This window comes from Magnolia sinica, chromosome 17 (genome assembly GCF_029962835.1).
Source record: "Magnolia sinica isolate HGM2019 chromosome 17, MsV1, whole genome shotgun sequence".
In the NCBI taxonomy this organism is placed as follows: Eukaryota; Viridiplantae; Streptophyta; class Magnoliopsida; order Magnoliales; family Magnoliaceae; genus Magnolia; species Magnolia sinica.
Window position 1 is genome coordinate 49849066 of NC_080589.1, and position 72089 is coordinate 49921154.

At 39.8% G+C, this 72089-nt stretch overlaps 1 protein-coding gene across 2 annotated transcripts; it reads left to right on the forward strand.

Annotated features, from left to right (window-relative positions):
• The first annotated feature begins 30973 nt into the window (after positions 1–30973).
• Positions 30974–47920, forward strand: LOC131231656 (glucomannan 4-beta-mannosyltransferase 1-like). Of its 2 annotated transcripts, none has more exons than XM_058227924.1 (2): positions 30974–31411; positions 47746–47920. In XM_058227924.1, the coding sequence occupies exons 1-2, from the start codon at positions 31091–31093 to the stop codon at positions 47806–47808; spliced, it is 384 nt and encodes a 127-aa protein (XP_058083907.1). In that variant the 5' UTR covers positions 30974–31090; the 3' UTR covers positions 47809–47920. The 2 variants fall into 2 exon arrangements, with proteins under 2 accessions (XP_058083907.1, XP_058083908.1); XM_058227925.1 differs by lacking the exon at positions 47746–47920 and adding an exon at positions 32149–32172.
• Positions 47921–72089: the final 24169 nt, after the last annotated feature.

The following is a 72089-nucleotide window of genomic DNA, read 5'->3' on the forward strand; positions in this document are numbered from 1 at the left end:
TCTTTTGTTCATAACATATTTACCACTTTTAATTACTGGATAAATTTTATAATTTTTATACTAATTCATTATTAATTTAGTCTTTTCCCCACAAAATTTCAGTCTATTTCAAGTTCCATAAAAATTATAAAAAGAATTCCATAAGTACAGGTTATTCAAAACCAACAATTTTCTTTTTAATTATAAATTGCCTATATTGCTTGTAACAACTTATTTTATACTTTTAGTTAGTGAATTATTTTTAAAAATTTTATAATAATTTATCATTAAGTTTATAATCATCCTAAAATTTTTTTATTTCATTTGGAGTTGTAGAAAAATTATTAAAATTTTAGAAGTAACAGCTGTCTGAAACTATTAATTTTGAGACAATCTTCAAGATATCCTAAAATTAAATATATTAAAAATTTTATTTTATTTTTATTTATTTTTATATAAAATTAAACTTATTATGCTTCAATTTGGATTTTGAATCATCTCAATTGAAGTTATATCGAGGGAGATATGATTTTTTTAAAAGTTGGTGGAAAATCTGCCCAAATCCCGGCGTGGGCATGCCCCTTGGGCGGTGACAACGCCCCATTTTGGCTATCTAGACCGTCAAAACCTTACAACATGCATATCTCACAAACCAGAATGAGTTACTCGATGTACCCTATTTGATTTTGGGGTAGGAGAAGCTACTTTAACTAGAAAACTTGGTTATTTCGTGAGATTCCATCAGGTTGGTGGTCGAAAACTATTTTATTTCCATTTTTACTATTTATAATAAGTTTTAGTTTGATTATAACTCTTCATCCTTTGAGCTTTAGGGGTTGTGTCCAAAATGAAAAGTTCTTAGAAAAATTAGGAGCATAACATGGTTAAGATAGATAGGGCATTTACTACAAATAACAAATCACTATTTATATTAAGTTACGAAATTTAGGGAGTTTAAGTTGGAGGTGGATTCTGAAACTTCTTACAATGTTTGGTATCACTATTTAAAGGATTGTAAATTTGATCTTATTATCTACCATTGAAATTTGTTTGATTTTATTTGGTGGCGATACTATTCTTCGCCAGGATGGGTGTAGGGCAGCTAGTGGGTGATTCCAAGGCTAAGATGGACCGAGAAATCCATTTTATTCTTGCCTTTACTATGTATAGTAGGGTTTCAGATCGATTAGGGTCTCTGATCCTTTCTAGTTCTAAGAGTCGCGTACAATAGAGAAGACACTTAGAGACATTAGGGGAATGGATTGGGTTGAGGCAAATGGGACACTTGCTACTTTTGGCCGAAAACCACTAGATCTAGCAGAGATCATGATTGTCTATAAATGGTGAGTTTACTGTTTATAATAAGTTAGGATTCCGAAGAGTTTTAGTCGCAACCTAGTTCCGGAACTTCCCTTAGGGCCTAACATTACTACCTAAAGATTATATCTACGTCAACGAATGCATTTTGGTGAGTCCACAGCCCACGACTCAGTTTAATTCCAAACTATTGCTCTGATACCACCTGAACACCCCGGATTTCGGGGGCTAATAGATACTCGACTCTCGATATCCTGGGTGCCACTTATGCTTTGCGGAATCAGGGTTCTATAATTCATTTTACCTATACTTAAGCAATTCCTAGAATTAAAATAGACTATGTAACGACCGCCTTATCCAGCGCGTTAGACTCTATGGTGCCAGCATCCAAGATGAGGTCTGGTTGGTATTTTAAAACCCCGTCCCAGAGTGGGAGTGAGTGATCAACTCAGTGAGTTTCATTAACAATAAGTTACACATGTGATCAATTCCATAGACATAATTAATGAAAAGCAAAGTGAGCATATAGTTCCTATACACTCTTGTTAATGCACATGCATGGTATTATGATATGATGCATGCCCTCGCCATACAACACTCACTCAAGCGACTCCATCTTATGATCGCAAATGACAAACACTCCCTCAATGCGACCTCGACTGCCGAGTCACCAACCTAACTAATGCAATGGGTGAATATTCATGTTAGCCGAGTATTTAATTAAGTCCGTTCATCTAACAATATTAAGAAAGCTGAAACACCTCCATTTAATCAATGACCTTACCTAGATCACTTGGCCCAGGGTGGCTGTAGCAGCTCTGAGCCTGCGATCCTTGATCTAAATTTAGGTTATATCCATTTGTTTCATAAATTAATAATTCCAAAGGTAAGGCATGATACCTAAAGGTTTGAGGATCAACTCGGTATGGGTCATCACCTAAACACCGAGTATGATCACTCAGTTTCGAGGTACGGGCTTGCCACATAACCAAATCACCATAAGAAAAATGTCTCATCACCCAATTTCATTCATGCCTGGGTCATTCGAACGGTACTCTGGCACGGAACCATCGGCCAAGTAATTTAACGACGGTCGTTCGAATAAGGACATATCACCTCCTGTATTCGCCGGTCATTATGGAGAGGCTCCTTACCCCAGTGTAGGCCGACAGCACTAGCACAGTGTCCCATTCCACCATGTCCAGCTCCCGAGACTTGGTTGCTCACTGGTCACTATAGGGAAGCTTGTCACCCAGCGTAGGGCGACAGCTCGGACACGGTATCCATTTTAATATGTCCGGCTCATGAGTCTTGGGATCATATTATTAATGGTTAATAGTGGCCTCTTAAAGGTATGGGGTGCTTCAGATTCAAGCAGGCGTGACCATACATGGTGAACATACATGGTTGGCCAACTAATGGATTAATTCGGTTGACTCAGGTGAAGTATGGCGCAACCGACACTAGGTGCAAGCATCCCGCATAGTCCAACTACTGTCGATTGTCCGTCTTCGGTCGGATTGGCCCAAGGCAGCCGATCTAGTAGGGCTGCCCTTGCGAATCTTTCTGATTTTGCTAGCCAACCCAATTAACTAAATAGACATAGTCAATCAATAATACTAAAAATCAACTATGTATATATAGGAATGGATATAAGCAATAAATTAGGAAATTCTACTATATTGGGCATTTTATCAAACATGCAGGTCGTGTTACAACTAACATAGCAATTCATGTGAGGTAAGGCATATTGAGTGCATAAGAAGGTGAGTAATAAGAAACATGTAAGAGTTCCAAGTCACGTAATGTTGTAAGTAGACCATGTACTAGTCATAATTTCAGAAAATTTGGACATGCATGCAGATAATTATGCAGTCAATTACCTTAATTCATGTATATGGGAGGCATGTAGTACATTTCCCCCAAATTTCCTCTGGTTTGGGGTTAGGTTACATTCAAACTTCTCATAATGGATAGGAAATTTAGACAAGGCAAACATTAGATGGTTTGGAGCTAATTAATCCTCTCATAAGCAAGTTTAATCATAAAAAGAACGAATGTCTTCTATTATTTCCCTTGAAAGACAACGTGTAGAGCAAAGTTCTCACAAAAAATTATTAATTCTAGCCTAAGTTTGATAAAAGGCCACCTAAGGATAATGATTCGCACTTAGAACGGTTTGATAGCTTGCGGAGCCTTTGCCAATAGGATTTGCATGTTAGGATACATGTAAGGGGCCTAATGCACTAAAAATTGAAAGGGGGTTGGAAGGATACCTTCCGGCTACTGGTGGGGTGCTCCCGCGGCAATGGGGTTGCAAGCTACGATGTGGAATTGAGGTAGGGGAATGAATTCCTTAACTTCCATCCTCCTTGATCTTCTTCCTTAGTCTCCACTCCCTTTCTACACTCTCCTCTCTCTCCCCACTTACAGGAAATTCGTATGGAAGTGTGGGCGAGAGGTTTAAGGGCTTATATAGCCTGAAAATTTGTCCAGTTGGCCTTGTGGAGACTAGTTCTAATGTATATACCCCTAGTGGGTGTATCTCTGGTCTATGGGGATATCCTAATGGCCCCCTGGCCCATCTGTGCCATGGAGCAGGTGTCTCATGGCCAGATGAAGGGCTGTTCCAAGTTTGGTGACAAACGAATGAGTCAATTGATTGCAAGGGCCTGATTTATTATCAACGGTCACCGATGTTCGATCAGGGCCCTAGTTATACGGATTTGAGCAAGGAAATATCCCTGACTCATGGCCCGACTTTGATTACAATTCAACGGTTGGAAAGTCGCAACTTCACCATTTTAGTGGTGAGGCCAACTCACTTAAGTTTCAGGTTTCGAGTCCTGAAGAGTCGCTCCTTTCAAGCTCTACCTTCACGGTCCAAGTGCGGTTTGGGGCATCGTATGGGCCCACCATTCGTGATGGACATCAAGCCCAGTGAGACAAACATTATTCTATAATTTCGGAACTAGTGGGCCACTAACGAGCGGTCTAGAGCTCATTCAGGTAATCAGGGCATTTTTCGAATGAATTGGGTAGAGAGTTTTCTTGGGTGCAGTTGTTAGGGTCTCGATTAACTAAGTTCATAATGGTTATTTGGTCATGATCACTCTAGATCGTTGGTTAATTTGGTCTATTAGTTAAGATCCTGCCACAGCTGGCTTAGCTTTGGGTATATTTTTAATTTAGTTACAGTTGTCTTGATTAGTCAGTGATGGGTCGGTTAGATTTAGGACCTGGATGAACAATTCATGAGGCTAAACTTCAAGTTTAAGTGATCAGGCGGATTAGTTGGCTTCATACGGCTGGTTAATCAAATTTGTGCGATTCTTTACTGATATCACCTATGTATAGGCTCACCTCAAGCGTTAAGAGTCAGTAAGTGATGATGTGGGCTAGTTATAAAAAAATTTTAAAGGATTTTTTACAATCCAAAATAGTAAAAATTTAGGATGTTACAGGTTAGGCGGTAGATGCATTATATCCGTTTGGGGTAATTCTTCAAATTATGGCCTTTACTGGTTAACTTCAAGTACCGGCATGGTACCAAGCATGGAACCCGTCTCCCTAATTATATCTCATCTAAATCTTGGGAGTGGTCCAAGCACGCCTGTAGAGGGTCAGAGGATAAGGTTATCAGAGTTCTATCTTCCACGAAAGAATCAATCAAGTTAATATCGCGGGCATTGTCATCATCCTTTGCTAATTTGCTCATATTGAAAAAGATATTGAGCTCTAATGTCATATTCCCAAAAGACAAATTCATAACTCCATTCCTATAATTGATGATTGCATTTGATGTAGCAAGGAATGGGTGACTAACGACGACAGGAATTTGAGTGTTCATATCCACGATGGGTTGAGTTTCTAGGACAATAAAATCTACTAAATAGTAGAATTTGTCAACCTAGACCAACACATCCTCAATTATCCCTCTCGACACACAAACTGAGCGATCCGCCAGTTGTAATGTGGTCCGAGTGAGTTTTAATTCACCTAGACCCAGTTGTTCGTAGACCGAGTATGGGATCAAATTTACGGTCACTCCTAAGTCAAGAAGTGCATGCTCAATCTGGTAATTCCCAATTACACAGGCGATGGTTAGGCTACCGGGATCTTTATACTTTTGTAGCACATCTTGCTTTAAGATGGCACTCACCTTTTCTGTTAAGAAGATTTTCTTTTGAATGTTTTGCCATCTTTTGGTCATACATAAATCTTTCAGAAATTTGACATATGAAGGTATCTGTTTTATGGCATCCAGTAGAGGAATGTTGACATTCACCTGCTTAAGCACCTCTAGAATATCTTGAGAGTTAAAGAAAGGTTTTGATGCTATCAACCGTTAGGAAAATGGAGCAATCGGTTTGCTTTGAAGTTCCGGTTCTGCCTCATGTGGAGCATTGCTAGGTCTATTAGTCTTATCTACATCTGGGTCCGTAGGCTTCTCAGCCCTTACCGGAATAGATTTGTCAATTATTTTCTCACTCCTAAGAGTGGTGATAGACTTAGTCTATCCCATTGGATTTGAAGAGCTTGGTTCACTAACTCCGTATTGCGGTTTAGGATTAAGGATAGGTTGGGCTGGAAGCATCCCGTTCTCCATAACTATAATGTGTGAGTCTGTCTTTTGTATAGCCTTTGTGAGTTCTTGTAAGGCTTGAAGAGTACTTTGCTGGATGAGCTCCTAAGGATTTTAAACCAATTCCTCTTGAGGTTTCCCTTGATTTAAGAATTATTAGGGATTCCTTGAGTTGTAACCGATTGTTCATTCCTCCAACTAAAATTTGGATGATTTCGCTAGTTGGAGTTGTATTTGTTCGACGTGAGTCCCTTGAAAGGCCTTTGGTAGTTGTTTACGGCATTTGAATGCTCATTCAATATTCCTTGAAATGCAGGTATTGTTGGGCAATTTTCAGTTGTATGAATGTTACAAGCACAAATACCGCAAACAACTTCCTTATCCTTATCCTTCCTAAGTTACATGGCCTTGAGTTTCCTTATGAGACTGGCTACGTTAGCATTGATATCATCTTCCTCTTTCAAAAGATATATTCCACTTCTTGCCTTTGATTGAGTAGGCTTAGACGCGATGCTCATTCCTAGGGAGATGTCCCATGATTGTGCGGTTTCAGCAAGTTTATCAAAGTAATCCCACACTTCATCAACATCTTTGTTCAGGAATTTTCCATTGTACATTGTTTCGACAAATTGGCATATCGAAGATGTCAGTCCTTCGTGGAAGAAATTTGTTAAGTGCCACGTTTCAAAACCGTGTTGTGGGCATGAACTGACAAGATCCTTGAACCACTCCCAACATTAGAAGAATGTTTCATCTTCCCTTTGGGTGAAGTTTATGATTGACTTTCTAATGGTGTTCGTTTTATGATATGGGAAGAATTTCTTTATGAACTCCCTTGTCATGTGATTCCATATGCCAATAGATCGTGGATGTAGTGAATGTAACCACGTCTTAGCCTTTTCTTTCAGGGAGAAAGGGAAGAGATTCAGTCAGATTGTGTCCTCAGACACATTAGGAAAGTATAAAGTGGCTATAATCTCATCAAACTCTTTCAAATGTAAATATGGATTTTCAAATTCAAGTCCAAGGAACTTTGGAGGGAGTTGGATAACTCCTGGCTCGATGTCTATGTTTCTTGTATTTTCTTAAAAAACCATACAGGAAGGGGTGCTCACTCCTACCGGTTGTAAATAGTCTTGTAAAGTAAAAGGCGGGGGTGCTCGATGCACCTCGTTCTCATCTTGGATTTCCTCCACCCTAGGTTGGGGTGGATTTGGAGGTTGATTGGCTAGTTGATTTGCAGCCATAACTTCGGTTAACTCTGTGCTTCTCGAGTGGTGTCTAATCCTGTGATGAATAGATAACCCCTCAACTAATCCTCTTTTACTCAAGAGACATCGAGTGTTATCACGGACCCACTTGGGCATCGAACACTTTCAGCTTTCAATTTCAGAATCTAACCTAAACCTGAAAAGGAAAAAGGAAATAAAAATCTAGAAATAGAAAGAGAGAGAATTAGAAAGAAGTTACCAAATTAGAAGTTTCTATGTTAGGATCCTGTAAAAGAAAAAGGAAAGTGAAATAGTTTCTAAAAAGAGAAATAGAAAGTTTCTAAAAATACAACCTAGTTTTCAAAAACGAAAAAGGAAAGTTTCTAAAAACAAATTAGGAAAATTTCTAAATCTAGAAAAAAGAGAGTTTCTAAAAACAAATTAGGAAAATTTCTAAACCTAGAAAAAGGAAAGTGAGTTAGTTTTTAAAAAAAGAACTAAGAAAGCAACCTAGTTTCTAAAAATAGAAAAAGGGAAGTTTCTAAAAATAGAAAGTAAGTTAGTTTCTAAAAAAGAAAAAACAAAAGTAAACTAGTTTTTAAAAAAGAAAAAGGAAAGGAAATTAATTTCTAAAAACAGATTAAGAAAGTTTGTAAAAATAAATTAGGAAAGTTTTTATCCTATAATTAGAAAGTAAATTAGTTTCTAAAAACAGAAAAGGAAAGTTTCTAAACCTAGAAATAGAAAGCTAAGTTACTTTCTAAAATAATTTAGAAAAAAACCCAAACTTAAAAATAGAAAGGAGAAAAACCCTAATCTTAAAATAATTCCAAAACTTATTAATCTTAGAAAAACGCAACTGTTAGTCCCCGGCAACGGCGCTAAGAAACTTGTTCACAACCCCAAGTATAGGGTCACGATGTAGTAATAATCTTGGTAAGACCGAGGTCGAATCCACAGGGATTGAAACTTGTACGATTTTGAAATTAACTAGAAGTAGAACTAGATGAAGATGTGAAACTAATTCTGAAGTATTTGAGAGAGTAATGGTGAATTAAGTAATTTAAACTAAGAATTTAAAGGTGGGAATTAGGGTGCTAAGGATCCACTTGTAGTGATCAAGGAGCCCTCTTGCTTGATTTAAGTAACACAAATAGAATTGGAGTCTTATCCTATCCAATTGGAAAATATATCAATAAAACCAAATCTGAACTTCCATTGACCTAATTCTCAATGAAGGAGAACTATGATAATTGACAGGGATTCCATCACTAAACCATGCCCAGGAGACAATGACAAACAACAGGATTTACCAATCCCATAATCTCAAAGCAGGAGAATTGTGAAGGTTAGGAAGGATTCCATCACCCTACCATGCCCAAGGGACGATGGTGAACAACATGACTTACTAATTTTATAATATTAAATCAGGAAAACAAGATACTGAAAACTATTGTAGATCTATTATAATTTGAGTCACAATAAACCATTAAAAACTAAAAGTATTCCTTAAATATCAAATTAGAATCTATAGAATTCAACATAAATATGAATCAAAGCAATAAAAACATCCCATCATGCTACAAGCTTCACCTCTTAGCCCTAGCTAAGAGGCTTAGCCAACCATAGACATGATTGGATCTAAAACCCTAGAAGAAAGCATGAAAATAACTAAGGAAGAAGAATAAAAACTCTTTGCGATGGCTTCTCTACCATTTTTCTCTACTCCTTAAACCCTAGAAGATGCTTTGGAGCATCTTAAGGAGTCCTATTTATAGTTATGGAACTCCAACTTTTGCACCTAATTGAAAAACTATAGAAACCGCCTCAAATTTACCCAGTTTGCTAAAATAGACTTCACTTTGCTCAGTTTTCTAAAATAAACTTCACTCTGCGCAATTTCACAGAATGACCTAGAGTTTCAGAATATATTTTTTCAGGACGATTTCAGGATTTCTTTTCTTCACTTCAAATATTTGATTCTCTTCATTCCTCACTTGATTTTCTTGGATCTTTGGCATGTGAATTCTTCAATCTTGGTATCCTAAGATCCATCCCTTGCCTTAGTGATTCTTGAGCATCAAATCCATGCTTTTAGTACCCTTTTCAATTCAAGCTCTTAAATTCACCTTGCAACACAAATATGAGTAAAATAGAACATTAAGCATTATCATGTTCATAAAACCAATATATAAATGGGGGATAATATGCAATATTTGACCTTCAACACTAGGATACGTGTTAAAGTCCCTTCCACTGCCAGGACTAGGAAGAGAAGATGTGTGACGAGCTTATCTACCATCGTGTGTCGGGTTGAGGTGGATGGTATTCCGTCTACCAAGATTGGGTAGGGTGAAATAAATCAGGGTCCCCTATTGTTAAGCTAATGGCTAGATGGGTGGGGTTGACGCGCCCAAGACTTTGCTTTTTTGAAATGTATCCCACACTTGTGTGAAGATGTGGCATTACACTTGTGTGGTATGTTATATTTCTTGTATATGCCTCACCTATGTATCCAAAGTAACCTAATCCCTCCACCGCTCCGTGGAATCCATTCTTAACCATAATCCATGTCGACCTAAGTGGACCATAAGATCTTAATTATCATATGTCCATTGAAACAATACAATACTTTTAATAATTAAAATAAAAGAAAATAGTTAAAAACATTTGATTAAACATTTAAAATCCTTTATGTTGGGCCTAATTAGTATGATCTAAGCCATTTATAAGTTCTCCAAAATAACTAGTGCTTCCCATATTGAAACATATGGACTATAATCACATCCTTGATGCATGTACTCAACTACACCTATATGCCAGCCACTAAAGCAATCTCTCAAGGTAAGGCAAAGCATAAAATACTAGGAGCTACTCCTTATATGACCTCAGGTGTAAAAATTAGTCAAAGTTAGTATATGATCAAGTTAATTCGATACGAGAATATAATGATCTCCATAATTAGAGACTTAATGTGATCATACATTGTGAGTGCTTAGCCAGCTCTAAACATGAAAACTTACATCCATGAACACTTTCTATCCTATGAGGGGTATGGTAAAGCATGTAGAGACTTTTTATCCTAACTTGTTTCTGGTTTGCTTAACATAGGATGACCAATTAATCTTTCATGGATTGCCTACTCTTGCTCCTATATTCATGAAATTTAAGAAAATAAAATCTATGAAATACAACTTTCTCATGGCTTGTGGGCATTGTATCCAAACATGAAATTTACAGTATTGAGATTTATGAAACACAACTTTCTCATGACTTATGGCCATTGTGTCCAATCTCAACTCCCCTAGAACAATTGAAAGTATCCCTCCTTGTAACTAATCAAATCATAGTTAGTCAAAGTTTTCCACACATTACTATGGGATTCATGGCTTAAATCAACGACATCTGGTCATTTATATCATCATTGGCTTTCTAGGGTTAAAAAAAATAAAAAATCAACATCCCAATCAAAACTTCATGTGATGACGGTTAGATTCACCATCATCAATATCCTAACCTTATCCAAACTAAATGGGGCAGGTCTATTATAACAATGAGTTGTTAATTAAGACTAAATCTCACGAAACTTGTGATCCTAATAAATTAAGACCATGATGTGTTAATTGAGATTGAATCTTGCATCATTGCACTTATCAAAGAATTACTGCGCAGGTGAGAAGAAGTTTAGAATAGATCATATAGAATTTTTTAAATTACCCAAATAATCAATTAGGAATGATGTAGCAAATTATGCTTGTGATACCTCTTCAAAACATATACTTTAGTATATGGTTTTCCATATTGCATTAGGGTTAGTTTGTTTAGGGACAAATGGGGAATTCCATCACTGAAAAGCAAATTACCATTCTTGGGTTAGTCATTGTTAATTTAGATCTTTGCTTGAGTAGTTTCCTCATGTTTAATTCTATTTTCTCTTTTTTGAGGTGTAAACTTTGGTTCCTCCTATCTTTAATTTCTATTTTATTTAGTAAATATGAGGTACGTGGCATTCTCACATCTTTACAAAAGAAAGATCCACTAAGAAGATAGCCTACTCTAGTTGTTAAAGATTACTGGAATGGGACCATTGTTGGTAATGGTGATGAGAATGGTCCTATTAGAGACTTTCAGCTAAATAGGAATTCATTTGGTAGATACATTTAAATATACTTAAAAATAAGGGTAAGTCCTCATCTGACTTGTCAATTGAGCTAGTGAGTGCTTGCCTTAGTACAAGAAGACCTAGATTATATTCCCATCAATATATTGTCTTTAATAATGCCTAAACAGATTATATAATCAAAAAAAAAAAAAAAGGAGAGAGAGAGAGAGAGAGAGAGAGAGAGAGAGAGAGAGAGAGAGAGAATCCAACATGTGTGTGTTAACATATTAAAATGAACTTGGTAATCTTTTTTAAAAGGACCTTTAGATTAGAAGTCGAAAACTTCATTAGACTAAGAGGGAAGGAGAGTCTTTGTACTTGTTCCAGCATGGGTTAGAATTATGTGTACACCCATAAGATTGGTGGATCATGACAGGTCTAAAATGCATGCTCAATTAGAAAATTTCCTCCATTAAAGTTTCAAGGACCATGAGTTGTGTAAGGACCATGATAGGAACAATGCATGTTAATCCTTACATGTTTTATATTATTAACATATCTAGATAAAGTTACACGTGAAGTATAGCTTAAGACTAATGTTTATCAAGTTGAGCTTGAATTTAGGAAATGTCAACTTTTCATAGGCTATTTGGGCTATCAATGGTCTGGGCCTGCGCCTAACAAATGTAAAAAATTTGAATAGATCCGGCTAGTATAGTTCAAAATGTTGCCCGAAGCCCAACCCAATGATAGCCCCAAGGCCAATTGAGCTTAGACCACATGCTTGTGCTACTAGATTGAGTTTGACCCAACCTCAAGTCGGCATAAGCCTAGACCACCGGCACCTAAAGAAAGAGAAAAAAAAAAAAACGAGAGAGCAAGAGTTTCTAGTAAGTAATATACATGAGAGGGGTCAAATTCCAATTGTTCATGTCCATTCCTTGGTAATAAGATTAGCTAAATCTTGTTTAGCAACACAAGGAGCAATCGTTCATGGCTATTATGGAGAAATCCTTTATGAAAGTAGATACATCAATTACATTTTATACCAAAAATAAAATAAAATTGAGATTGATTACTAAAAAAGAGGATTTGATTATGCATCGCAGAGCAAAATAATTTAGGCTGACATACCGAAGTAGATCGATTTTTTTTTTTTTTTTCACCACTTTGTTTCTTTGCTCATAATAATAACAACTTTCTAATAAAAATGAGAAGCGGAGTTGAGTTGTTTTTCCTAGGTCTCTTAGGCAATTGGAAAGATGGTCCTTTGAAAATACTGCGTCTTTGAAAATACCGCGTTTTCACAATATCTTTGAAATATCGCAGCAGTAACGGTTTTTCAAAATATCACGATAATTGCACCTTTTTCTTGTACAATGGTGATTGGTGAACTAATGCACGTGTAGGCGAATGCGTTGCCGGTGGATGCGTTTCACATGCATTACAACAAATGTCGACAACCGTTGAAGTTACGGCCGTATTCGTGTAGTAAATGGCCCGAATGGTTGAAATGATTAAAAGTTAATGACACTTAACTATCATAAGAAGAGTAGAGTAAAACATTGAGTGAAAAATAGAAAAAAAGAAAAGAAAACAAATGCAACAACTTAAGTTCAACACCTTCATCCCAACCCATACAATGTGCATTAATGGTTGAATTGGAGCTCACAAGAGCTTCAACTGCATTTGAAACTCTATGTATACACTCGGAGTTTGTGCATTCGCATCTCCCACCATCCATATATGGCAAGTGGGAATCTTAACACCCATCAAAATGGATTTTCCAAATTTAGAGATTACAAAAATTTAAAATTATAACATGGAGATTTTGTAAACCTACACTAGGCCAATAAGGCAGGCCATGTACATGCCACAAATGCAGCATGGCACATTGGTACAAGATCCAATCCATTCATTAGAGGGACACTACTACGTGGATAGCATGATCTCCAACCTCTTTGCAGCTAATTATTGGTAGATACCTAAAAAATGAAAATGAGTTCATGTCATTTTAGTTAATAGTAATTATATATTAGAGACCTTGATGAATGGCTGTCAAGCTTACTTTTAATCCTTACCAAACAGATATGCGATATCTAATAAATAACATGATTAATTAAAACGAAAGAAACCCATTTTTAGCCTTCTACCAAACAGGCCCTTAGAATTTAAAACAAGTTCCACCATTGGAACTAGGTTGGTATCAATCCCATTTTCTATCCTACATCAAGATTATCGTCATTTTTCAAAATTATAAAAGTTTTAATATATAAACTTAGATATAAAACTTTAGTTTCAAATTTTATATATGAATTTATCCGATTATAATTTTCATTATCTGTGGTTACTTTGTAAGCGATCCAATTGGTTGAAACGACAGACAGTGGTAGAGATAGGAATGTTCTGGTGTATAGGAATGTTTAAGGTGGGCCACCACATGGCTAGGTGATGTGGAACAACACATATAAAGTGGGCCTCACCTACAAATGACTTGAATCCAATACATGCTTCATGGTGGGGTCCATCCAAGTGGGTCACATGGCCATATCATCACACACAAAAATAAATAAATAAAAGAGGGAGAGAGAAAGAGAGAAAGAAGGACACGCGTGGTGGAGGGACCCCGGCACTATGGGCCCTCCCTTTCAAGCATCCCATCATATATCAAGTGGGTCCTATTGCATGTGGGCCCACCAAATTAAAGATGAATGGTGGAGATCCCTTCTCCACCAAGATTAAAGGTCTAGATGACCCTTTTTTTTAAGACTAGAAAGTAAACATCATGATGGGGTCCATGGAGAATAGCCCCATCATAGAATGATAATAAAATCAAGGTGGGCCATCGGCCACATCTAGGGTCCCAAGTGAGAACCATACCATCAATCGGTAGGCCTCACTTGGCCCATCATTAAAACATGAAAAGATCTAGCTTAATAAGCACCCACCTCAAGATCTCTTATTCATTCTTCCATTAACACGTTCTATAGCTCCAAAAAATGTGATCCAACGGTTGAGATGAGGCTTGAAGGGTGAGATTAGGAGATAGGAAGGTGGGCCACACTAGCTTCTCCATGGAAGCTTGAGAAGCTTGGACGTTGGGGCCTGGCTTGCTTGGGAGAGTGAGAGAGAGAATGAGAGAGAGAGAGAGAGAGGTGATGGGAGAGAAGTGATGGGAGAGAGGGATGGTGAGTGATGTAAGTAGGTACTTGTTGTAAGAAAAGGTTGACTTTTGGGGAGGGTGGTTGTACTTGGAGATGAGTGTGAGTGATGGTGAGTGATGGGAGTGTACTTGACATTTGATGTGACGGATTCTCTTGTGATTTGCAATGCGCGGTGTTTTCCTCGAACTAAACGCGGGCCCATGTCTCCTGGCCCGCGTATCACCTCGGCGTGCAAGACGCGGCATCGGAACCGCGGCGACGACGCGGTCGCTAGGGTACAAGTCTCGGGTTGATCTGACTCTAGAATACAAGACACGACTCAAGGTTGTGCGCAACTACAGATAACAAATCATGGATTACTGAAATTCGACCGGGAGGACCGTGGAAGCCTACGAAACAGTACGGGCCAAGATACGGGCCTCACAGTCGGTTAGAAAGGGTGTGGCCTTACTCGCCCGAGGGTAAGGGACATCACCAAGCTGAGTTTGACCAGCTCGTGAATGGGTCTGCTATCGGCGTGCCGGATAGATATTGGCAGACTATTGGTTAGGCGGATAGTAAGGTTTTTTATGCTCATTTGGACTGTGTGCCTGGAAAAGGGACAGTGCCATTTGGAGTGTATTAAACCCCAGTGATTATCTAGAATGAGAACTGTACTGATATTTGATGAGCTGTATTGATATGAGGATTGATATGCTTGAGTTGTATCTCGCATCGCATGGTCTTGATATGGCCGATAATATTCATGTTTTGCGCCGCATAACCTTGGTACGGCTGATTGCATTCATGTACCCATTAGCATGATTCTGCATTACTCTGGCATTACATTTTGAGCACATTCATACTACGCACACACTTACACCACCCTCTAAGCTTTCTATAAGCTTATACACGATTGATGCGTGCATGTGATGTCAGGATGCAACTGTTGTCTCGCCGCAGTTGGAGTGAGCAGTCAAGCTTCTGGAGTTTCTCTTATTTTCATTATCCTGTATTTCCCTTTCTTACGCATCATACTCAAAGATTTTGATCATAGTAAATTTTGTGATGGTGTTCTTGTGGTTATTGTTCGTAGGTTATGCTTATGGTTATGCTCATTATGAATCAAAATCATGTCAGAAATTCTCCTTGTAGAATTCTAGGATTGGGACCTGGTGTATGAGTGCCGGGAGTCGAGAATGGAGTACTATAGAGGCTATCGGCACCGGATTCGGCAATCAGAAATTTTGTGAACCCGGTTTTCGAGTTTGGGGCGTGACATTTGGAGCTCTGATCTTCTTCAGAATTTTCGTTGTGTCCAAATGAGAGGGGTAGTGGGGTATTTATAAGCCTCCACACATGTGAACCCTTAATCTTTATGCTGTGGGGCCCACCTTTCATCAGATCCCAGCCATCCCATTCATCCTGGTCATACCGGCATTATGCGGGTGCGCGCAACCAATGAGGGGGTTTTTACGGGACCGCGTAATCAATGAGGGTTTGTGTGGGTCGGTGCAATCAGTGAGGGTTTGTGCGGACCTGTGCAATCAGTGAGGGTTTGTGCGGACCCACACAATCAGTGAGGGTTTGTGCGGGTCAGCAAAACACCATGGATCCCTTCTTTCTTTTTTCTTCATTCCTTTCTTCAATAGTTTCCTTTCTCTTCTTTCTTTTTTCTTCTTTCTTCTTTGTCTCTGATATCTTCTCATCTCTTAAAATCTCTTCTTTATCATTTGTAGTTTTCATCAACGCATGATGGAAGCTTCGTACATTTTTTGTGCACCAACACATGGTAACCATTATTAGGCTCGTTATGCAAGCTAAGTGCCTAGTGGGTATCATGCCTTGCACATGACCACTAGTCAGTTGGGCCACACTTAGTGGGGCCCATTTGAATTATATAAGCCACAATAGTTGAGGTTTCTTATTTTACTTATGCATGAGGGTTGTGGGCCAACATGATATGAAATTTGCATAATATTGGCATGTGGATTTTATATTTGTGATTGTAATTTATCTTCTAGTTGATGGTGGTTGTGTGGGGCCCAATTGAGTTATGTGATCCACCTTAGATGTATATATCAATGTATATGTTTTCCTTGGGATTTGATCTTTATCCACTACCCAACCAAACCTGAACCTAAGTGAGTCATATCCCAAGAACATTAAATTAATCAAAAGCCCTTTAATCATACTTATTGTAAAACGTGGGGCACAATCTTGTGTTGAACGTGCAACCTTAAGCTAGTGGGGCACACTTAGTTATAAAATTGAATCTATATCATTAAAAGCCCGGTGGTTGAATGTTTATCCCACGTAGAATTTGCTTAGTGGTGCACCGAGTGGGACCTACACTTGACCTATGGGACCGCGTACCTTACATGTAATCCAAGGTCAATGTGGAGGTCACACTTGGGCGAGACCCACTTATTGATGGTTGAGTTGATGATACATGTGTGGTGCCATGATGATGATGATGGGTATGATTTAATTAATGATGGTTATGGTAGTGCTAACTTGAGGTGGCTGAGTAGTATTAATGACAAGTATGATGTTACTTATGTTTAACATAATATAGTTGTGGATGGATTAGTTGTGGCATACATATGAAAGGTGAAATGATAACGAATGCATGTGTTGATGGTCATAATGATAGCATGTATATAATAACCATGATTACTTGATGTTGGTTCATTGGATAATAATAGCATAAATGATGATGATTCATACAAAGAAAACCATATGCATGATGATGACCATGTACCTCATACCTAAGACATGGATGATAATAGTATTGGTGATGGCCACAAAAATGACCATGCATGTGAATAATCGTATGCTATACACTCCATGCAGATGCAGGTGAAAAAGCACACATGCTTGTGATAGTATAACGAATGATGATAAAACTAGATGTTGAATGATGGCTATGGTATGATGATGCATTAGAACACTTGTATGCCACCATAAACTATGCACTCTACACGTGTGCACACTACGTGATCTTTGGCGGCCCACTTGTTGAGTATTCACAGGGATTATGGCATCTTAGTGTGTTATTTGGAAGCACTTAAAAGTGGGCCTTATGTTATATTGGCTATTCTTGAATTGGGCTTAACACCCTGGGCTTGTAAAGCCCACTTGCCCATGGAACTTGGGATGTAAATAGATTACTAAGAACTGCAGGATAAGAGATCAAGTATGTCATTTTCCATGCTAAAGGAAAAGATATTTTGGTTATTGATGTTTTGCTAGTGTCTTGGGCCCACCGGCAATGTTTTAGTAAAGCCCAAAAGGGCACGTGATGTATGATGGCACGAGATGTGTGGTAAAAGTATGCTAGCATATGATGATGTATGATGGTGTGAGGTGTGTGGCAACTGTATGATGATGATGGAATGGTTTGTAATGCATGGCATGTAACCAATATAGATCTTATAGTGATGATGGGGACTTGATGATGTTGAACCTTAGATGGGCATAAGTAAGGCTCATTGCTTATAGGTAATGGGGTCATGATCCGACCCATATACAATGAAGTCTAAGGGGCAAAGATGATCTATCCATGGACAATGGGCGTGAATATAAGTGTCTATTCTTAAAGATATTGCTGAAAATAGTAAGTAATGCATGCTAATGTGTCTATCAAATTCATCTAGCACACTTAGTACATCCATTTTAGACTATTATATGTTTTGATTTCATGACCATACACGGCATATGTGTAGAAGTTTCAAAGATACATGATATTTAGGTCCTCATGTTGGTCCGCGTACCTGGATGAAATCCAGAGGAGTTGGGATATTACGCCATTATGATTTTCTGATACATTACGTGTTTAGATGTTGTATAATAGGGTTTGGGCACTCGTGTTAGTCCTTATGCCTAGATGAGGGTCTAGAGGAGTTGGGGTATGTATATGCCCTTGTGATTTTGCATTTGATTATATGGGCTTCCATGGTGACGTATTTCATGGGTGGATGGCCACATGATGTCTAGTTGGGCGAGATAGTTTGTTTTGAAGAGTGTGTCGTTGCCACATCAGACTTAGATCCCATTATTAGAGATGCCTATCCTCCAATTAACTCACTAAGATTGGCCAATTGGGTCCTCTTTTGTTGTAAGTCAGGTGAGGGTGAGAACATTAGGTGTTTACAACCCCAAGTGTAAGGTTGCGATGTAGTAATAATCTCGGTAAGACCGAGGTAGAATCCACAGGGACTGAAACTTGTACATTTTTTAAATTAACTAGAAGTAGAACTAAAAGAAGATGTGAAACTAATTCTTAAGTATTTGAGAAAGTAATGGTAAATTAAGTAATTAAAACTAAGAATTTAAAGGTGGGAACTAGGGTGTCAAGGATCCACTTGTAGTGATCAGGGAGCCCTCTTGCTTGATTCAAGTAACACAATTAGAATTGGAGTCTTATCCTATCCAATTGTAAAATATATCAATAAAACTAAATCTGAACTTCCATTGACCTAATTCTCAATGAAGGAGAACTATGATAATTGGCAAGGATACCATCACTAAACCATGCCTAGGAGACAATGGCAAACAACAGGATTTACCAATCCCATAATCTCAAAACAGGAGAATTGTGAAGATTAGGAAGGATTCAATCACCCTACCATGCCCAAGGGATGATGGTGAACAACAAGACTTACTAATTTCACAATCTTAAATCAGGAAAAGAAGATACTCAAAGCTATTGCAGATTTACTGTAATTTAAGTCACAATAAACTATTAAAAACTGAAAGTATTCCTTAAATATCAAATTAGAATCCATGGAGTTCAACATAAACATGAATCAAAGTAATAGAAACATCTCATCATGCTACAAGTTTCACCTCTTAACCCTAGCTAAGATGTTTAACCAACCATAGACATGATTGGATCTAAAACCCTAGAAGAAAGCATGAAAACAACTAAGGAAGAAGAAAAAAAAACTCTTAGCGACGGCTTCTCCACCCTTTTGTTCCACTCCTTAAACCCTAGAAGATGCTTTGGAGCATCCTAGGGAGTCCTAGTTATAGTTGTGGAACTTTAACTTTCGCACATAGTTGGAAAACTCTACAAACCGCCTCAAATTTATGCAGTTTGCTACAATAGACTTCACTTTGCATAGTTTTTCAAAATAGACTTCACTCTGCGCAGTTTCACAGAATGACCCAGAGTTTCAGAATATGCTTTTTCAGGATGATTTTAACATTCATTTTCTTCACTTCAAATCTTTGATTCTCTTCATTCCTTACGTAGTTTTCTTGAATCTTTGGCATGTGAATTCTTCAATTTTGGTCTCTTAAGATCCATCCCTTGCCTTGGTGATTCTTGAACATCAAATCTCTGCTTTTAGAATCATTTTCAATCCAAGCTCTTAAATTCACCTTGCAACACAAACATGAGTAAAATAGAACATTAAGCATTATCATGTTCATAAAACCAAGATATAAATGGGGGATAATATGTAATATTTGACCCTCAATACCAAGATATGTGCTAGAGTCCCTTCCACTGCCAGGAGCAGGAAGAGAAGATGTGTGACGAGCTTATCTACCATCCTGTGTTGGGTTGAGGTGGATGGTATTCCGTCTACTGAGATTGGGTAGGGTGAAATAAATCAGGGTCCCCCATTGTTAAGCTAATGGCTGGATGGGTGGGGTTGACACGCCCAAGACTTTGATTTTTTGAAATGCATCCCACACTTGTGTGAAGATGTAGCATTACACTTGTGTGGTATGTTATATTTCTTGTATATGCCTCACCTATGTATCCAAAGTAACCTAATCCCTCCACGGCACTGTGAAATCCATTCTTAACCATAATCCATGCCAGCCTAAGTGGACCATAAGATCTTAATTATCATATGTCCATTGAAATAATAAAATACTTTTAATAATTAAAATAAAAGAAAATAGTTAAAAACATTTGATTAAACATTTAAAATCCTTTATGTTGGGCCTAACTAGAAACCACTTGATGAATGATTAAAGCCACTAATAAGTTCTTCGAAGTAACTAGTGGTTCTCATATTGAAACATATGTACTATAATCACATCCTTGATGCATGCACTCAACTACACTTATATGTCAGCCACTAAAGCAATCTCTGGAGGTAAGCTAAAGCATAAAATACCAGGAGCTACTCCTTATATGACCTTAGGTGTAAAAATTTGTCAAAGCCAGTATATGATCAAGTCAATTCGATACGAGAATATAATGATCTTCATAATTAGAGACTCAATGTGATCATACATTGTGAGTGCTTAGCCAGCCCTAAACATGAAAACTTACATCCATGAACACTTTCTCTCCTATGAGGGGTATGGTAAAGCATTGATAGCCTGATGGCGGAGACTTTTTATCCTAACTTGTCTCTAGTTTGCTTAACATAGGATGACCGATTAATCTTTCATGGATTGTCTACTCTTGCTCCTATATTCATGAAATTTAAGGTACTGAAATCTATAAAATACAACTTTCTCATGGCTTGTGGGCATTGTATCCAAACATGTAATTTATAGTACTGAGATCTATGAAACACAGCTTTCTCATTACTAATGGCCATTGTGTCCAAACTCAACTCCCCTAGAACAATTGAAAGTATCCCTCCTTGTAACTAATCAAATCATAGTTAGTCAAAGTTTTCCACACATTACTATGGGATTCATGGCTTAAATCAATGACATCTGGTCATTTATATTATCATTGGCTTTCCAGGGAAAACAAATCAACATCCCAATCAAAACTTCATGTGATGACGGATTAGATTCACCATCATCAACATTCTAACCCTATCCAAACTAAATGGGGCAGGTTTATTATAACAATGAGTTGTTAATTAAGACTAAATCTCACAAAACTTATGATCCTAATAAATTAAGACCATGAAGTGTTAATTGAGATTGAATCTTGCATCATTACACTTATCAAAGAATTACTGTGCAAGTGAGAAGAAGTTTAGAATAGATACCAAATTCTTTAAATTACCTGAGGAATCAATTAGGAATGATGTAGCAAATTATGCTTGTGATACCTCTTCAAACCATATACTTTAGTATATGGTGTTCCATATTGCATTAGGGTTAGTTTGTTTAGGGACAAATGGAGAATTCCATTACTGAAAAGCAAATTATCATTCCTGGGTTAGTCATTGTTGATTTAGATCTTTGCTTGAGTAGTTTCCTTATGTTTAACTCTATTTTCTCTTTTTTGAGGTGTAAACTTCGGCCCCTCCTATATTTTCTATTTTATTTAGTAAATATGAGGTGGCATTCTCACATCTTTACAAAAGAAAGATCCACTAAGAATGATAGCCTACTCTAGTTGTTAAAGATGGCTGGAATGGGGCCATTGTTGATGATGGTGATGAGAATGGTCCTATCAGAGACCTGTAAGAACTCTGTTTAGTGGGCCTTACTGATCAACGGTTTGGATTGTCATTCAATTGGACTGGATGATTGAGTAGAATAGTGGGCCCCACTTCAGGTGATGCGCTGCGCAGTCTATCTGCGCAGCTTTGCGTACTAGTGCTGGAATGCTATAACTGTCTTACGCAGACAGCAATTTGAGTTGTACTAGGATGCTACAATGTGGAGCGTGGGAGAGAGAGTTGTGATGGGTTTCAAACTCTCTCTCTACAGATTCTATAAAAGAGAGTTGGGTCTCCAATCCTACACCATAGCAGAAATTCGAGTCCCATCTTGTGAATTGCAGAAAGGGTGTGAAGGAGAGGAAGTCCTAAGCTCTACAAGTATTCTGGTATTCTTATCCGGCTTTCATGGCGGTGTCTCAGCTAGGTAAGCTATCCGACCCCTGATCGCCATGTCCCATACACAGATAGATCCGTGGGCCTATTCTGCATATAGATTAAGTCCCACAGTTGGTATCAGAGCCAGGTTCAAAGGCATGGATGATCAGATTCATCTAATTTTCATATTCAGGTTCATATTAGGAATTTCATATTCAAAACCCATATAGATTATCAGGGTTTATTTCTTCCCAAATTCGAAGCTGTATTAATGTTTAGGGATTTTAATCCCAAATCCAATATTGGGGAATTCAGTCTTATAAACCCCACAAATCCAGCTAAGATTAGGGATTTAGAATCCCTGTATTCAGCAGATAATTAGGGTTTTTCGATTTCGAATCCCTAAATCCAGTTAAAATAGGGATTTTAGATTCGAACCCCTAAATACAGACATTCGATTGGGGATTTTTAATCCAGTAATTAGGGATTTTCAAATCGGAATCCCCAAATCCGTTAATTAGGGGAATTCCAGATTAGCCCCGAATCCAGACAACGAATTAGGGATTTCGAATCCCTAATTCAAAGTATTGGGCATGCATATTTCAAAACCCTAAAATCAGATCTTTAGGGATTTGACTCCCCATATCAGGAAGTTACATAATTCCAAAACCCACTACCTGTGATGTCAAATCCCAGTCCCATATTAGGAATTTCTATTCCATATAGACCGGATTAGGGATTCGACTTTGAAATCTGGGATTTTGTTTCCCAGATTGGGAATTTCGGATCGGAATCCCATCATCTACCATCACCTGTACGATCAAGTGGAGGTAGCCATGGATACCCTACCTTCCACCGGCGTCGTCTACTATTCCGGATTCTAGCAGATCCATTGATTCTGATCTTTGTTAACGGCCGATTGGATTCCTATCCACCTCACATTGCTGACAGCATTGTCCTCCAGCCGCGGCAACCTTTGTCACGCCTGGAATCGTGTCTGGAAACACTTCATTCGATCTTGAGATGAATGGGGTCGTCCGGTCTTTAGGAAGGAGACAGCGGCGAGGATTCTGTAATAGGAATCCATTTCAGAGGCTGGGGCATTCAGCCCGTTTTTGTCTTGGGATTTTAGGTCGTGAACGACCTTATGAAGAAAAAGGCATTCGGACCCGATTTTGTAATTTCGGGTCCGTCTCTGGACCAGCGGTTACTTTCATATTGGGCCGAATTCTTGGGCCTAATTCTAGGGCCTGTACCAGATCTCTAGATCTAGAGTGGACCTCAATTTTGGGCCTGGTTGAATATGTGGGCCCATTATTCATATCCCGGCCATTCTAATCATACCGTTAGTGGGGCCCACCTTTGGAACTCATTTAAGGCCCTAATATCTTTATAGGCCCATTTATCCAAGTATGTGGTCCACTCAATAATGTTCTATTATTTGATCTAGGCCATCTATGTGTTCCATCATGAGCATAAAGTCTAACTCATTCAGGAGGATATGGACCATCTAATTATTTTCATTTATATTAAGACTTTGAACTTAACCGTTCAACTTATGGACAACCATACATGAATCTACCCGTCAAGTTACATAGTCTATTCTATCTGTCTATCATAAGAATGACAGGAGCTGGATTTAGTTATGCTCATCTGAACCAATAAAGATCAAATAAGAGTTCTGATTCGGCCCTATTATAGGCCCATCACCCATCCTTAAGAGTTGATATGGACCATTAGAATATATGGTGTGAAACTTTTCAGTTTGTTTCACATTAAGGTTACTATTTTTTCAATGATCAATACCAACCATCTTGTGGGCCGTATCAGACTAATTAAGATATAATCCATTGAAAGGCAGGATTATAATTGTTATCCTAAGTCTGTATTAGTAATATTGGATTCGGTTGTGTTAGCCACCATAGTGACCTCAATCAATGAAAATTCTACAAGTACAGACTTATAACACTAGGATAAGGAGGATAACATACAGTTGCGTTCACATTTTCATGCGTACGGTAACGAAAACACAGACGATACCGTTTGGCAGACACGTGAACGGGTGAAGAAAATGGTGCTAGTGATATAAAGCTGAAAGACTCATCTCACCCACAGGTGTTGAGTGTCTCAGATTTACATGACTAACATCACTTAGCTTCATGTTGAGGAGGATCACTAACATGTTATTATTACCACCCACAGGAGGAATAATGATGATGTAACAGATTCTCACTAAGATGTGATGGCTGGGCCCATCTTCATCTTGGATGATTCAGTCAATGCCTCCCTTAGCAACTGAATCAGTTATCTTTTCCTAATATTTTGTTTATTAAACTGTTTTGTGAAATAATGAACTAATGTGAGTATATGTGTATCTCTTATATTTCAGTCTCAATTCCAACTAATACGCATCAAGTCCCTGCCTTAAATGGGTCTAATTATACTCAATGGAAGAACGCCATTGAAGTTGTACTGGGCTGTCTTCAATTAGATCTTGCCCTAATAACACCAGAACCGCCAAAACCATCTGATAATGCCACTGAAGCTGAATATAATCGATGGGTTGCATGGTTTAGATCAAATGATACATGCCTGAAAGTCATTAAGTATTCAATTTTTGAATCAATGAAGGGTGTCATGCCTGAAACAGATAAGGCTAAAGTTTTCCTGACTGAAATGGGAAAACGATTCAAGAAATCTGATAAATCTGAAGTGGGCATTCTTTTGAATAAATTGACTCGCTCGTCCTACGATGGAAAAGGCAACATCCGTGAATACATTGTAGAGCAGATCGAAGTTGTTTCTAAGATCCGTACTCTAGGGCTTGTACTCACTGATGATCAACTAGTTCATTTGATCATGAACAACCTACCTCCCCAATTCGGCACGTTCCTGGTAAACTATAACACTTAAAAGGACATGTATACATTAGATGAACTTATCATTCAATGCGTCCAAGAAGAAGACAGGATCAGGTAGATGGGCAAAAGTTCAAAATGTTAATATGGTGACTTCAGGACAAGGGCATGGGCATTCAGTTGGACTGGATGATTGAGTAGAACAGTGAGCCCCACTTCAGGTGATGCGCTGCGCAGTCTATCTGCGCAGCTTTGCGTACTAGGGCTGGAATGCTATAATTGTCTTACGCAGACAGCAATTTGAGTTGTACTAGGATGCTACAATGTGGAGCGTGGGAGAGAGAGTTGTGATAGATTTCAAACTCTCTCTCTACAGATTCTATAAAAGAGAGCTAGGTCCCCAATCCTACACCACAGCAGAAATTCGAGTCCCATCTTGTGAATTGCAGAAAGGGTGTGAAGGAGAGGAAGTCCTAAGCTCTACAGGTATTCTGGTATTCTTATTCGGCTTCCATGGCAGCGTCTCAGCTAAGTAAGCTATCCGACCCCTGATCGCCATGTCCCATGCACAGATAGATCCGTGGGCCTATTCCGCATATAGATTAAGTCCCACAAGACCCTCAGGTAAATAGGAATTCATTTGGTAGATACATTTAAAGATACTTAAAAATAAGGGTAAGTCCTCATCTGACTTGTCAATTGAGCTAGTGAGTGCTTGCCTTAGTACAAGAAGACCTAGATTATATTCCCATCAATATTTTGTCTTTAATAATGCCTAAACAGATTATATAATCAAAAAAAAAAAAAGGGGAGAATCCAACATGTGTGTGTCAACGTATTAAAATGAACTTCATAATCTTTTTTAAAAAGACCTTTAGAAGTAGAAAACTTCATTAGACTAAGAGGAAGAAGAGTCTTTGTACTTGTTCCAGCATGGGTTAGAATTATGTGTACACCCATAAGATTGGTGTATCATGACAAGTCTAAAATGCATGCTCAATTAGCAAAATCACTCCATTAAAGTTTCAAGGACCATGAGTTGTGGAAGGACCATGATATGAACAATGCATGTTAATCCTTACATGTTTTATATTATTAACATATCTAGATAAAGTTACATGTGAAGTATAGCTTAAGATTGCTAATGTTTATCAAGTTGAGCTTGAATTTAGGAAATGTCAACTTTTCATAGGCTATTTGGGGCTATCAATGGTCTGGTCTTGGCCTAACAAATGTAAAAAATTTGAATAGACCCGGCTAGAATAGTTCAAATTAAATGTTGACCGAAGCGCAACCCAATGATAGCCCAAGGCCAATTGAGCTTAGACCACATGCCTTGTGCTACTAGATTGAGTTTGACCTAACCTCAAGTCGGCATAAGCCTAGACCACTGACACTTAAAGAAAGAGGAAATAATAATAATAATAATGAAAGAGCGAGAGTTTCTAATAAGTAATATACTTGAGAAAGGTCAAATTCCAATTGTTCATGTGGATTCCTTAGTAATAAGATTAGCTAAATCTTGTTTAGCAACACAAGGAGCAATCGTTCATGGCTATTATGGAGAAATCCTATACAAAAGTAGATACATCAATTACATTTATGTACAAAAAAAAATTTGAGATTAATTGCCAAAAAAAAAGTTTTGATTGAGCATCGCAAAGCAAAATAATTTAGGCTGACATGCCAAAGTAGATCGATTTTTTTTTTTCTTTTTTTCACCACTTTGTTTCTTTGCTCATAATAATAACAACAACTTTCTAATAAAAATGAGAAGTGGAGTTAAGTTGTTCTTCCTAGGTCATGGTTCTTTGAAAATACCGCGGCTTTGAAAACACCACGTTTTCACGATATCTTTGAAATATTGCGGTAGTAACGGCTTTTCAAAATATCATGATAATTGCACCTTTTTCTTGTATAATGGTGATTGGCGAACTAATGCACGTGTAGGCGAATGCGTTGCCGGTGGATGCGTTTCACATGCATTACAACAAATGTCAACAACCATTGAAGTTATGGCCGTATTTGTGCTGTAAATGGCCCGAATGGTTGAAATGATTAAAAGTTAAAGACACATAACTATCATAAGAAGAGTAGAGTAAAACATTGAGTGAAAATTTGAAAAAAGAAAAGAAAACAAATGCAACAACTTAAGTTCAGCACCTTCATCCCAACCCACATAATGTGCATTACTGGTTGAATTGGAGCTCACAAGTGCTTCAACTGCATTTGAAACTCTATGTATACACTGGGAGTTTGTGCATTCACACCTCCCACATTCCATATGTGGCAAGCGGGAATCTTAATACCCATCAAAATGGATTTTCCAAATTTAGAGATTACAAAAATTTAAAATTATAACATGGAGATTTTGTAAACCAACACTAGGCCAATAAGGCAGGCCATGTACATTCCACAAATGCAGCATGGCACATTGGTACAAGATCCAATCCATTTATTAGAGGGACACTACTACGTGGATAGCATGATCTTCAACCTCTTTGCAGCTAATTATTGGTAGATACCTAAAAAATGAAAATGAGTTCATGTCATTTTAGTTAATAGTAATTATATATTAGAGACCTTGATGAATGGCTATCAAGCTTACTTTTAATCCTTACCAAACAGATATGCGATATCTAATAAATAACATGATTAATTAAAACGAAAGAAACCCATTTTTAGCCTTCTACCAAACAGGCCCTTGGAATTTAAAACAAGTTCCACCATTGGAACTAGGTTGGTATCAATCCCATTTTCTATCCGACATCAAGATTATCGTCATTTTTCAAAATTATAAAAGTTTTAATCTATAAACTTAGATATAAAACTTTAGTTTCAAATTTTATATATGAATTTATTCGATTATAATTTTCGTTACCTGTGGTTACTTTGCAAGCGATCCAATTGGTTGAAACGACAGACAGTGGTAGAGGTAGCTTGCATTTAAGGTCCATGCCCTGCCAACATTCAGGTGGGCCTCTAATAAAACTAGGGCCAAGAAATTTGGTGCTCTGACACAGTGTAATGGTTGATATGCAGGCACTAAGAATTTGTATACATAGCATACAATGAAATCTATCAAAGGTCATGAAAATGCCCATTAATCAGATGGATCATATATTTAATTTTCTAACTTGTGGCCCCAGTTTAGATGGATCATATATTAAATTTTCTAACTAGCCAGATGAGTGGATAATGTATAGTAGAAAGGAAAACTAATCAACGGTCATGCAAATGTCCATTAATCAGCAGTTAATATCTCCAATCCATCTGATTTTGTGAGGTATATTCAGTGGGTTGATCAATTTAGACGGCTGATTTGAGTTAATTTCCACCACGTGCGTAATTGATAACCGCCAGTGTATCAACTACCACACCCTACCAGAGTATCAAAAAACTATACCCAAACACATCCACCCCTTCTGGACCTTAAATTCAACAATAAGGCCGTACTTTGGCTTGGCTTTATTGGAGTTAAGAAAGGAGAGGACAAGAACGAAATTGCAAATTGTTCCGTTTTTTAAAATGTCAACGCCAAACGGGAATTTGAGAAATTCTGTACAAACATGGTCGAGTAAAATCCAGTAACTGATACTTAAACAAATGCTTAACAAAAAAGGGACTTTTTGTTACAGCTTAAATCCGGACAAAGGACTGGCTACATACAAACAAAGACAGAGAGAACAGTGCATGGAATCCGCTGGACTGGAATCGGACAATTCCAGAAATAGACAAAGCTGCCAGCCAAACTAATTCAACCTCAAACCCCCAAATGATGTCGCACCACTACTTACAAATCGAGCCCATGGATAGGTCATCTAGACCGTTGATCTTATTTTTTGAATCTTGGATGGGGGACCATTTGAATATTTTTCTGATTAGACTTTTCTAACTCTTTGATAATCGGACCACAACCAACAGTATAGAATTAAAGTACACCATTTTGTGATATTTAATCGTCCAATCCCGAATTTGATTTGGTCGAAACCCATTTGCAGAGAGTCCTGTGAGATAGACGGTTTGGATGAAGGGATAAGGTGACGTGATTGTATGAAACTAGCGCATGATGCACTTACTATTCATGTTCCCAAGAATCCTGCTCACTGTAAATAGCGCTGTCAACGGGCCGGGCCCGCGTACGTCGCCGTTCCAATTCTGTTTCCAGGCCCGACCCGGCCCATTGACACCCGTAACTGTAATTCCTCACTTTGCCAACACATCCCATACATGCATATGTAATAGAGCATGTGTATAGGTTATCCGAACCGTAAAAATTCGATGATTATTCAATATCCAGACCATATATCATGTGGACCACACCATAGATGGATCATGACCCAAAATTCTAGTGGATGAGAGGACGTCGACCATTCGATTAGTAGAAAGAAAATAGACGGTTAGAAAAAGAAAACAGCGAGGGACCACCTATTATCGAAAAAAGAAAAACGAAAATAAGATAAAAGATTGAATGTGTAGGCTCATCCAATGTTGGAGATTGTTGTGGCCTGGTAAAACTACATTGGGCCCATCAAATCAATGATCTAGATCACTGCACGTGTCAATTCATTTCTGTTTTTCCACCCGCACCCAGTTTCAACTGAAACGAGACCACATCTTAACATCTCCCACCACACTTCGATGGTGGTTCAACACCATGCGATGCATGTAATGCAGCCAGGATTACTATTGATGGAGTATGGCCCAAAGCTCACCCGATGGGACGATCCCAACCGTCTGCTTTTCCTTTTGAATTCAGATCGCTGGGCGTATTGCTACCTGATGACCTGTAATTGAATGGTCAGGATCGTTAATCAAAAGTGTATTCACTATTTTGGATGGTCCAGATTGCCATACAAGTAGGCCACATACGGCGGATGAGTCACCACCATTTTCAAAATGTTGTTTAACTATTAAAGTAGCTCTCCCCAGTATCTTAACCAGGATACGGGTGGAAGAGTATGGTGATTGTCCTCCATCATTTTTGTAAATGTGCCCTATCATCCAACAGATATGGTACAACACACATACGACAATCTGGACCATGAATACCATTAGGACCACTACAGATGGAAGATGTCCTGAAAAATCACACAAATCACACGATCTCAATCATATCCATCTACCATTGAATTGTGACTGCTAAACATTTCACTACTAACCGTCCATTTGACAACTACTAATTCAATGGTTAGGATCATTTCGTCAGAAATTTTTTTTTAATATGCCAAACCTTTAAATGGACCTGCTGTTTAGACGGTCACGATTGAAGCGTTTCATCTCTAAAAGTGGTGATGAACTATCAACACAGCCTTCACTTATATGTGATACAGATGTAGAGTAGTACACCCCAGTGGTACGCTCGTGTAGATGTGGAGTGCAAGTAGTGTATATATCACATCCAACCCGTCCATCTGACGCATCTCATCCTTTTATCTCTAGAATTAAAATAATAGCTCGATGTAAAACTCTGGTTTGGCTACAAAACAGGAAACAAGGTGTAAGGGGACATCCACCCTTGATTCTCAACAAGAGAACCTGACGTGCAGAACCACCTGATTTTTTTCCTGACCCTTCATCCATGGTGAATTAATGCTCTGTACAGAATGGATTCTGCATACAAAACGCCGTGGGCGAGCAAACTAAATCAAGGTTGATTGACACCTCTCAATTTATCCCCTGTTATGTGGCCCACTTGAGTTTCCGTTAGGGATGAATTTTTACTCCGAGGCGTAAATTGAGGCTACGCATCTAGTGGACGTGTCAGATGTTGTTAATAAATTACGTGGGTCCCATTTCTACCCGCAGTACCACAGGAGCACACCCCTTGTATAAACTGCAAACAGGACCATTAAAAGATGACCATGGGTCGGTTAGGAAATTAAAAGAGAAGCAATCAAGGCCACTCAAAGACAAATGTTAGATGCAATGGTCCCACACCCTGCATGCAAACCGGGTGTCTCCCTCCTTTTGTACGTTCTCTCACCTCTTCTCACTATTTAAGCCCACCCCAAGTGAGTTCCCTCATCTACCAAGCCATTTCAAACCATCCATCATCACTCCTTCTCCCATTGTTTCTTCCCTCTCTCTTTTATTTGATTTCAATACTACACAACCTTCTTTAAGTAGTGTTTAACGGTCAGGATGAGTGGATTGGTGGGCGGGGACAATCTGATGGGGATAGGAGGGAGGGACGATGTGGTGGAGCACTTGAGGTTGGCATGGGAGCTGATAAAGGGTCCGGTGGTGATGCCACTGCTGCGGGTGGCTGTGTTCGTGTGTGCGGTGATGTCAGTGATGCTGTTCGTGGAGAGAGTGTATATGGCAGCGGTGATTGTGTGTGTAAAGCTGTTGGGGAAAAAGAGGTACACAAAATACAGGAGAGAGATCATGAGAGAAGACTTGGAGCGGAGCCGGAGCCATCCTAGGGTGCTTGTTCAGATACCCATGTATAATGAGAAAGAGGTAAATTATTTTTATTTTTTTTCTTGTTTTGTTTGGGGTGTGATCTAGACCGTTCATCAAGTGGGGGACCAGTAATATGATTTGGACTGAAAAGCAGGCCTATGCATTGTTCAGATTGACCACCTGATAACCAGAAATGGTCATGCTTGGTAGACCCCACATGAATAGCCTGATCTCATACCGGTAGAAATTTTCTACTGACAATAAGTTCTCATGAGAATTCGTGAGAACCCTGGGAGGGGAGTGGATTAGCTGTTACCGGGGTAACAGCTTAGTGGATGTTACCCTTACCGTGTAGGGTCCACGTTGATGAATGTGTTTTATATCCATGCATGCCGTGGATCCGTTTTTGCAGTTCATTTAAGGATGTCATCCCAAAGATTAAGAAGATACAAATCTATGGAGGACCACACCACTTGGAAAAGTGGCGAATGACCATTTAAAACTTTTATTGGCCACAAAAGTCTAAGCATTGTATTTTCCCTCATCCGGCTCTATTTGACCTTATCAATGAATTAGATGGAAAATAAACAGTACGAATCTTCTTATAGTGGGCCTTGGGAAGTTTTTGCCTATAGTAAGGGTGACACCCACTAAGCTGCACAGGTAACACCTAATTCACTCCCCTTGCGACTCATTTTATACCGTACCATACGTACAATCTTAGCCTTAAGATCTGAGTTACTCATTCTTCCAATGTGATTAGACTGCATCATAATGAACCGCATTTGACGCAGCAGTACTGAAAACCTTAGTCATCACGTGAACCAATCACATTGGTGATAAACAGGAAAGAAAAAATAAAAATAAAAATTGTGTAGCAGATAAATAGAGCTGGGCATCGGACTGAGTAGGATCGGATTGGGTCCAATTCAATTCGATTGGAAATCTATATAGGCTGACTCAAACTCAATCAGATTCGATGTACGGTTGGCTTGACCCGAACTGAGATCAACTTGGTCAGGGAAGCTAAGTCTGATCCGGTTGGATACGATTTAGATCGAATTTTTTTAACGATGAAAATCATTATCCTTATTACTATTTTCGATGTGGTCCATTTGAACTTTAGATATGATTCATTTTTTTAAATTATTTTAAATGCTCTAGAATGATCACAAAAAATGGATAAACGATATGGATATAATAAATACATCATTGTGGGGCCCATGTAATTTTGATCTCATTTGAGCCATTTGTACAACTCGGAGCTTGAGGCGTGTTGACGTGCACAGCATGGAAGTGCAGCTGTGTTGACGTGCACTTTGCATTGCTATACTGACGTTAGCAAGTTCTGTGGGTCTGATCATGGGGTATGTGTTATATCCAAACCGCGCGTCCATCCATTTGGCGAGCTCGTCTTAAGGGTTGAGACGAAAACTAAGACAGATCTAACTATCAAGTGGACCACATGAATTGTTTAACGGTGAAAATCATTATCTCTGCTGGTATTTGTGGTGTGGTCCAGATGATTTTTGGATATTATTCATTTTTTGGATAATGTTCTATAATGATCTCTAAAAATATATGAATGGTGTAGATATAATAAATACATCACTGTGAGGCCCATACCTTTAATCTCCTTTGAACCGTTCATACAACTCAGAGCTCGAGGAGCGTCAGTACTCGTCTTCGCACGACACGTACCAGTATGTCTTTCCGGTGCTTAAAGCTGAAAGTGATATCTTGGTCACTAAGGACTATGAATCTATGTACATATAGCATACGTTGAATCTGATCTGCACCGTTCAGTTATTTAAACATATGATAGACAGTCCACGTGCCAACATATCGATGAGATTAGTTAACCATTTGATGCCAATTAGTAACTATCAAGAGTCTTCAAATCATTGGGGAGGATCACAGATGGCTGTAACCATTGGGTCATGCCCCATCAGGGCCCAACAGATGAAGGGACAGGATCTTGGTGTATTGAGTAAACTAAGTACCACACACCTGCTATATAGCTGTTGTAGCCTGTAGGTACGATGCACTGAGTAAACTCTGTTGGGGCTCACCGTGAATGCATGTGGTTTATCCACTCCGGATCGGGTCGGGTCGGGTCAGATTAGATCGGATTCATTCAAATCAGGTTTCAAATCGGATCAGTCCGGATTGACTACGATTCGAACTCGATCCGAAAAACATTCGGATCTGAATGACTCAACTCGATCCACACTGATCCAGGCCGTCAGATCAGGTCGGATCCACCGGATCGGGTCAGACATGCCCAACTCTACCAATGATCCTAATTCCTACTTAAAATGAAGGGTTAAGCAAAAATAAATAAATAATAAAAATCATTTTATCTTACAACTTAGGTAGGCTATAGTGAATATCAAGAGTGAAAATTCCTTCCTATTTTACCATAACTCACTTGATTTTTAGATCAAGCTAAGTTTGGAGCCCTTGGGATTTCACGAGACAACTCATCTTATAACGTGAGATGAGTTCCCAGACTATCATAGGTCCTCGTCACTTGGAGATCGATGTTCTTACCATCCTCCTCAAAAAATTAGAAGGCCCTGAGCATAGACGGTTGGATGATCAGAACCATGCATCCATATGTCTGCTATCATTAATTGATGGGCCATTGTCCAATTCTAGGATTTTTTTATGATTGATCCGTACGGAGACTTTGAACAGTTTACACTCAACTCCAAAAATGTCAAAATCATAATGATTGGACGGTTGCCTATTCCCGATAATCGATATAGCCTAGATGAACATTCGCAGGTGTCCTACCATCTTGCATGTGTGGCCTACGAAGGGAGGCTTGGTAGGTAGGGAAATCGACTTTTACTACACATACGTGAGCCAGACACAATCCGCCGATCAGCGTTGATATTTTGAAATACCTCGATATTTTCCTTTGGTATATCCCACGACGATTTGTTTTCACGGTAGCCGCCCACATGGATCTGCCCGTTCTTGCCAGAGAAGGGCGGGGAGCGTACGGAATCCCTTCCCATCCATGACATAGTAGCGACGATATTTTGAATTATCTCGATATTTTGGAAAAAAATCATTCAAATATTCTCGCGCTGACGTCGCGAATCCGGCTTTGCTTTTTGAGATGTGTAGTTACAGAAGTACCCTCGTATTAATGCTTTAAAAAATGATGAAGTTAGAAAATTTTGAAGCCCACGGACACGTTGGTGACAAATCCACTCCGTCACGGAAATGGATTGGCTACTCCTCCTGCCACCAGCCAATGGCTGATGGTCGGTACTCTGTGGGCCCCACCATGATGTATCTGTTTCATCCATACCGTCAATATATTTTTCCAGATCATTTTATGGTATGAGACAAAAAATGAGGTATATCCCAATCTTAAGTGAACCACATTACAGGAAACAGTGTTGAATGAGCATGAACCATTAAAAAACTTCTGCGGGCCATAAAAGTTTTGGATCAAGCTGATTTGTTTTTTCCCATCATCTGGGCCTGTATGACCTAATCAACAGATTGGATGTCAAATAAACAGTACAGTGGGCCTTAGGAGGATTTTAATGGTGGATATCCAATCACTATTGTTTTCCTGTAGTGTGGTCACCTGAGATTTATATCCCTTTCAGGTTTTTGCTAAAGCCCTAAAATGATCTGTAAAAATGGATGGACGGAATGGATGAAACACATACATCATTGTGGGGCTCACAGAGCACTGACCACCAGCCACCGGCTGGTGTCAGGGGGAGTAGCCAATCCGCGTCCCTCCGTCACACGATAGGACAGAATTCTAAAAATCAGATACAAAACTCAGGTGGGCCATATCATTGAAACTACAGGAACAAAAATGTCCACCGGTAAAACCTTCCTGGAGCTGACTATGATGTTTATATTGCATCCAAACCATTCATAGTAGGGTTATTAACACTAAGATGACCCGTAGAAATAAATATCATCATGATATGCGCTAAGTCCCCACTTTTTCGTGTGGTATGGTCCACATGAGTTACAGCTGCCTAAATTTTAGAATCATGTCCTACTGCGGTCTTTCAAAACAGATGTACGGAGTGGATCTATCACGGACATCTTGGTGGGCCCAACACAGCCCCGGGCACTGGAATATCTCTGTGCTGGGTGAGAGGCAATCTACTTCCGCTTGTGACTCCAACACCAGCCGGCTAAATGATGTGAAAGCTAAGTGAGCCCCACATGCAAACATATAAACCCAACCGTGATAATCGCCTGACCGTGGACCACGGTATGTTCATGGCGAACCCCACCTGATGAATGTCTCAGTTTCCATGTCTGCACGTAAACTCTCCATACACAACATGCACGGTGGGCCTTCACGGAGTTTGTCGAGGACTCTCTTAACAAAGAGGTCATTTTTTTTTTTTTTTGGGTTAGCGTGTTGAAACGAGGTATCTCCACTCAGTCTATCAGTTGAACTATGGATTGAATGCAGTTTGAATGTATTCATCGACGCTCTGGTGGATTCCGTCCAAGCGCGACTTGGCTGCGATCCCGGAACGAGAAATGTCAGTGAGAACCGAACTGTAGTGTACACCTCAATGATATTCATTGTATATCCACGCAGTACACCTGCTTTTCCAGATTATTAGAATACGGTCCCAAAAATGAATCAGATTAAAATTTCAGTTGGACCACACCACGGGAAACACGTCACACAAACCTGGCTGACAGGAAAAACCAAATATCAGCTTGATCTAAAACTTTTGTACCCTTTAATGGACAATAACCAATGTTTCCTGTGGTGTGGTACACCTGAAAGTTGCATCTTCTTATATTTTTGGATCATAGCCTAAAATAATCTGGAAAAACAGATGAACGGCGTGGATATACAATGCATAGATAGAGATGGCCCCTATTGGTTGGTATCACCCACATCGTTGGTTCAGGGGTCCCAGCCAGGTTGCACCCCGCTTGTACGGACTCGGTCCACGCAAGGCTCTGTGGGGCCAGCGTGATTTATGGGTTTTATGCACACCGTCCATCCATTTTTATAGATCGGTAGATCACGGTGGGCCTCACAGAGCACCTGTCTTGACTGAGATCCGCTGGCATGCGCCGTACGATGATTCTCGCGACTTAAGGAGGGCTGTTATTGGGCCGGGATAACTCGCTGGGCCTTCAGACTGGCTTGCTTGCCTATAAGCTTGGGCTGATATACGCGACCCACTGCCTGACCAAAATTTGATTTGGCACCAAAACTCAGGCTGATCCAAAATTTTGGTGGGCCACACCATCGGGAACAGTTGGGATGGGGACACCCACCATTAGTTATGTTGTGGGGCTACTGTTTATATGACATTGAATCTATTAATCTGAACAGCTCGGATCTCTACTCGGATTTCAAGTCAGTGAGTTGACTAGACAAGTTGCATCGTGTCCAGAAATGCTACCCTCATGATCCAGTTTCGTGGTGACTGACTAGCGACACAGGAATCGACTCTTGCTGAATCAAGTTGACTTGCGGAGTTTTGAGTTGAGTCACTGAGTTTTAGAACTATGGTTTGGGTATTTAGTATGTAGAGATGGAGCTGTAGTTCACTGATCCCAACCATTGATATGACGTGAGCCTCACCATGGATGGGCCTGTTGGGGGACCGTGGAAGCACATAGAGATGAATATAGGAGTGTAATCCAATCACACCAAGTCAACACAAAGATAACATAGCGATTTAACATGGAAATCAGAAAAACCCTTAAGGAAAAAAACCACGGCATAAAGTGACAAATGATCACTATGAAAGCAGAAATTACAAAGAGAAAGAGCTTACTCGATTTGAACAACCTCAAATCTCACAAATGCTACACCATCTGAAACCCTTGGACAAATTAAAAACCCTAGTACACTCTCCCAATCCTACTTACACCTATATATATAGGCTATAAAAGGATCCCAAGCAAAACCGGAAACAAATTCCGCAAAATTACAACTCTACGTAAATCTGTGCGATCCAATCGAACACACTTCGATGTCATCAAAACTTATCCTTCAATAGCATCGAAGCCATGTTGATGGCATTGAACTAACACCTAAACTGTCCAGAGACAAAACATGAAAATTCGATTTTCTCCGATTGCACTGAGCCATCTTCGATGGCATCAAACTGATCTCCGATGTCATCGAACACTCATCAATATCATCGAGAAAGTGCCCAGTTAGTTCAGCGACTAACAAGAGAAAAACGAAAAATCTCGATGGATCAAGCACTGTTCGATGCCATTGAGGGTGACATTGAACAGTTTGTCGATGGCATCGACAAACCCTGCATCTAACTTGATTTAAGACATTAAATACAATAATCTCCACCGTGTCTTCAATCATCAAACATATATCTTCTTGTCTTCTTCTCTCATCTCTCTGCCTTACATCATAGTTCCATCAACGCTTCTCGTGTACACTTTGTCTTGCTTTTATACCATCGCCAAGCCTAGAGAAGTTGCACAGAACTTAAACTTCTCTGTAGGGACCACCTTGATGAGTATGTCTACTGGATTCACGCTGGTGTGAATCTTCTCTAGAGTTACACCTCCTTTCTCAGGCACCTGTCAAATAAAATGGTGGTGAACATCAATATGTTTAGTACATGAGTGATAAATAAAGTTTTTAGCCAAATTAATAGTGCTCTCGCTATCGCAATTAACTGGCATGGCTTCCTGCTGAAGCCTCAATTTATTTATCATGCCTCTCAACCACATGCCTTCTTTGAAAGCTTCTATCACTGTCATATACTCATCTTCGGTTGTGAAAAGAGCCACTACAAACTAAAGCTTAAACATCCAACTGATTGCTCCACCTGTCGACTTTTTGGAATCAATACTGCCTGCATAGTTTAAATCCACATACCTTACCAACTTTGCCTTTGTCTTTTCATTATGACATAGTCTTTTGTACTTTGAATGTTTTGAAGTAGCCATTTCACAGCTTCCCAATGTTGCTTGCTGGGGTTTAACATGTATCTATTCACAACATCGACTGCTTGTAAAATATCTGGTCTCGTATAGACCATGACATACATTAAACTGCCAACGACATTCGAATAAGGTACACAAGACATATCCTGCTTTTCCTCATTTGATTTAGGACATTGTTCTGAGAAAAAGCTTGAAGTGGGCTTCATGGGGAACGCTCACTGGCTTTGCCTTGTCCATCTCATATTTGATCAATACATTCTCAAGGTATTATGCCTGAGAAAACCAAAGCCTGCTCCTCTTCCTGTCTCTGTGAATATCTATGTCGAGAACACTCTTTGCAACCCCCAAATCTTTCATCTCGAATGTCCCTGATAACTGTGTCTTCATTTCATTGATTTCAAATATGTTATGATTGACGATTAACATGTTATCAACATACAATACTAGGATGATGTTCTTGCCATCACTCAACGTCTTATAATAGACACAATGATTGTATTCACTCCTAGTAAATTTCTGACTCAACATGAAATAATCAAACTTTTTATACCACTGCCTAGGTGATTGTTTTAGGCTATATAACGACCTCATTAACCTAGAAACATTGTTCTTTACCCCTTTAATTTTGTATCTCTTTGGTTACTTCATGTAGATCTGCTCTTCCAATCCCCCATGAGGGAATGTAGTCTTCATGTCCATTTGTTCCAGCTCGAGATCGTATTGGACAATCAGTGCTAACATGAATTTGATAGACACTTGCTTTATAACCGGCGTGAATATCTCTATGAAGTCGATCTCTTCTCTTTGAGCATAACCTTTCGCTAGCCTTGCTTTGTATCTATCCTGTTTTCTTTTGAATAACCACTTGTATCTGATCGCTTTTCGGTCCGCTGGATCCCATGTGTTGTTCTTGTACAAGGAATCAATCTAATTGTCCATTGTCGCCTTCTACTTTTTTACATCAGACTTATCAAGAGCCTCCTGAATAGTAGACAGATCCCCCTCATCTGTAATGAAGGCATATGAGATATTACAGTCATCCCTATATCTTGCCAGTAACATGCAATCTTGCGGTGGATTTCTTCTCATAGGCGGCTGCTCCACCTATTCATGTACCCCTGTCTCTGCATCTGTCTCAGCCAGAGTAACATCTGTGTCAACCAGAACATCTACAATCAACTTTTCCAGTTCTTCCTGCTCATTCTTGTAGAATAAGAACCCTTCGTTGAATTTAATGTCCCTGATAATGATGATCTTTCGTGTGACCCGGTCATACAGCCTATAGCCCTTCACACTACCACCATAGCCAACAAAGATATACTTTTTGGCTCTTTGGTCTAACTTATCTCTCTCAATTAACGGTACATGAGAGATAGCCTCACATCCAAATATACGCAATCTTAAGTAGTCTACTTTCTGAGTACTCCATACTTCCTCTAGAATTTTATATTTAATTGTCGTAGAAGGAGACCGATTCACCAAATAGCAGGTCGTGTTAACGGCCTAAGTCCATAGGTCCTTGCTCAACCCAGCATTACTAATCATGCATCGGACCCTCTTTAGGAGAGTCCGATTCATTTGCTCATCCACGCCATTTTGCTCGAGAGTGTGGTGCACTATGATGTGCCTAATGATCCCTTCATCCTTACAAAATTGATTAAATTCACCTAAAGTAAACTCACCACCATTATCTGTCCTTAATACCTTTAACTTCCATCCTGACTACTTTTTCACCATAACCTTCCGTTGTTTGAAATTGGTAAAAACCTCGAATTTGTATTTCATGAAGTAAATCTGAACTTTCTGGGAGTAGTCGTCAATAAATGTGACAAACCATGATGACCTTCCAGTGAAAACCAGAGGCGACGACCCCCATACATCATAATGCACATAGTCAAGTATACCCTTACATACATGTTTTTCAGATTTAAAAGATAACCTAGATTATTTACCATATATACAATGCTCGCATATATTTAAATTAGAATTCTTAAAAAATAGAATTAAACAACGATTAAAGAGTACCTTCATGCCCAACTCACTCATGTGGCCCAGATGAGCATGCCACATATGTGCAGACGTGGAATCCGGTACAACTGCTGTAGCTCCACCTGTTGAAGTGCTCCCGATCAACCTATTAAGGTTCCCACTCCTCATACTTTCATGACGACAAGTGCCCCATTTGAAACTTTAAGGACACCATTAAAACTGGTGAACTTGCACCCTATTGCTTCGAGTGCACCGGGATAAATCAAACTCTTCTTCATATTAGGAACGTACCTGACCTTAGCCAAGGTACGCTCCATCCAATCAAACATGTTGATACGGACGGTACCAACAGCCACAATGTTACAGGTATTGTCATTGCCCATAAATACTCGTCCACCATCGTACTCCCTGTAACTGGCGAACCAATTCCGATGAGGAGTCATGTGATATGAAGCCCTTGTGTCAAGGATCCACTCATCTCTATGATTATCGTACAGGTGTCCGATCATGAACACCGACAACACATCACCTCCGCTTGTCTCTTCATTAGACGTGGCAGTTTGGCTTCCCTGGAAGAAGCCTCTGAGTTTTCTTTCTTCGACTTAGGATTTGTACAATCTTTCTTTATGTGTCCTGCCATCCCACAATTCTAGTACTTTAACTCGCCCTTGCCCTTGCCTTTGGATTTGGATCTTGACTGAGAATATCCTGTATCTTGCTCAGTATTCTTGCCCCTCGTAAGCAGTGCATCACTAGAGGCCCCTATGGTACCCCTTTTCTTTCTCATGACCTTTCTTTAAAGGGCTAAGATAACGGTGTCCACACTCAAGGGAGAATTACTGGTGTATGCACAAAGAACCCCTTAAAGACTCATACGATGCCGGTAATGAATTCAACAAAATACATGCCTAATCTTCATCTTTGACCACTTCTTTCATGTCTAGTAACTTGCAAATCAACTTGTTAAAATTACTGATGTGGGTCTCCACATCTCTACCTTTTGCCATCCTGAAGTTGAACAATTGCAACTTCAAGTGTATGCGATTTTTCAGGGACCATTTTGCATAAACATCCTCTAATTTCGCCCACAACTCCGCTGTGGTTTTCTCTTTCATGAAGTTGTAGAGAACCTCATCCGTTAGATACAATCGGATTGTGGATTTATCTTTCTTATACAGTATCCTCCATTCGTCATCATCCATAGATGCACACCGCTCCTCAAGAGCCTCATCTAACCCTGGCTGAGTTAATAGAATAATCATCTTATTCTTCCATAACTCAAAGTTATTTTTGCCTGAGTACTTCTCAATGTCATAATTCAGATTTCCTGCCATTGATACTTCTCCTTACATATTCAAGCCTGCGCCCCAACCTTATCTCTGATACCACTTGTTGAGGGATCACAGAAGCACACAGAGATGAATCTAGGAGAGTAATCCAATCGCAACAAGCAAACACAAAGATAACACATCGATTTAATATGGAAAAACTCTTATTGAAAAAAAATCACAGCACAAAGCGACAGATGATCCCATCTTGTGAATTGCGAGAAAGGGTGTGAAGGAGAGGAAGTCCTAAGCTCTACAGTATTCTGGTATTCTTATTCGGCTTCCATGGCGGCGTCTCAGTATCCGACCCCTGATCGCCATGTCCCATGCACAGATAGATCCGTGGGCCTATTCCGCATATAGATTAAGTCCCACAAGACCCTCAGGTAAATAGGAATTCATTTGGTAGATACATTTAAAGATACTTAAAAATAAGGGTAAGTCCTCATCTGACTTGTCAATTGAGCTAGTGAGTGCTTGCCTTAGTACAAGAAGACCTAGATTATATTCCCATCAATATTTTGTCTTTAATAATGCCTAAACAGATTATATAATCAAAAAAAAAAAAAAAGGGGGAGAATCCAACATGTGTGTGTCAACGTATTAAAATGAACTTCATAATCTTTTTTAAAAAGACCTTTAGAAGTAGAAAACTTCATTAGACTAAGAGGAAGAAGAGTCTTTGTACTTGTTCCAGCATGGGTTAGAATTATGTGTACACCCATAAGATTGGTGTATCATGACAAGTCTAAAATGCATGCTCAATTAGCAAAATCACTCCATTAAAGTTTCAAGGACCATGAGTTGTGGAAGGACCATGATATGAACAATGCATGTTAATCCTTACATGTTTTATATTATTAACATATCTAGATAAAGTTACATGTGAAGTATAGCTTAAGATTGCTAATGTTTATCAAGTTGAGCTTGAATTTAGGAAATGTCAACTTTTCATAGGCTATTTGGGGCTATCAATGGTCTGGTCTTGGCCTAACAAATGTAAAAAATTTGAATAGACCCGGCTAGAATAGTTCAAATTAAATGTTGACCGAAGCGCAACCCAATGATAGCCCAAGGCCAATTGAGCTTAGACCACATGCCTTGTGCTACTAGATTGAGTTTGACCTAACCTCAAGTCGGCATAAGCCTAGACCACTGACACTTAAAGAAAGAGGAAATAATAATAATAATAATGAAAGAGCGAGAGTTTCTAATAAGTAATATACTTGAGAAAGGTCAAATTCCAATTGTTCATGTGGATTCCTTAGTAATAAGATTAGCTAAATCTTGTTTAGCAACACAAGGAGCAATCGTTCATGGCTATTATGGAGAAATCCTATACAAAAGTAGATACATCAATTACATTTATGTACAAAAAAAAAATTGAGATTAATTGCCAAAAAAAAAGTTTTGATTGAGCATCGCAAAGCAAAATAATTTAGGCTGACATGCCAAAGTAGATCGATTTTTTTTTTTCTTTTTTTCACCACTTTGTTTCTTTGCTCATAATAATAACAACAACTTTCTAATAAAAATGAGAAGTGGAGTTAAGTTGTTCTTCCTAGGTCATGGTTCTTTGAAAATACCGCGGCTTTGAAAACACCACGTTTTCACGATATCTTTGAAATATTGCGGTAGTAACGGCTTTTCAAAATATCATGATAATTGCACCTTTTTCTTGTATAATGGTGATTGGTGAACTAATGCACGTGTAGGCGAATGCGTTGCCGGTGAATGCGTTTCACATGCATTACAACAAATGTCAACAACCATTGAAGTTATGGCCGTATTTGTGCTGTAAATGGCCCGAATGGTTGAAATGATTAAAAGTTAAAGACACATAACTATCATAAGAAGAGTAGAGTAAAACATTGAGTGAAAATTTGAAAAAAGAAAAGAAAACAAATGCAACAACTTAAGTTCAGCACCTTCATCCCAACCCACATAATGTGCATTACTGGTTGAATTGGAGCTCACAAGTGCTTCAACTGCATTTGAAACTCTATGTATACACTGGGAGTTTGTGCATTCACACCTCCCACATTCCATATGTGGCAAGCGGGAATCTTAATACCCATCAAAATGGATTTTCCAAATTTAGAGATTACAAAAATTTAAAATTATAACATGGAGATTTTGTAAACCAACACTAGGCCAATAAGGCAGGCCATGTACATGCCACAAATGCAGCATGGCACATTGGTACAAGATCCAATCCATTTATTAGAGGGACACTACTACGTGGATAGCATGATCTTCAACCTCTTTGCAGCTAATTATTGGTAGATACCTAAAAAATGAAAATGAGTTCATGTCATTTTAGTTAATAGTAATTATATATTAGAGACCTTGATGAATGGCTATCAAGCTTACTTTTAATCCTTACCAAACAGATATGCGATATCTAATAAATAACATGATTAATTAAAACGAAAGAAACCCATTTTTAGCCTTCTACCAAACAGGCCCTTGGAATTTAAAACAAGTTCCACCATTGGAACTAGGTTGGTATCAATCCCATTTTCTATCCGACATCAAGATTATCGTCATTTTTCAAAATTATAAAAGTTTTAATCTATAAACTTAGATATAAAACTTTAGTTTCAAATTTTATATATGAATTTATTCGATTATAATTTTCGTTACCTGTGGTTACTTTGCAAGCGATCCAATTGGTTGAAACGACAGACAGTGGTAGAGGTAGCTTGCATTTAAGGTCCATGCCCTGCCAACATTCAGGTGGGCCTCTAATAAAACTAGGGCCAAGAAATTTGGTGCTCTGACACAGTGTAATGGTTGATATGCAGGCACTAAGAATTTGTATACATAGCATACAATGAAATCTATCAAAGGTCATGAAAATGCCCATTAATCAGATGGATCATATATTTAATTTTCTAACTTGTGGCCCCAGTTTAGATGGATCATATATTAAATTTTCTAACTAGCCAGATGAGTGGATAATGTATAGTAGAAAGGAAAACTAATCAACGGTCATGCAAATGTCCATTAATCAGCAGTTAATATCTCCAATCCATCTGATTTTGTGAGGTATATTCAGTGGGTTGATCAATTTAGACGGCTGATTTGAGTTAATTTCCACCACGTGCGTAATTGATAACCGCCAGTGTATCAACTACCACACCCTACCAGAGTATCAAAAAACTATACCCAAACACATCCACCCCTTCTGGACCTTAAATTCAACAATAAGGCCGTACTTTGGCTTGGCTTTATTGGAGTTAAGAAAGGAGAGGACAAGAACGAAATTGCAAATTGTTCCGTTTTTTAAAATGTCAACGCCAAACGGGAATTTGAGAAATTCTGTACAAACATGGTCGAGTAAAATCCAGTAACTGATACTTAAACAAATGCTTAACAAAAAAGGGACTTTTTGTTACAGCTTAAATCCGGACAAAGGACTGGCTACATACAAACAAAGACAGAGAGAACAGTGCATGGAATCCGCTGGACTGGAATCGGACAATTCCAGAAATAGACAAAGCTGCCAGCCAAACTAATTCAACCTCAAACCCCCAAATGATGTCGCACCACTACTTACAAATCGAGCCCATGGATAGGTCATCTAGACCGTTGATCTTATTTTTTGAATCTTGGATGGGGGACCATTTGAATATTTTTCTGATTAGACTTTTCTAACTCTTTGATCATCGGACCACAACCAACAGTATAGAATTAAAGTACACCATTTTGTGATATTTAATCGTCCAATCCCGAATTTGATTTGGTCGAAACCCATTTGCAGAGAGTCCTGTGAGATAGACGGTTTGGATGAAGGGATAAGGTGACATGCTTGTATGAAACTAGCGCATGATGCACTTACTATTCATGTTCCCAAGAATCCTGCTCACTGTAAATAGCGCTGTCAACGGGCCGGGCCCGCGTACGTCGCCGTTCCAATTCTGTTTCCAGGCCCGACCCGGCCCATTGACACCCGTAACTGTAATTCCTTACTTTGCCAACACATCCCATACATGCATATGTAATAGAGCATGTGTATAGGTTATCCGTACCGTAAAAATTCCATGATTATTCAGTATCCAGACCATATATCATGTGGACCACCCATGGATAGATCATGAACCAAAATTCTAGTGGATGAGAGAACGTCGACCATTCGATTAGTAGAAAGAAAATAGACGGTTAGAAAAAGAAAACAGCGAGGGACCACCTATTATCGAAAAAAGAAAAACGAAAAGAAGATAACAGATTGAATGTGTACGCTCATCCAATGTTGGAGATTGTTGTGGCCTGGTAAAACTACATTGGGCCCATCAAATCAATGATCTAGATCACTGCACGTGTCAATTCATTTCTGTTTTTCCACCCGCACCCAGTTTCAACTGAAACGAGACCACATCTTAACATCTCCCACCACACTTCGATGGTGGTTCAACACCATGCGATGCATGTAATGCAGCCAGGATTACTATTGATGGAGTATGGCCCAAAGCTCACCCGATGGGACGATCCCAACCGTCTGCCTTTCTTTTTGAATTCAGATCGCTGGGCGTATTGCTACCTGATGACCTGTAATTGAATGGTCAGGATCGTTAATCAAAAGTGTATTCACTATTTTGGATGGTCCAGATTGCCATACAAGTAGGCCACATACGGCGGATGAGTCACCACCATTTTCAAAATGTTGTTTAACTATTAAAGTAGCTCTCCCCAGTATCTTAACCAGGATACGGGTGGAAGAGTATGGTGATTGTCCTCCATCATTTTTGTAAATGTGCCCTATCATCCAACAGATATGGTACAACACACATACGACAATCTGGACCATGAATACCATTAGGACCACTACAGATGGAAGATGTCCTGAAAAATCACACAAATCACACGATCTCAATCATATCCATCTACCATTGAATTGTGACTGCTAAACATTTCACTACTAACCGTCCATTTGACAACTACTAATTCAATGGTTAGGATCATTTCGTCAGAAATTTTTTTTTAATATGCCAAACCTTTAAATGGACCTGCTGTTTAGACGGTCACGATTGAAGCGTTTCATCTCTAAAAGTGGTGATGAACTATCAACACAGCCTTCACTTATATGTGATACAGATGTAGAGTAGTACACCCCAGTGGTACGCTCGTGTAGATGTGGAGTGCAAGTAGTGTATATATCACATCCAACCCGTCCATCTGACGCATCTCATCCTTTTATCTCTAGAATTAAAATAGTAGCTCGATGTAAAACTCTGGTTTGGCTACAAAACAGGAAACAAGGTGTAAGGGGACATCCACCCTTGATTCTCAACGAGAGAACCTGACGTGCAGAACCACCTGATTTTTTTCCTGACCCTTCATCCATGGTGAATTAATGCTCTGTACAGAATGGATTCTGCATACAAAACGCCGTGGGCGAGCAAACTAAATCAAGGTTGATTGACACCTCTCAATTTATCCCCTGTTATGTGGCCCACTTGAGTTTCCGTTAGGGATGAATTTTTACTCCGAGGCGTAAATTGAGGCTACGCATCTAGTGGACGTGTCAGATGTTGTTAATAAATTACGTGGGTCCCATTTCTTCCCGCAGTACCACAGGAGCACACCCCTTGTATAAACTGCAAACAGGACCATTAAAAGATGACCATGGGTCGGTTAGGAAATTAAAAGAGAAGCAATCAAGGCCACTCAAAGACAAATGTTAGATGCAATGGTCCCACACCCTGCATGCAAACCGGGTGTCTCCCTCCTTTTGTACGTTCTCTCACCTCTTCTCACTATTTAAGCCCACCCCAAGTGAGTTCCCTCATCTACCAAGCCATTTCAAACCATCCATCATCACTCCTTCTCCCATTGTTTCTTCCCTCTCTCTTTTATTTGATTTCAATACTACACAACCTTCTTTAAGTAGTGTTTAACGGTCAGGATGAGTGGATTGGTGGGCGGGGACAATCTGATGGGGATAGGAGGGAGGGACGATGTGGTGGAGCACTTGAGGTTGGCATGGGAGCTGATAAAGGGTCCGGTGGTGATGCCACTGCTGCGGGCGGCTGTGTTCGTGTGTGCGGTGATGTCAGTGATGCTGTTCGTGGAGAGAGTGTATATGGCTGCGGTGATTGTGTGTGTAAAGCTGTTGGGGAAAAAGAGGTACACAAAATACAGGAGAGAGATCATGAGAGAAGACTTGGAGCGGAGCCGGAGCCATCCTAGGGTGCTTGTTCAGATACCCATGTATAATGAGAAAGAGGTAAATTATTTTTATTTTTTTTCTTGTTTTGTTTGGGGTGTGATCTAGACCGTTCATCAAGTGGGGCACCAGTAATATGATTTGGACTGAAAAGCAGGCCTATGCATTGTTCAGATTGACCACCTGATAACCAGAAATGGTCATGCTTGGTAGACCCCACATGAAGAGCCTGATCTCATACCGGTAGAAATTTTCTACTGACAATAAGTTCTCATGAGAATTCGTGAGAACCCTGGGAGGGGAGTGGATTAGCTGTTACCGGGGTAACAGCTTAGTGGATGTTACCCTTACCGTGTGGGGTCAACGTTGATGAATGTGTTTTATATCCATGCCGTCGATCCGTTTTTGCAGTTCATTTAAGGATGTCATCCTAAAGATTAAGAAGATACAAATCTCTGGAGGACCACACCACTTGGAAAAGTGGCGAATGACCATTAAAAACTTTTATTGGCCACAAAGGTCTAAGCATTGTATTTTCCCTCATCCGGCTCTATTTGACCTTATCAATGAATTAGATGGAAAATAAACAGTACGAATCTTCTTATAGTGGGCCTTGGGAAGTTTTTGCCTATAGTAAGGGTGACACCCACTAAGCTGCACAGGTAACACCTAATTCACTCCCCTTGCGACTCATTTTATACCGTACCATACGTACAATCTTAGCCTTAAGATCTGAGTTACTCATTCTTCCAATGTGATTAGACTGCATCATAATGAACCGCATTTGACGCAGCAGTACTGAAAACCTTAGTCATCACGTGAACCAATCACATTGGTGATAAACAGGAAAGAAAAAATAAAAATAAAAATTGTGTAGCAGATAAATAGAGCTGGGCATCGGACTGAGTAGGATCGGATTGGGTCCAATTCAATTCGATTGGAAATCTATATAGGCTGACTCAAACTCAATCAGATTCGATGTACGGTTGGCTTGACCCGAACTGAGATCAACTTGGTCAGGGAAGCTAAGTCTGATCCGGTTGGATACGATTTAGATCGAATTTTTTTAACGATGAAAATTATTATCCTCGCTGCTTTCGGTGGGTCCATTTAAGCTTTAGATATGATTCAATTTTTTTTTAAATGCTTTAAAATGATCACGAAAAATGGATAAACAATATGGATATAATAAATACATCATTGTGGGGCCCATGTAATTTTCATCTCATTTGAGCCATTCTTACAACTCGGAGCTCGAGGCTCGTAACTATGTTGATGCGCATAGCACGGAAGTGCATCTGTGTTGACGTGCACTTTGCATTGCTATATTGACGTTAGCTAGTTTTGTGGGTCTGATCATGGAGTATGTGTTATATCCAAACTGTCCATCCATTTGGCAAGCTCGTCTTAAGGCTTAAGACAAAAAAAAGACAGATCTAACTATTAAGTAAACCACATGAATTGTTTAACGGTGAAAATCATTATCTCTGCTGCTATTTGTGGTGTGGTCTAGATGATTTTGGATATTATTCATTTTTTGGATAATGCTCTATAATGATCTCTAAAAATATATGAACGGTGTAGATAGAATAAATACATCACTGTGGGGCCCATATAACTTTGATCTCCTTTCAACCGTTCATACAACTCGGAGCTCGAGGAGCGTCAGTACTCATCTTCGCACGACACGTACCAGTAAGTATTTCCGGTGCTTAAAGCTGATAGTGATATCTCGGTCACTAAGGTCTATGAATCTATGTACATATAGCATACGTTGAATCTGATCTGCGTCGTTTAGTTATTTAAACATATGATAGACAGTCCACGTACCAACATATCGATGAGATTAGTTAACCATTTGATGCCAATTAGCAACTATCAAGAGTCTTCAAATCATTGGGGAGAATCACAGATGGCTGTAACCATTGGGTCATGCCTCATCAGGGCCCAACAGATGAAGGGACAAGATCTTGGTGTATTGAGTAAACTAAGTACCACACACCAGCTATATAGCTGTTGTAGCCTGTAGGTACGACGCACTGAGTAAACTCTGTTGGGACCCACCGTGAATGCATGTGGTTTATCGACTCCGGATCGGGTCGGGTCGGATCAGATCGGATTCATTCAGATCGGGTTTCAAATCGGATCGGTCCGGAATGATCACAATCCGAACTCGATCCGAAAAACATTCGGATCTGAATGATCCAACTCGATCCACACTGATCCAAGCTGTCAGATCGAGTCGGATTCACCGGATCGGGTCAGACATGCCCAACTCTACCAATGATCCTAATTCCTACTTAAAATGAAGGGTTAAGCAAAAATAAATAAATAATAAAAATCATTTTATCTTACAACTTAGGTAGGCTATAGTGAATATCAAGAGTGAAAATTCCTTCCTATTTTACCATAACTCACTTGATTTTTAGATCAAGCTAAGTTTCGAGCCCTTGGGATTTCACGAGACAACTCATCTTATAACGTGAGATGAGTTCCCAGACTATCATAGGTCCTCGTCACTTGGAGATCGATGTTCTTACCATCCTCCTCAAAAAATTAGAAGGCCCTGAGCATAGACGGTTGGATGATCAGAACCATGCATCCATATGTCTGCTATCATTAATTGATGGGCCATTGTCCAATTCTAGGATTTTTTTATGATTGATCCGTACGGAGACTTTGAACAGTTTACGCTCAACTCCAAAAATGTCAAAATCATAATGATTGGACGGTTACCTATTCCCGATAATCGATATAGCCTAGATGAACATTCGCAGATATCCCACCATCTTGCATGTGTGGCCTATGAAGGGAGGCTTGGTAGATAGGGAAATCGACTTTTACTACACATACGTGAGCCAGACGCAATCCGCCGATCAGCTTTGATATTTTGAAATACCTCGATATTTTCCTTTGTTATATCCAACGACGATTTGTTTTGGGCGCTCACACGGATTTGCCCGTTCTTGCCAGAGAAGGGCGGGGGCCATACGGAGTCCCTTTCCATCCATGACATAGTAGCGACGATATTTTGAATTATCTCGATATTTTGAAAAAAATCATTCAGATATTCTCGCCCTGACGTCGCGAATCCGGCTTTGCTTTTTGAGATGTGAGTTACAGAAGTACCCTCGTATTAATGCTTTGAAAAATGATGAAGTTAAAAATTTTGGAGCCCACAGATACGTTGGCGACAAATCCACTCCGTCACGGAAATGGATGGGCTACTCCCCCTGCCACCAGCCAATGGCTGCTGGTCGGTGCTCTTTGGGCCCCACCATGATATATGTGTTTCATCCACACCGTCAATATATTTTTCCAGATCATTTTATGGTATGAGGCCAAAAATGAGGTATATCCCAATCTTAAGTGAACCACAGGAAACAGTGTTGAATGAGCATGGACCATTAAAAACCTTCTGCGGGCCATAAAAGTTTTGGATCAAGCTGATTTTTGTTTTTCCCATCATCTGGGCCTGTATGACCTAATCAACAGATTGGATGTCAAATAAACAGTACAGTGGGCCTTAGGAGGATTTTAATGGTGGATATTCAATCACTATTGTTTTCCTGTAGTGTGGTCATCTGAGATTTATATCCCTTTCAGGTTTTTCCTAAAGCCCTGAAATGATCTGTAAAAATGGATGGACGGAATGGATGAAACACATACATCATTGTGGGGCCCACAGAGCACTGACCACCAGCCACCGGGCTGGTGTCAGGAGTAGCAGCCAATCCGCGTCTCTCCGTCACACGATAGGACAGAATTCTAAAAATCAGATACAAAACTCAGGTGGGCCATATCATTGAAACTACAGGAACAAAAACGTCCACCCGTAAAACCTTCCTGGAGCTGACTATGATGTTTATATTCCATCCAAACCGTTCATAGTAACACTCAGATGACCTGCAGGAATAAATATCATCATGATATGCGCTAAGTCCCCACATTTTCGTGTGGTATGGTCCACCTGAGTTAGAGCTGCCTGAATTTTAGAATCACGTCCTACTGCGGTCTTTCAAAACAGATGTACGGAGTGAATTTATCACGGACATCTTGGTGGGACCAACACAGCCCCGGGCACTGGAATATCTCCGTGCTGGGTCAGAGGCAATCTACTTCCGCTTGTAACACCAGCCAGTTAACTGATGTCAAAGCTAAGTGAGCCCCACATGCAAACATATAAACCCAACCGTGATAATCGCCTGACCGTGGACCACGGTATGTTCATGGCGAACCCCACCTGATGAATGTCTCAGTTTCCATGTCTGCACGTAAACTCTCCATACACAACATGCACGGTGGGCCTTCACGGAGTTTGTCGAGGACTCTCTTAACAAAGAGGTCATTTTTTTTTTTTTTTGGGTTAGCGTGTTGAAACGAGGTATCTCCACTCAGTCTATCAGTTGAACTATGGATTGAATGCAGTTTGAATGTATTCATCGACGCTCTGGTGGATTCCGTCCAAGCGCGACTTGGCTGCGATCCCGGAACGAGAAATGTCAGTGAGAACCGAACTGTAGTGTACACCTCAATGATATTCATTGTATATCCACGCAGTACACCTGCTTTTCCAGATTATTAGAATACGGTCCCAAAAATGAATCAGATTAAAATTTCAGTTGGACCACACCACGGGAAACACGTCACACAAACCTGGCTGACAGGAAAAACCAAATATCAGCTTGATCTAAAACTTTTGTACCCTTTAATGGACAATAACCAATGTTTCCTGTGGTGTGGTACACCTGAAAGTTGCATCTTCTTATATTTTTGGATCATAGCCTAAAATAATCTGGAAAAACAGATGAACGGCGTGGATATACAATGCATAGATAGAGATGGCCCCTATTGGTTGGTATCACCCACATCGTTGGTTCAGGGGTCCCAGCCAGGTTGCACCCCGCTTGTACGGACTCGGTCCACGCAAGGCTCTGTGGGGCCAGCGTGATTTATGGGTTTTATGCACACCGTCCATCCATTTTTATAGATCGGTAGATCACGGTGGGCCTCACAGAGCACCTGTCTTGACTGAGATCCGCTGGCATGCGCCGTACGATGATTCTCGCGACTTAAGGAGGGCTGTTATTGGGCCGGGATAACTCGCTGGGCCTTCAGACTGGCTTGCTTGCCTATAAGCTTGGGCTGATATACGCGACCCACTGCCTGACCAAAATTTGATTTGGCACCAAAACTCAGGCTGATCCAAAATTTTGGTGGGCCACACCATCGGGAACAGTTGGGATGGGGACACCCACCATTAGTTATGTTGTGGGGCTAGTGTTTATATGCCATTGAATCTATTAATCTGAACAGCTCGGATCTCTACTCGGATTTCAAGTCAGTGAGTTGACTAGACAAGTTGCATCGTGTCCAGAAATGCTACCCTCATGATCCAGTTTCGTGGTGACTGACTAGCGACACAGGAATCGACTCTTGCTGAATCAAGTTGACTTGCGGAGTTTTGAGTTGAGTCACTGAGTTTTAGAACTATGGTTTGGGTATTTAGTATGTAGAGATGGAGCTGTAGTTCACTGATCCCAACCATTGATATGACGTGAGCCTCACCATGGATGGGCCTGTTGGGGGACCGTGGAAGCACATAGAGATGAATATAGGAGTGTAATCCAATCACACCAAGTCAACACAAAGATAACATAGCGATTTAACATGGAAATCAGAAAAACCCTTAAGGAAAAAAACCACGGCATAAAGTGACAAATGATCACTATGAAAGCAGAAATTACAAAGAGAAAGAGCTTACTCGATTTGAACAACCTCAAATCTCACAAATGCTACACCATCTGAAACCCTTGGACAAATTAAAAACCCTAGTACACTCTCCCAATCCTACTTACACCTATATATATAGGCTATAAAAGGATCCCAAGCAAAACCGGAAACAAATTCCGCAAAATTACAACTCTACGTAAATCTGTGCGATCCAATCGAACACACTTCGATGTCATCAAAACTTATCCTTCAATAGCATCGAAGCCATGTTGATGGCATTGAACTAACACCTAAACTGTCCAGAGACAAAACATGAAAATTCGATTTTCTCCGATTGCACTGAGCCATCTTCGATGGCATCAAACTGATCTCCGATGTCATCGAACACTCATCAATATCATCGAGAAAGTGCCCAGTTAGTTCAGCGACTAACAAGAGAAAAACGAAAAATCTCGATGGATCAAGCACTGTTCGATGCCATTGAGGGTGACATTGAACAGTTTGTCGATGGCATCGACAAACCCTGCATCTAACTTGATTTAAGACATTAAATACAATAATCTCCACCGTGTCTTCAATCATCAAACATATATCTTCTTGGCTTCTTCTCTTATCTCTTTGCCTTACATCATAGCTCCATCAACACTTCTCGTGTACACTTTGTCTTGCTTTTATACCATCGCCAAGCCTAGAGAAGTTGCACAGAACTTAAACTTCTCTGTAGGGACCACCTTGATGAGTATGTCTACTGGATTCACGCTGGTGTGAATCTTCTCTAGAGTTACACCTCCTTCCTCAGGCACCTGTTAGATAAAATGGTGGTGAACATCAATATGTTTAGTGCATGAGTGATAAATAAAGTTTTTAGCAAAATTAATCGCGCTTTCGCTATCACAATTAATTGGCACAGCTTCCTATTGAAGCCCTAACTGATTTATCATGCCTCTCAACCAAACGCCTTCTTTGAAAGCTTCTATCACTGTCATATACTCATCTTCGGTTGTGAAAAGAGCCACCACAAACCGAAGCCTAAACATTCAACCGATTGCTCTACCTATCGACTTTTTGGAATTAACACTGCCTGCGTAGTCTGAATTCACATACCCTACCAACTTTGCCTTTGTCTTTTCAAAAGTTATGACATAGTCTTTTGTACTTCGAATGTTTCGAAGTAGCCATTTCACAGCTTCCCAATACTGCTTGCCGGGGTTTAACATGTATCTATTCACAACACCGACTGCTTGTAAAATATCTAGTCTCGTATAGACCATAACATACATTAAACTGCCAACGACATTCGAATAAGGTACACGAGACATATCCTGCTTTTTCTCATTTGATTTAGGACATTGTTCTGAGAAAAACTTGAAGTGGGCTTCGTGGGGAACGCTCACTGGCTTTGCCTTGTCCATCCCATATTTGATCAATACATTCTCAAGGTATTATGTCTGAGAAAATCAAAGCCTGCTCCTCTTCCTGTCTCTGTGAATATCTATGCCGAGAACACTCTTTGCAACCCCCAAATCTTTAATCTCGAATGTCCCTGATACCTGAGTCTTCATTTCATTGATTTCAAATATGTTATGATTGATGATCAACATGTTATCAACATACAATACTAGGATGATGATCTTGCCATCACTCAACGTCTTGTAATAGACACAATGATTATATTTACTCCTAGTAAATTTCTGACTCAACATGAAATAATCAAACTTTTTATACCACTGCTTAGGCGACTATTTTAGGCTATATAATGACCTCATTAACCTAGAAACATTGTTCTCTGCCCCTTTAATTTTGTATCTCTTTGGTTACTTCATGTAGATCTGCTCTTCCAATTCCCCATGCGGGAATGCAGTTTTCATGTCCATTTGTTCCAGCTCGAGATCGTATTGGACAATCAGTGCTAACATAAATCTGATAGACACTTGCTTTATAACCGGCGTGAATATCTCTATGAAGTCGATCTCTTCTCTTTGAGCATAACCTTTCGCTAGCCTTGCTTTGTATCTATCCTGTTTTCTTTTGAATAACCACTTGCATCCAATAGCTTTTCGGTCCGCTGGATCCCATGTGTTGTTCTTGTACAAAGAGTCCATCTCATTGTCCATTGCCGCCTTCTACTTTTCTACATCAGGCTCATCAAGAGCCTCCTGAATAGTAGACAGGTCCCCCTCATATGTAATGAGGGCATATGAGATATTACAGTCATCCCTATATCTTGCCAGTAACATGCAATCTTGCGGTGGATTTCTTCTCATAGGCGGCTGCTCCACCTATTCATGTACCCCTGTCTCTGCATCTGTCTCAGCCAGAGTAACATCTGTGTCAACCAGAACATCTACAATCAACTTTTCCAGTTCTTCCTGCTCATTCTTGTAGAATAAGAACCCTTCGTTGAATTTAATGTCCCTGATAATGATGATCTTTCGTGTGACCCGGTCATACAGCCTATAGCCCTTCACACTACCACCATAGCCAACAAAGATATACTTTTTGGCTCTTTGGTCTAACTTATCTCTCTCAACTGACGGTACATGAGAATAAACCTTACATCCAAATATACGCAATCTTAAGTAGTGTACTTTCTGACCACTCCATACTTCCTCTGGAATTTTATATTCAATTGTCGTAGAAGGAGACCGATTCACCAAATAGCAGGTCGTGTTAACGGCCTAAGTCCATAGGTCCTTGCTCACCCCAGCATTACTAATCATGCATCGGGCCCTCTTTAGGAAAGTCCGATTCATTTGCTCATCCACGCCGTTTTGCTCGGGTGTGTGGTGCACTATGATGTGCCTAATGATTCCTTCATCCTTACAAAATTGATTAAATTCACCTAAAGTAAACTCACCGCCATTATCTGTCCTTAATACCTTTAACTTTCGTCCTGACTACTTTTCCACTATGACCTTCCATTGTTTAAAATTGGTAAAAACCTCGATTTTGTATTTCATGAAGTAAAACCAAACTTTCTAGGAGTAGTCGTCAATGAATGTGACAAACCATGATGACCTTTCAGTGGAAACCACAAGCGACGACCCCCATACATCATAATGCACATAGTCAAGTGCACCATTACATACATGTTTTTCAGATTTAAAAGATAACCTAGATTATTTACCATATATATATATTTAAATTAGAATTTTTAAAAAACTGGAATTAAACAACGATTAAAGAGTACCTTTATGCCCAACTCACTCATGTGGCCCAGACGAGCATGCCACATACGTGCAGACGTGGAATCTGCTTCAGCTGCTGTAGCTCCACCTGTTGAAGTGCTCCCGATCAACCTATTAAGGTTCCCACTCCTCTGTGCTTTCATGACCACAAGTGCCCCATTTGAAACTTTAAGGACACCATTAAAACTGGTGAACTTGCACCCTATTGCTTCGAGTGCACCGGGATAAATCAAACTCTTCTTCATATTAGGAACGTACCTGACCTCAGCCAAGGTACGCTCCATCCAATCAAACATGTTGATACGGACGATACCAACAGCCACAACGTTACAGGTATTGTCATTGCCCATAAATACTCGTCCACCATCGCACTCCCTGTAACTGGCGAACCAATTCCGATGAGAAGTCATGTGATATGAAGCCCTTGTGTCAAGGATCCACTCATCTCTATGATTATCATACAGGTGTCCGATCATGAACACCGACAACACATCACCTCTGCTTGTCTCTTCATTAGACATGGTAGTTTGGCTTCCCTAGAAGAAGTCTCTGAGTTTTCTTTCTTCGACTTAGGATTTGTACAATCTTTCTTTATGTGTCCTGCCATCCCACAATTCTAGTACTTTAACTCGCCCTTGCCCTTGCCTTTGGATTTGAATCTTGACTAAGAATATCCTGTATCTTGCTCAACATTCTTGCCCCTCGTAAGCAGTGCATCACTAGAGGCCCCTATGGTACCCTTTTTCTTTCTCATGGCCTTTCCTTAAAGGGCTGAGATAACGGTGTCCACACTCAAGGGTGAATTACTGGTGTATGCACAAAGAGCCCCTTAAAGACTCATACGATGTCGGTAATGAATTCAACAAAATATATGCCTAATCTTCATCTTTGACCACTTCTTTCATGTCTAGTAACTTGCAAATCAAATCGTTAAAATTACTGATGTGGGTCTCCACATCTCTACCTTTTGCCATCCTGAAGTTGAACAATTGCAACTTCAAGTGTATGCGATTTTTCAGGGACCATTTTGCATAAACATCCTCTAATTTCGCCCACAACTCCACTGTGGTTTTCTCTTTCATGAAGTTGTAGAGAACCTCATCCGTTAGATACAATCGGATTGTGGATTTAGCTTTCTTATCCAGTATCCTCCATTCGTCATCATCCATAGATGCACACCGCTCCTCAAGAGCCTCATCTAACCCTGGCTGAGTTAAAGAAAACCATATCTCTGCTCTTGACGAGCTTCTTCTTAGTTGGATCCCACAATCTATAACAAAACTTTTCATCACCGTACCCCAAGAACACACACTTTTTGATCTTTATATCGAGCTTGGACCTCTCGTCCTTTGGTACGTGAACGGATGCCCTACATCCAAACACCCTAAGATGATTTTACGATGGATCCTATCCAGTCCACACCTTCTTAGGTACTTTTCGATTCAATGGGGTTGATGGAGACCTCAAATATACTGCCATGTGCATTGCTTCTCCCTAAAACGTCTTGGGCAACTTCGTATGGGATAACATGCATCTAATTCTCTCTATAATGGTGCGATTCATTTGCTTAGCTACACCATTATGTTGGGGGGGCTTGGGAACCATCTGTTCATGCCGTATACCTAGGGACTTACAATACTCGTGGAAGTCACCGACGTATTCTCCACCATTATCAGTGTGGATGCACTTCAATGATCTACCTGTCTCTCTCTCGACCATGGCATGAAACAATTTAAATACACCAAAGACCTCGTCCTTGGATTTCAAAGCATAAACCCAAACACTCCTAGATGCATCATCTATAAAAGTGACAAAATACAATGCCCCACTCAAGGTTTTTGTCCTCATAGGATCACAAACATCAGAATAAACCAAATCTAATGCATGCACTTTATTACCATGAGAAATAGATTTACAAATGAAAATCTATGCTATTTCCCTGATAAATAATCAATACAGGTTTTGAGAGGTATACCTGTCATATTTGGAAGGAGCTGCTTCTTTGCTAGTAGCTGAAAGCCCTTTTCACTCATGTGGCCTAGACACCTATGCCATATGTCAATAGCTGAATCTTTCGCTACTTCAACCCACCCTTGCACAAACTGACACTTGCTTTGTAAAAGGTGCAACACTTCTTTCTTCTGGTTGCGATCAATGAACCCTTGATGAGCTTCCAGTGCCCACTAACAAATTAGCTTTCATAACCATTATCATCCAACCTTCCCGTCGACATTAAGTTGAGGCAAAGTGTAATGACCCTGGAAATTTTGTGCTAATCTTTCCTTAGTAGTTGTTTTTGGGGTAATTAGCGCTATACTCGATTGCTTGTGAAATTTGCATCAATCACTTTAAATTGTATCTGCATGACTCAAAACTTATAGAATAGTTAGCGCTATGTTACTCTAAAACCTGGGATCTATCGCTAAATCCAGTTGTTCTGGAGAATTTTTGGAAGTTTTGGATCGGACATGGACCGCGCGTCGAAAGTCCGATAGCGATGATCTTAGGCTGTTGCGGTCACCATGTTGGGCTTGACCATCACCTCGAAAATTAAGTCCATGTGATATTCTGGGTTGATTTGATTGAGTTCGGAGTGAAGAGTGTGAGAACGGTTGGAAATTTATTAAGCCTTTATGAAATCTGAGTCGTGTCGCTTGCGCGACGATTTTAAGCAATCTGACCGTTGGATTCTGACCCAATTTCACCCTCTGATCAGGGAAGGTGGCCCAGGCATATCCTTGTGCTTGTGGACTTGATCGAGATTCTGTGACCGTTGAATTGTGTGTGGTCCGCCACGGCTGATCTGAAGAGCCGGTCGGTACAAAAACTTAGCTTGACCTAGATCCATGGTCAGTGAGCTTAAGTCCGACCTTTCGTGGTATTTGGCCCACCAGAAGTGCTTCGTTGGATCGTAAGAGGCAGATTTTGGTTATACCCTAAGTATACCTTGGCCCTGGGGTTATTTTCATCAAAGTTAGGCCTATTTATAGTCCTTAAACCCTAGCTCTCTTTTCCATACGAATTTTCTCTAACCCTAGCTTGGAAAGAGAGTGGAAAAGAGAGAGAAAGTGAGAGAGAAGTTGGTGAATCATCTTAGATTCTTTCCTATTCTTCTTCATCCTTAAACCTTCGCTTTGAATCGTTATTCTGACGATTCTGAGTTCATCTTTGGGTAAGTTAACCTAACCCTAATATGTATTAGAGCTTAGAATAGTCTTGGTGTTGTTGTATCTCATTTCTATCCTTGCTTTAGGGTATTTTATCGTCGTTGACGAAGAAAACTCGTCTGAAATCAGTTTGGTGTTTCTTTTCTGGCTTAAGGTGCGGACTTTAAGTGTATAGGTTATGGTTTTCAAGGCTTTCAATGCCAGTTAATGATTTATTCTTGCTATGAATGAGATTTCACATGCCAAATGTTGTGTTTATGTTGCATTCCTGATATGCATGTGTTATATTGAGATTTGTGTATTCTATGTGTATGTATAAAGTACCGTATGCGTATAAAATATGAACCTGTGATTGCCATGATTATTTGTCGTGTACCCATGACGACCCCCCAATGGAAACTTCTGGCGATGGCCCTCATACGTCAGATTGCACATAATCAAGCACTCCCTTACAAACATATTTTCCAGATTTAAAAGACAGTCTAGATTGTTTACCATATATACAATGCTCGCATATATCTAAATCAGAATTTTTAAAAACTGGAATCAAACACCGATCGGAAAGTACCTTCATGCCCCACTCGCTCATGTGGCCAGACGAGTATGCTACATACGTAGAGACGTGGAGTCTATAATAGCTGCTGCCGCTCCACCTGCCAAAGTGTTCCCAATCAACCTGTAAAGATTTTCATGCCTCTGCGCTCTCATAACCACGAGTGCCCCTTTTGAAACTTTAAGGACACTATCAATATCAATGAACTTGCACCCTATAGCCTTGAGTGCACCGAGAGAAATCAGATTTTTCTTCATATCAAGAATGTGCCTGACGTCAATCAAGGTACGCTTCATCCCATCAAACATCTTGATACTCACTGTGCCAATAGAGACAACATTACAGGCATTGTCATTGCCCATAAAAACCTGTCCACTATCGCATTCCTTGTAACTAACGAACCAACTCCGATGAGGAGTCATGTGATAAGATGCTCCTGTGTCAAGTATCCACTCGTCTTTGTGATTGTCGTGTAAGTGACCAATCATGGAAACAGACAGAACATCACCACCACTTAATTCTTCATCAGATGTGACCACATTGGCCTCCTTGGAAGAAGGCGTTGAATTTTCTTTCTTTGTTTTAGGATTTCTACAATCTTTCTTCATGTGTTCAGACAACTCATAATTCCAACACTTTAATTTTCCTTTACTCTTGCCCTTGGATTTGGATCTAGGTCTTGAGGATCATGTACCTCTCTCAGAATCTCTGCCCCTCGTAATGCATCAGAAGATGCCCCCATGTCAGCGTTTAACTTTCTCATAGCCTTTCCTTGAAGGGCTGAGATAACGATGTCAACACTTGGAGTTTTATTTGCGGTGCACATCGTGTCCCTGAAAGACTCATATGATGTATGAAGAGAATTCAACAATATACATGCTTGTTCCTTACCTTTAACCACTTCCTCTATATCCAGCAATTTGTATATTAATTTATTAAAGTTGCTGATATGGGCTTCTAGATCTCCATCCTCTGCCATTTTGAAGGTATAGCATTGTAGTTTCAAGTGCAGGCGATTTTCAAAGGATTTCTTTGCATAAATGTTCTCTAACTTCGCCACAAACTAGTCGCAGTTTTCTCCCTCAAAACATTATAGAGAACCTCATCCGTGAGACATAAACGGATAGACGCTAAAACATTACTATCAAGGTTTTCCCATTCATCATCTTTCATGGTAGATTTTCGCTCCTCAAGAGCCTTAATCTCGCCTTGCTTGGTTAACAGGCTAAGCATCTTAACCTTCCATAACTCAAAATTATTTTTGCCCAAGTATTTCTCAATATCAAACTTGCCGTTTCCCATTATTATTAATCCTTCAGATTCAGATTTATGCCCCAACGATTGCTCTAATACCACTTGTTGGAGATTTGTGCCCTACAGAACCACACAGATCTAGATCTAGGATAACAATTCAATAGTAACAAGCAATCACAGAATAACACAGAGTTTTAACGTGGAAAACCCTTTCGGGAAAAAATCACAGCACAAAGCGACAGAAATCCATTATGAAAAGGAACTTACAAGAGAGAGGACTTACCCGATTCGAACAACCTCGAATCTCACCCTTGTTACACCCTTTGATTTCCCTAGAACCCCTTTAGAAAGCTTTAGAATTATTTCCTATTCTCTATAGAAAAGCCCTAGGGACCCCTATTTATAGTTTAGGCAACTTCCTTTCGCACCTTGCGAAAGACTGACTCAAATTTCCGCAGTCCGCATCAGATTCGGAAACGAATCTGCGTAACTACGACTAGTCGAGCCAAGGCTACGACTGGTCGTAGGACCCTTACGACTAGAGGTGGGCAAAACAGATCCGATCCGGTTGATCTGACCCGATCAGACTCGATCCGACCAGATCAGAACCGAACCGACGGTCTGGATCGGTTCTAATCAGGTAGCCCCATCCAGATCCGAAATCTTTTCGGGTCGGGTTCGGGTTAGTTCTGATCCGACCCGACCCGATCCGGAATCCGATTCGAATTGATCCGATTCGGACCGTTCCGATCCGGACCGTGCCCAATGACCATGTGTCTAGTTTCGTTCAAGTGCATGGAACTAAAAATCCAAGCAGCAAAAGTTTCCAGAAAACATAAAAGGAACTTCAATTCCTCCTAAATAGGCGGTCCCTCCGATATACTCCTTTACACCGTAACCCTCTTCCATTCTCCTTCAAGTGTCATCGAGAGGATGTCAAAAAAAAAAAAACAACAGGGGCACAACCGCACAAGAGATAAGCTGGTAAATGGGAATCATATTAGCATATCAAAGGAGAGAGGAGGCCTCGGCATAAGGTCGCTGAAGCTTTTCAACCTGACCCATCTCACAAAATTCATGCAAATATGGCAAAGATGAGCAAACCACTTTGATAGCAGGTTATGGACTTCAATTCTATGGAGGGTGGTACTGAAAAGTACTCGACTCTTTTTTTCTAAAGAGAGTACTTCTTTTATCCCTTGTCACGAAGACAAAAGACCCGAAATGATGCCAACCGTCCATTTTTGGTTGAGCGATGGATTCGTAAAAATACCGAAGTCAGCAATTTTCACGTTTTGTGTGAGAAGCTCCACTGATTGTAGACATAAGGTTTGAATTTGCACAGATGCTCCTTCAGGGTCACATCTCATTGATTTTGACTTGAAGTTTTTTTTGTTAGATGTACAAGATCACCCTATCACTAATATATTTAATTATGACCATCCATCTGGATTAATACTAGATGAATGGTGCCGATCACGGCCATCTGGCCCATTTATAACTGTGGGACCCGAGGACCATATTTGAACGTGGATGCGCGAGCTACTAAACTATCCTCCTTCCTCTTCAGTTTCTCGTGCAGGGTCACATCTCAGGGTCACATCTCATTGATTTTGACTTGAAGTTTTTTTGTTAGATGTACAAGATCACCCTATCACTAATATATTTAATTATGACCATCCATCTGGATTAATACTAGATGAATGGTGCCGATCACGGCCATCTGGCCCATTTATAGCTGTGGGACCCGAGGACCATATTTGAACGTGGATGCGCGAGCTACTAAAATATCCTCCTTCCTCTTCAGTTTCTCGTGCAGGTATTGGTTCCCGTGCACGATCTGACCCTCTACCGCCGTAAGACCCAAGCATACCTTTTTCTAAACTCGCTCTTCCATATAGAGCCCCGCTCATGCATGTGTCAACACAAGAACGGGATGGAATATAGATCTAATCCACACATCATGGTGGCCTAAATATATTTTTACAATTAAAAAGAATAAAGTTCGGTCCACTGATCATATGATCAAATTTTTTATAAAGAAATATACATATTAAAATATGTGGGGGAAGTTTTTAAGCTGTCCACATTTCTTAAACCATCGGGGCCCACCTGAAGTTTCAAAAACTATTTGGAGATTAAATCTATGGATTCAGTTGATTGACGGCTTGGATATTTCATATCCATACCACTCTGGCATAGAGATGGTGTACACGCGTGTGGCAATCGTACCTCCACGAACAACAGTCAGTTTTAAATTATTCAAAAAGAAATATTTAATACTCTCTTGGAGCATGATAGATGATACTCACGCAATTAGAAATTACTCAAAATTGCTTAATTAGGATACAAATAATTCAAATTAAACCGTCCAAATTACTCGAATTAATTGACATGTTCCATAAGGTCAGGATTTATTTCAATGTTTTCATCTGTATAATAGAATTCTCTATATTTATTGGACAGTTAGAAAATAGAAATATTCAATGCTCTTATTGCCAAAAAAATGTATCCACGAATCTGAAGTTACAATTATTAAAAATAAAAAAATAAAATTAACTTAAATACAACAAGTATTATAATTTTAACGGTTTAATTTGTGTTAAACTACACCAGTTCGTATGCCATTTCTAACTGCTTATGTATCAAGTGTCATACTCAGCTGGAGTATGAAATAACCCTCCTTATTTTAACCGCAGTTGATCGTATATCTTTAACTCAACCACAATTACTTTAACTAACCATGGTTGACCTGAGAAGTTTTTATCCACGCCATCTCCCTCCAGCTTTCTTCTTGACAAGGAGATAAATGAATTTGTGAGTTTGATAGAAATATTTACATAATCATGGAAGCACTATGGCAGAAGAGGATAGATGGGTCTGGAACTTAGCAATTTTGGGACTTCTGCAGTTAAGTCCTTCTACGTGGTCGGAGAGCTTTTTTTTATCAGATGTAGCATTTCAACCAATCAGGAAGGAAGAAAAGGGCTATGGCGACTTGTTCTCATGGCTAATTTAATCTGGACTGATCCGAACCATGCCAATCCGATCCGACTCGATTTTTTTGACCGAGTCGAACTCGGATCGGATCAGGTAAAGTACATTTCGGATAGATTCGAGTTAGGTGATCCAGATTTGGTTCCGGATCAGATCGAGTTCGGGTCTGACGTTTGAGATTTTGGATCGGCCCGAGTTGGACCCAACCCAATCCGATCAGGACTGATGCCCAGCTCTACTTACGACTGGTCGAGACATCCCCACGACTGGTCGAGCAGCCCGGACACCAAAAATCCCAAGTCGCTGGACTTTGAGTTGAGCGGCTCCCACGACCGGTCGAGCAACACCCAAAATCAGATTTAAGACTTTTTCAACACTTTTCTGCCATCCGCCTACACGCTGTCGCCCATACACCCTTGGATTAGACGAGCGAAACCCATCTACTATGACCTACTCCCTTTCAATCCCGCCATCCAAATAGGCCCTAAAGGACTACGGGCGCAGCAACCCACAATGGACCTTTGACACATCCGAGTTCCTAAGCTGGGCGCATACCTCCTCATAGTCGGTACTCAGCGCAGAGGATCTTATCACTAGATGATAAGAAGGTCGGGAACTACTTTTCGCCCGTACATCCTTAACATGTGAGGGACGACTACTCATGTACACAATGGCTGCACGAGTTTCCTATCCCATACAAAGGTTGCAGATATTCTTAAGAATGTAATTAAGGACCTACCTATGTCAAATTACAAACTAAAATACAATTGCTTCAAAAAATAAAAATAAAAAATTGCTCATATAATATACACACACTAATGAAAGCCACCCGGCATGACTTTCTTTAGGCGCATATCGTATACGCATTGCATGGCCCTCAAGTAGAATATAAATGCTCAACAATCCTTTAGGGCATGTTTGGATTAAGTGAAATGGTGGGAAAGAAAACAGGTTTTTCGAGAAATCAATTTTCCCTTGCTTGTAAGTACCAAAATCATAGGAAAGGAAATACAAATCTATTTCCCATGCAGCTATTTTCCTTCAAAATTATCCTTTTATGTTCTCACGTGCACTTTGATAAATCAGGTTTTTCATAGTAGATTAAGCACCGCTTAGTATCATGCGAGACCAGGGCAGCCTAAAATGAAGCAGATCCAAATCTCAGATGATGGACCATACTGTAAGAAACAATGGTGATTGAATGCCGATCCAAATCTTAGGTGGACCATACTGTAAGAAACAATGGCGATTCAACTCCCAACCATTAAAATCTTCCTAGGGCCCATCATAACGTTTCTGTAATGTTTATTTTTCATCCACACTGTTGACAAGGTCATATAATCTTGGATGAAGATAAAACCAATTATCACCATGATCCAAAATTTTTTGTAGCCCATAAGAGGTTTTTAATGATCAGTCACCACTGTTTCTTCTTGTGTGGTCCATCTGAGATTTGGATCTGTTTCATGTTTCGAATAATATCCTAAAATGATATGAAAAAACAAATGGACGGTGTGGATATAGAATAAAATCAAGGTGGGCCCATGGCAAAGGCCACGCCAAGAGTGAGGCATGGGCCGCAACTAACCCGCTTTCCAGTTTTCTCTGACTGGACAGCCGTTGCCCGTATGCGCGTCGTGCAGGTCGGTGCACAAAAAGCTTTGTGGGCCGTCATGATGTATATGTTTTATTTATGCTGTCCGTTCATTTCTTTTTTCTTTTTTTTCTTTTTTTCATTTTATTTCTAGGACATAAGCTCAAAAATAAGGTAAATTCAAATCTTAGGTGGACCACACCATAGGAAACAATGATGATTGAATGCCCATCAATAAAAGCTTCTTTTGGCACAGGAAACAGTGATGATTGAATGCAGGATGAATGATGTATGTGTGACTTAATCAACAAGTTGGATGGCAAGTACACGTTACAGTAGCCCTAGAAAGCTTTTGATGGTGGGCGTTCAACCATCATTAATTCCCATAGTATGGAACACATGAGATTTGGATATACTTAATTTTTTTTCTGCTAATGCTATAAAATGAGTTGAAAAAATGAATGGACGGGGTGGATAATATACATACATCATCATCGTAGGACCCACAGATCATTTCCAGCACTCACCATTACCACTTGGAACAGAAGGGTAACTTGCGTATTCTACTGAAATAGGAAGCAGATTAGGTGCGACTCCAGCCTCACCCAAGACGGTGGGGTCTGCACCCTTGGGCCTACTTTGATGTATGTATTCTGTGCCATTCATCTGTTTTCCGTATCATTTTAAGGCATAAGCACAAAAATAAAGCATATCCAAATCCTGGGTGGACCACGCCCCATTATTAAAAACTTCTTAGAGTCCACCCTAATGTTTATTTGCCCTCTAACTTGTTGATAAAGCCAAACAAGCTTGGATGAATTGAGAAAACAAATACCAGCTTGATCCAAAACTTTTATGGCCCACAAAAAGTTTTTAGTAGTCATTCACCACTGTTTACTGCATATGATCCACATGAGATTTAGATCTATTTCATTTTTGGACTCATGCCTTAAAATGATATGGCCCAACGGATGGAATAGACAAGATGGATATGGAAATGCAAGGCCCCACGTCGCTTTCATTTAGTGAGTTTCACATAACCTACCGCAAGGATGGATGTGATGAGGTCGATCACTATCTTCCTCACGGGATAACTACTCCAAATCAAAGGAGCTTCTTTGGACTCCTCATAGAGATTTCTCAATTTCACGAGCGAAAATAGAAAATAAAATAAATTCTAACAAATTTAAAAATATATTGATTAATAAAAAAATGAATTTACAAACCTTTAAATAGTGATATGAAACTTAGGAACAAGTATCATAATCAAACTTCAACTCAGACTCCCTAAATTCATGACTTACTATCGGTAGTAAAGATGGTCATGGTTTCTACTAGACTTCATGGTTTTCAACAAAAAACTGTAATGGCCTGTTTGTTAACGCTGATTTTTTGCACTTAATGCAGGATTGGAAAATGTTTTGTATTTAGTTATGTTTGTTAATGTATTGTTAATGCGGAAGAAGGAAAGCGCTAAGTGGTTTTTCATTGAATTCTTTCCATGATAGGAGTCTGGCTTAGTGGTAAATGGGGAATGTGCTCCATGAGTTTTTCTATTTAAAAAAAGTTTTGCTTCCAATATTACCTCTTTTAATAGAGAAATTTTTTTCTCTTTAAATTGTTTGCACAATGTAAAACTAACTTTTAATATGTAAAACTTCTTTATGCCCCACCATGATTTATGTGTTTGATCCACACGTCCATCAACTTTTTCAGATCATTTAATGTGTGAGCCAAAAAATAGATGCAGGTCCAAAGATTAATTAGACCACACGGTGGGGATCCACCGATAAAAACTTCTTGGAAGCTGGAGAAGTTTCAGATCAAGTTGATATTTGTGTTTTCACTTCATCCACATCTACATGGCCTAATGAATAGGTTGGATGGTAAGAAAAAACATCACAGTGGTCCTTAGAAAGGTTTCAACGGTGGATTTCATTATCACTGTAGCATTCTTTAGTGTGGTTTAGTGGAGCTGTGGACCTCTTTCATCTTTATGATAATGTATTAAAATAATATAAGAAAACCGATGAACGGCTTAGATAAAACACTTACATCACAGTGAGTCCCACAGAGCCCCGCCCGGACGGTAGGGGTAGGACGCAATCCGCGTTCGAAGCAGGCGCGAATTGGCTATCGACAGGTTAGAATACTGATGTGGCGTCACCAAGTTTTGCGGGCCCCACCATGATGTATGTTTTGTATCCACGCCGTCCATCTAACTGAAGAGATCATTTAAAGGTAAGAACCAAAGAATGAGTCACATCCAAAGCTCCAGTGGACCCCACCACAGAAAATAGTGGGGAGAGGAACACCACTGTTAAAAAATTCTAAAGGCCACACAAGTTTTCAATCAAGCTGATATTTGTGTTTTGCCTTCTTTAATGTCTTTTTTAACTTTTGAACAGGTTGGATTTTGAAAAAATATCATGGTGGGCCTTATGAAGGGTTCAACAGTAGGCATCAATCTTCCTGTTGTTTTTTTTTGGTGGGGTCCACTAAAGCTTTGAATCTGCCTTATTCTATAGGTAATGCCTTAAAATAATATCTCCAAATGAATGGACGTTGTGGATACAACAAATAAATCATAGTGGGGTCCACGGAACTTAATGACGTCACTTCAGTAGCAAGTCTCGCCACTCAACCTATCAGTATCTAATCCCGCGTCCGTTCGAAGCGGACGGGCTGGGATGGGATTGGGAAGCGGATTGGCCGGTGTATTGACGTAAGTAAGTTCTGTGGTCCCATCATGACTTATTTGTTATATCCAAACCGTCCATCCATTTTGCAAGCTAGTTTTAAGGCTTGAGCCGAAAAATAAGACAGATCTAAAGCTAAACTGGACCACACTGTAAAAAGCAGTGGGGGATTCAATAAAAATTTTATTGAATTTTTTGTCGTTATTTGAACCCCAAGCATGCAAACTTGGATCCATCACTGCTACAAAAGAAAAATTTTTAAAAATACAAAATTTAAGCAGAGTGGTAGAGGGTGGGACTAGTTTCGGGTCAATGGCCCACTACAAGATGGACATACTATTCAAATCCCAACCAGAGCCACAGCCCATGGATCGGCGACCCCGATTCTCACCTATTTACTAATTGGGTTTAGAATTTTAACAAATGGTCTCACCCGTTAACAAATTATTAGACCTGAACACCACTCCTTTGACTCATTTAGTTTTATTTAAACCTATAACTTTTATGAGATTTGGAAATTGAAAACTTCTCTTAATACCTACGTGCATCCTTGAAACTGTTGGAAACAAGAGTGAGTCAGCCATAGCCTAACTCCTATGCTCTAATAGCCCTTGTTTTCAGGTTGAAGCCAAAGCATAATCCAGTAATTACACCTAATTAAGATCGAGTTAGAAGCAGGCCTGGCCAGCTGGCCTGTGGGCTGACCAAATTCACAAACCCATTGCCAGCCGTAATTAAGTGTGTGCCCTTAACCCTGGCTGTTCAAAATAAAAATTTTGAATGGACTTTGAATTGACAAGCCCAAGCAAATAAGTAAAAGGTAAGCGCCCGTATCCGGTCTGAAGCCCAACTCTTGGGAATCTGGTAACACCCAACAGAAAAGAAGACTTAAAAAGTATAATCTCAGCCCATTCAGTCCAAATGTGAAGACTTGACTGTAGAATCTTGGCCCAAACCCATCCTATCTCAAGCCCCACTCCTTAAAATCTCTAATGTAGGGATGGTTGTATATTGTTTTCAATGTTGTGGCTCCATAATGAATGCATGAGCCTGACCCCCCTCTCCCGGCCCCCACCAAACCCATCCTATCTCAAGCCCCACTCCTTAAAATCTCTCATGTAGGGACGGTTGGATATTGTTTTCAATGTTATGGCTCTCATAATGAATGCATGAGCCTGACCACCACCCCCCCACCAAATCCATCCTATCTCAGGCCCCACTCCTTAAAATCTCTCATGTAGGGACGGTTGGATATTGTAATCTCCCTCTGATCTGAGGATATGGTTGTACATTGTTTTCAATGGCGTGTGGCTCTCATGATTAATGCAAGAGCCTGACTTTCTAGGTATCCCCTTATTATATTGTCGGTCACCTTTAGATACATGCTTCGCCATAGAAAGATGTGGACGTACAACCATTCAAAATCTACCACAAATTCATGTGGTGAACACTACCAAAAAAACATAAAAAGACCAAAACCATGCATTTACTTAATGGCTCTTACTAAGTTTTATGTGATTAGGGAATTAAAACCTTCTGTTAATACCAACATGCATCCTTAAAGTGCTTTGAAACTTAAGAGAGTGATTTAGCCATAGCCTGTCTCATTTTCTTACTGATTTTTAAAAATAAGCCTTGCTTTCAGGCTGAAACTCAGGCACAACCTAATATGGGCTGACCAGAGTCACAGGCTCATTGCTGGCCATAATTTAGCCCTTTGTTTAAGCCTACACGGTGCAAAATGAAGATTTTGAATAGATTTCCACCTGACAAGTGAAAACAAATCAGTAAAAAATCTGGGCTCATATCCAGTCTTAGGCCCCACTCCTTGGATTCTAGCAACACCCGAAAAAACGTATACTTCACTGTAAAAGTAGAATCTGTTCCCAAATCCATCTAGTCCCGTGCCCCACTCCTTGAAATCTCGATGCTCTTAATAAAGGAGGATACGTGACCCCAGAATTTAGGCTCAAACCCGACTTGTCTCGAGCCCCACTCCTTAAAATCTCCCTCTCATCTATGGATGGTTATACATCGTCTTCAGTGTTATGGCTCTCGTAATGAATGCATGAGCTTGACTTTCCAGGCATCCCCGTATCACGTTGTTTGTCACCTTCAGATGAATTACACATGCCACACCATAGAAAAAGTAGACGAACATTCAAAATCCAACATAAATTCATGTGGTGAACCATGTGAAGGTTGCATCAGCCTATTGGCATCAAATTTTGAATACACGGTGAACTTGTAGACAAGTTCATGCAGTGTTCACACTTCAGTGGCATACCTGTCACCTCACCTTTAATGTATAAGCTTAATAATCTACAAGGCCTCGGAGAGTAACCAACCTAGAGGAGGATCATATGTGCTTAGACCATCTTTTTTTTTTTTTTTTTTTAACAAGAGAGGATAACCCAGTCATTCCTCTCCACACACCATTTAACACAAGATAAAGATAACCCAGCCATAACTAGTACTAGTAGTGCTGCTACTTAGTTACTCCAATTGCATCTGGAGCAAAGACGCCACTCTCGTAATGATTATTTTCTCCAGTTGCCATCTGAAGCACCCCCACCACCACCACGGTAACGAGATCCTCCATCTGACCCACCATATCCACGATCCCGTCCACCACCTCCACCACCACTGCAACTATAAATGACGCAGGGGAAGATGTGAGGTCGAGCACCGTCTTCCTCAAGAGGATAACTATTCCGAATCCGCAGAACTTCTTTGGACTCCTCACAGAGACTTCTCGAATCCACGAGGAAAGAAAGCAGAAAATAAAAATAAATTCTAATAAATTCGAAATTGATTAATGAATGAGTAAAAACGAGTTCACAACCCTTTAAATAGGGGTACCAAGCAATGGGAAAGAAATCAGAATCAAACTACAACTAAAACTCCTAGAATTCGCGACTTACTATAAATAGTAAACTTACTATTTATAGACGGTCGTGATGTCTACTAGTGCGCAAGGTTTTCGGCCAAAAATAGTAAGTGTCCTATTTGGCTTCACCAAACCGTTCTCCTAATTATTCTAAGCTCTTTTCACGTTGAGCGCAACTCCTAAAGCCCGATGGATGAAGAGTTATAATCAAACTAAAACTTACTAGTTA

Excerpts from the sequence above, each read along its gene's own strand:
- LOC131231656 (XM_058227924.1), top strand. The coding sequence starts at position 31,091 with ATGAGTGGATTGGTGGGCGGGGACAATCTGATGGGGATAGGAGGGAGG. Across the intron at positions 31,412-47,745 it reads CCATGTATAATGAGAAAGAG|GTACACAAAATACAGGAGAG; the intron begins GTAAATTATTTT and ends GGGGAAAAAGAG.